The sequence below is a fragment of the Macaca nemestrina genome, chromosome 15 (genome assembly GCF_043159975.1).
Source record: "Macaca nemestrina isolate mMacNem1 chromosome 15, mMacNem.hap1, whole genome shotgun sequence".
Classification (NCBI taxonomy): domain Eukaryota; kingdom Metazoa; phylum Chordata; class Mammalia; order Primates; family Cercopithecidae; genus Macaca; species Macaca nemestrina.
The window spans coordinates 30,778,297-30,841,007 of record NC_092139.1 but is presented as its reverse complement, the minus strand read 5'-3'; the positions used below and the strand labels follow the sequence as shown (position 1 = coordinate 30,841,007).

At 43.4% G+C, this 62,711-nt stretch overlaps 1 protein-coding gene, 1 long non-coding RNA gene and 1 pseudogene across 2 annotated transcripts in view; 2 read left to right on the top strand and 1 right to left on the bottom strand.

Moving 5' to 3' along the window:
- Positions 1–2,859: 2,859 nt before the first annotated feature.
- Positions 2,860–26,936, bottom strand: LOC105496232 (eukaryotic translation initiation factor 2 subunit beta). The gene is made up of 9 exons (XM_011766431.2): positions 26,779–26,936; positions 19,752–19,929; positions 17,845–17,948; positions 12,526–12,661; positions 11,175–11,275; positions 10,441–10,589; positions 7,158–7,214; positions 3,950–4,035; positions 2,860–3,341 (listed from the first exon to the last, which is right to left on the bottom strand). The coding sequence occupies exons 1-9, from the start codon at positions 26,791–26,793 to the stop codon at positions 3,166–3,168; spliced, it is 1,002 nt and encodes a 333-aa protein (XP_011764733.1). The 5' UTR covers positions 26,794–26,936; the 3' UTR covers positions 2,860–3,165.
- Positions 26,937–30,674: 3,738 nt separating this feature from the next.
- LOC105496233 (small ribosomal subunit protein uS5 pseudogene) lies at positions 30,675–36,094 on the top strand (annotated as a pseudogene).
- Positions 36,095–61,386: 25,292 nt separating this feature from the next.
- LOC139358474 (uncharacterized) overlaps positions 61,387–62,711 on the top strand; it is a 6,484-nt gene continuing 5,159 nt past the window's right edge. Inside the window, exon 1 of the long non-coding RNA XR_011613405.1 lies at positions 61,387–62,113. This is a non-coding gene — a long non-coding RNA (uncharacterized lncRNA). The remainder of the gene's footprint in view (positions 62,114–62,711) is intronic.

The window sequence follows — 62,711 nt, the reverse complement described above, 5'->3', positions numbered from 1 at the left end:
AACTTTCTAGGCATTGCCTGCTCTCAGTATGAATGAGTGAACAAAACGAAAGTGTCTGTGCTCAACACTTAACATTATGGTGTGCTGGAGAAACCATCTTTATAGTGGGCAGGGACCCAAGGAAGTGTGGGAGTGAGCCAGGTAGACACCTCGGGAAAAGCTTTTCAGACTTTCTCTAGGTGCGAGTGGAGGGCATGCAAACAATGTTTTTTTTTTTTTTTTTTTGAGACGGAGTCTCGCTCTGTCGCCCAGACTGGAGTGCAGTGGCCGGATCTCAGCTCACTGCAAGCTCCGCCTCCCGGGTTCACGCCATTCTCCAGCCTCAGCCTCCCGAGTAGCTGGGACTACAGGCGCCCGCCACCTCGCCCGGCTAGTTTTTTGTATTTTTTAGTAGAGACGGGGTTTCACCGTGTTAGCCAGGATAGTCTCGATCTCCTGACCTCGTGATCCACCCGTCTCGGCCTCCCAAAGTGCTGGGATTACAGGCTTGAGCCACCGCGCCCGGCCGCAAACAAGGTTTTCTAAAAACTAGAGCTACAACTGCATGTTTCCTACGTGCTGATGAAAAGGCACAGCACTGGCCAGGTATGGTGGCTCACGCCTATAATCCCAGCACTTTGGGGGGCCAAGGTGGGCCGATTGCTTGAGGTCAGGAGTTTGAGACCAGCCTAGCCAACAATGGTGAAACCCCGTCTCCATTAAAAACAAAAATTAGCTGGCGAGGTGGCGGGTGCCTGTAATCCCAGCTACTCAGGTGGGTGAGGCAGGAGAATCACTTGAACCCAGGAGGCGGAGGTTGCAGTGACCTGAGATCTTGCCACTGCACTCCAGCCTGGGTGACAGTGAGATTCCATCTCAAAAAAACAGCAACAAAAGAAGATGCACATCACATATTAAAGATTTGTCAGGCAGTTATGAAACCCACTTACTCTGACTTTTTTTTCTTTGAGACGGAGACTTGCTGTCGCCCAGGGTGGAGTGCAGTGGCACGATCTTACCTCACTGCAACCTCCACCTCCTGGGTTCAAGCAGTTCTCCCGCCTCAGCCTCCGGAGTAGCTGGGATTATAGGCCACCATGCCCAGCTAGTTTTTGTGTTTTGGTTTCTTTTTAGTAGAGATGCGGTTTCACGTGTTGGCCAGGCTGGTCATGAACTCCTGACCTTATGATCCGCCCACCTCGGCCTCGCCACCACGCCCAGCCTACTCGACTTCTCTTTACCATAGAACCCCCCTCTTCCTTTGTATAATTAGGAACAGTCCTCAACATTGTTTCCTAAGACACTTTGGAAATGATGGTCTGGTTCCCTTCCAAAACTAGAAAGTGGCTCTTGATCAGAAGCTCTTGATTGCCTTTGTCTTGTCACCACAGTGCAAGGTTCGTTTAGCTGAGCTGTTTGGTGACAGACAGTGGAGACAGAAGACGTTAGTGCTGCTGTGTCTGAATAACATTTAGGGGCAACCCATTACTTTTCATGCGCTTTCAATCCAATTCAGTCAGTTATCGCAACTGGACTAACGGGCTGCATCAGTCCTGAGAATCTGCTTCAAGAATAAAGTTAAAAACGGGTTGAAATCACCGATTTATTTGTCAACCTGTCACCAAACTGAAGAGTATCATTCCTTCCCCTAAGGGGTCCCACTAAATAAATAAACCAAACACACATACATACACAAAAGCAATGGAGCGCTAATTACACAAGAGGCACCGATCCTTGCTTTATTCATGTAGAAATATCCAACATTGGGAATCGTGTGGGTGTAGATACAAAAAAAGGAAAATGGGGACATAAACAGCAGTTGGGTTCATTGTGGCAGTGGCAGTTCAGTCAGCCAGTGTGTGGGTTGAGGGAAAGCACCCTCTATTGCTTTACCCACCACCCTCCACTGTTTTAGCCAAGGTATTTGACAACACTTGGCCTATGCTTTAAAATTAAGGGTCACAGTGATTAAAAACAACATGGTCAAGACATTTGGGTCTGAGTGACTCTTCCTGGGCTGCTTAGTACGAAGTCTGGCAACAAGAAAGCGAGGAGCAACGTGTATGCCCTTATCCTCAGCAAGTGAGAGCAAGGCAGATCACAGCACAGACACAGAAGATGGCCTTCTCCCGTGTGCCAGCGGAGAATGCCCTTCCAGCAAATCCTCAGGAAGCAGAGCACCACACAAGCAGCATTTCTTGGTTTTTCATGGTCATATTCAAAAGCAACTTTTAAATCAGAAAATAGAAAAGCATTTGTGGTGGGTCTTTTTCAAACCCAGAACACAAGTTGGCTAGGAAAACAGCTTCCTCTAGCATCCCTGTTTGGACTCCTCTTGGAGGAGTTTCCTGAACCGCACATACATTGCTTCCTCACCAACAGAGAAGCTCAACTAGGATCCTTCTTAGTGTGCCAGTTATAAGACACATTTACAGGCTATGTTTCTAAGACCTCTTAGTGGTCAACGAGGAAGGAGGGTACCTAGCACCTTGTATTCCTTCATGTGGTAACAGCTGGGGGAGGACTTGGCGGTGAGGTAGTAGCAACCATCCTCACATAGGGAAAAGAAGTCAAATCTATGGAGTCATTCCCTGGACACTGAAAACAGGCAGTCCTCCCAAGTCTCAAGGTCCCACCACACACGCGTGGGAGGCCGTGTCTGCTTTAACTATGTATCTCAAGAGAAGCAGAGAAGAAGAGAAATGGCTGCCCAGATGAAGTACCTGTCGTTTTAAGAAACTGGAAGTGCCTGTCCAGTTTCTCAGGACAAGGATACAGAGACTGTCAGAGCCCAGGCCCACACAGTTTTCTGTGGTTGGTTTTTTGCTGATTTCACCAAGCACAATTTTTATAGAAAAGAAAACTGAAGGACAAACCAAATTGAAAGAATCACTGTTATAATAACTTTAATTTATCTTGCATTTTACAGAAGTCTATGAACGATTTTTAAAAAGCACCTCCTTACCCCATATCACGTTTCTCTGACAGGTGTTAAAAGTAGGCAATGAGTATGTCAACAGCTTGAACATCAGCGTCTTGCAAGGACTTCAGACCAACCAACCACTCGCCAAAAATCTCGGTAGCTTTTTTATCTTGTTTTTAATACAACGGTATATATCCACTCTGATGGCAAACCTGTCCAGCCACATCTCCACAACACGCTTTGCAAAATCAGTGATTAGCAAATTAGTTAGCTTTGGCACGGAGCTGTGCTCGCTTGCCCGTGACAGCCTGGAAGCCGGTTTTGATGCTGGCAACAGAACATCTAGAATGACAAGTTTCGCACTGTAGGAAATAGAGTCGTGTGTCCTTCTGTAGGATTGTGTCCGGTGATCGGCATGTGTGACAAGTGACATATTCCTCTGCAAATAAAGCAACACACAATTACCTGGTGGCCGCAGTGAGGTAGAGAAGTTTCTGCCTTCTTAAATATATCTCCTACAAAGAACTCCATAAGCCCAGGCTGAGAATTTACCTGGGTACCCAGACCAGGGAAGCTCAGCTATCCGAGGGGTAAGAAAACACAAGCTGTCTGCTGTGGCGTTTCCGGCACTAAACATGGGCTGATACTCAATGCCCCAGGATGCAGGGAAGCCTGCCAGCTTGCTTATTCTTGTTTCTGTCTACAGGAGAGCCACTCAAACGTGTTAGCAGACATGCCAATTTTAAATAACTAGGAACAAAAGGGGGCCAAGGCCAGGCCTGAATCACAGGCAGGTTTCTCTGACTTGGCCTTTAGCCCTACAATCAACCAGCAGCTTCAATCAGCTGGGCTTTCTTTAAAAATCCAAATCCTTCCCTATGCCCCTAGTTAGTAGTCAAGAGCCACCTCCCTTTCACTATCATTTTGTCTCTGATCTTTTTAAGGCCAGCTTTTCCCAGCTCACTGCAATCAAATGGATCTTCCTACAACACTGCAGCCTGATGAGAACATTTCAGGGTGATCTAATGAAATTAATTACACACTTACTGATATATCTTCTCAAGACATTTTCTATCTGTTTCTGTTGGAATCTTCCTTTGATTACAAGTTGGTTATTACCATCTATAGAACCACTATGAAAGAAAACAAAAATATCTCCATTATTATTGTTTTTTTCTAAAGGAACCAAATTCCAGCACCTTTAAACTTAATGAATTTAAAATATATTCAGTAGCATAGGATAAACTCTACGACTGGTGCTATACTACTTAGTTTCCCAAAATTTATTTATTTATTTATGACACAGGGGTCTCACTCTGTCACCCAGACTTGAGTGCAGTGGCGCAATCGTGGCTCACTGCACCTTCAATCTCCAAAGCTCAAGCAATCCTCCCACCTAAGCCTGCCAAGAAGCTAGGATACAGGCACTCCCCACTGTGAACTGAGCTAGGACTACAGGCACTCCCCACTATCAACTGCTAATTTTTTTTTGTTGTTGTTGGTAGAGATGGAGGAGTCTCCCTATGTTGCCCAGGCTGGTCTCGAACTACTGGACTCAAGTGATCCTCCCACTATGGCCTCCCAAAGCGCTTGGGATTACAGGCGTAAACCACCACGCCCAGCCTCAAAATTTATTTTTAATTAAACAGGTTGTGTCTAATGATGTGCCCATACTAACATCAAATCCAATTAAATCTCCAGTGGTAACAATCAGATTTATAATTGATTTTAAGTCTAAAACAAACTGATTCCTTGTGTGTGAAGTCCATCCAACAAAAGAAAAAAAACTTTTACGAATCATACCATGTACAAAGTAAGGGAAAGGAGAGAGCTAGAAATACAAAAACATGAAAGGGGCTACATTTGTTTTTTAAAATTCTAAGCACCAAATATTTTGATTCAGTCATGGTTAAAAGTATAGTTGATAAAAATACATACTAAAATTGATTGTGGTAGCAGTTATACATATTAATTTTAACATGTGATATTAAAAACCACTGGAGCCAGGCGTGGCTCACACCTGCAATCCCAGCATTTTGGGAGGCCGAGGCAAGCTGATCACCTGAGGTCAGGAGTTTGAAACCAGCCTGACCAATACGGTGAAAACCCATCTCTACTACAAATACAAAAAAATTAGCCAGGCGTAGTGGTGTGTGCCTATAGTCCCAGCTACTGGGGAGGCTGAGACAGGAGAATTGCTTGAACCTGGGAGGCAGAGGTTGCAGTGAGCCAAGATCCGCGCCACTGCACTCCAGCCTGGGCGACAGAGCACAACTCCATCTCAAAAACAAAACAAAACAAAAAAAACAAAAACATTGGATTGTATATTTTATTTTTATATTTTTTTTGGCAGGGGGCGGGGGGGTGTCCAGGGGTAGAGGTTTAATAGGCAAGAGAGAAAGGAGAATAGCTCGCTCGCTCTTGCGAAAGAGACGGATGTCCGAGTGGGACTCCCCTGGATTATAGACTTTAAATTTGTAAGCTGTCATTTCAATCAAGCTGTTTCAAGAAAAAAAAAGGATAGTTGAATCACAATCCAGAAACTGTCAATGGTACTTAATGATAAACTGTTTGATAGGAAACTGTTGACAGGCACTTTTGAGAAAGCAAAGCTCTAGGCTAGATATCATTCATTCAAAATTATAAATCATAAAGTGAAACAACAGAATTCAGTCAGGCAGGGTTAAATTTCCTCCTCCACAGATTGGAACCCTTAATCTCCAGGCTACAGTGATTCCAATGCTTAATGTAGAAATTTTTTTTCATTCACTGTCAAAAGAAATGGAATTTTCTCAAAAACCCATTTAACCCATTTGACTGTAAGTTTACTGGCCACAACTTGTTATAATAGTTTATCCCACCTCTACAAAACCTCTAGATTATTCTAACGATAGAAAAAAAACAACACTAGCTTTTGCTTCTTCATTAGTTTGTGCAAGTTACAAATAAACAACGATGGTAACAAATTTATATTTAAAACACGCCGGGCGCGGTGGCTCACGCCTGTAATCCCAGCACTTTGGGAGGCCGAGACAGGCGGATCACCAGGTCAGGAGATCGAGACCATCCTGGCTAACATGGAAACCCCATCTCTACTAAAAATACAAAAAATTAGCCAGGCGTGGTGGCGGGCACCGCTACTCAGGAGGCTGAGGCAGGAGAATGGCGTGAACCCGGGAGGCGGAGCTTGCAGTGAGCAGAGATCACCACATTCCAGCCTGGGTGACAGAGTGAGACTCCATCTCAAAATACAAACAAAAAAACACAATTATTCTACAGCAGAGCCAACATATCTACCATGGTCAAGTAAATTACTCCTTAACCCCACACCAAGGGTAGCAAATCCCAACAGTTTAAAGAGAGTAGGAAGAGAACACTTTAATTATCTCTGTACTGCCAGTGAGGCACAGGTGTCAAGCCTGTTAGGTGATGCAAGCTGCAGGGAAAGATAGACCTGATTGTATCTATCTTGACTTTGCCACTAAGCAAGCTAGCTATGTGACCAACTACAACTTCACTTTACTGAACCTGTTTCTAAACGTGAAGACAGGAATATTACTTTCTACTTCATAGAACTATTGTGAAGATTAATTGAGATGGCACCCAAAAAAGCATTTGGCTCACAAGAGGTGCTCAATATGCATTAGTCGTCATCATCATAACCTACTCTACATTACTTATTTTTAAAGGGACATTAGGCTTCCAGATAGTAGTCAAACTCATTGGCATGGGCTCCATGAGATCTTGGCCTTCCTGAATGGGTGGGAATGACGTGCTCAGTGCCTTCAAAAGGTGAGCCCTGAAGACAGGTAAGTACCTACTTCATCACAGATCCCTGTTTCAATGGTTTCTAAAGTGCCACTCATCAACTTCCTAGCTGTATTTCTTCAATAGCCTGTTACCAATTTAGGAAAAAATAGTCTGACCTTAAAAAAACTGATTCCTCTAAAGATCTAATATTTGCTCCATAAAAAGACTCATGAGTTTCAAATTAGTAACAGGAAAGTCTAAACATGGCAGTTCTGTGGTCCTCTCATTGGTACACCAGCAGGCCTGTTCAGATGTCAACTCTGTGCCCTATTCCTAAGCAGTCAAGCTCTCCCACAGAAACAAAGTGATTTCACTCCTCCACTGGCCTAAAAGTTTCTCTAATAATCAGGTGAACGTTTTCTCTAAGTGTGTTACATATCCTTTTTAAGAAAGGTTCTTATGAAATGTCCAGCAATACTGTATGTAAACGTATATAGTTTCTTACCTTGTACCCAATTCAGCCAACAAAAATGCAAGGAGATGTTTGGGCTGACGATGTAATCTAAAAAGAAAATCAAAATATATAAACCTTATCTTTCATGGAAATCTCACCAAACTTCTAAAAAATCTGTTCATTGTTTTGATCTGTGATTATTTAGCTATTAGGTGAATTTCACTGCATCGTTTATTTAAACTTTGAAATAAAGATAAAGTATATGACACCACTTTTTTTATTGTTAAGAGATTGGGTCTTGTGTTGCCCAGGCTGGAGTGCAGTGATGATCATAGCTCACTGTAACCTCAAACTCCTGAGTTCAAGCCATCCTCCCATCTCAGCCTCCCAAGTAGCTAGGACTACAGGTGTGTGCCACCATGCCGTCTAACTCTTTAGTTTTGTGTAGACATGGGGTCTCACTACATTGATCAGACTGGTACAGAACTTGTGGCTTCAAATGATCCTCCTGTTTCAGCTTCCCAAAGTGCCAGGATTAGAAGTGTGAGCCAAGCCGGATACCACTTGTTTACAACTTCAATGCCCATAAGACCATATTACATTTTATGACCATATACATATGAGTAAGTGTCTAGAAACAAGGATGGAAAACATAAACAATAAACATCAACTTTAAAGAGTAACAACTTCCTCTGGGAAGGAAAAAGGGGCCAGGAAAACATACAAAGGTGGCCTTAGTTATAACTATAAAACCACCTTTTTTTCTTTTGTTTTTGAGACTATTGTAAAATAGCATAAAACCTTCTTTTTAAAGAAGTAGGCCAGGCGCAGTGGCCAGCACTTTGGGAGGCCGAGGCGGGTGGATCACGAGGTCAGGAGATCGAGACCATCCTGGCTAACACGGTGAAACCCCGTCTCTACTAAAAAATACAAAAAACTAGCCGGGCGAGGTGGCCGGCGCCTGTAGTCCCAGCTACTCGGGAGGCTGAGGCAGAAGAATGGCATAAACCCAGGAGGCGGAGCTTGCAGTGAGCTGAGATCTGGTCACTGCACTCCAGCCTGGGCGACAGAGCGAGACTCCGTCTCAAAAAAAAAAAAAAAAAAAAAAGAAGTAAAAAAATCTGAGGCAAAGTTCAGCATACACCAAACCTAGGTGATGTTATCAAACAGGCTAATAAATATATATGTTAATCTATATATATTTCCTGTTTAAAATTTCCATTAAAAGAAAGTGTATGTCTAGAAGGGTTCTGTGGTAGCACAACAGCAAAAAATGGAAACATCTTAAATATTCACCAACTAGAGGAATGGTTAAATAAATCCATTCCAGGGTATATTCTACTTTTAGAAATATCTCAATATACAAAAAGAAAATGCACACATACATATAAAATAAAAAACAAATATAGAGCAATGCTATTCAATAGTTTCATTTTTTAAATCTATGCTGTGGCACTGTTTGAACTTGTTCCAACAAGCAGGTGCTACTACAACAATTTTAAGCTATTTTTCCCCAAAATGCAATGGGTGAGAACTGGTAAAAATATAATAAAATAGGTAAGCTCCTACATTGCTGGCGGGAATATGAACTGGCACAACCTTGCTAGAAAGCAATGTGCTAATATTTGCCATAAAAATATCCATTCCTTTTAACTCAGCAATTTCATCTTGTCTTATGGTTCTATTCTGAGCTACTGCAAAGATACATGTATAAAGATGTTTGGTGAAGTTTTGCCTCTGATAATAAAAACCTGGGAGCAGCATGTCCAGCTTATGGAACTGTTAAAATAAAATATGTTGTGTAGCTATTTAAAATAATTATTCGGACTAATGACATGAGTAAAACTTTCACAATATATCGAGAAAACAGGTTAAAAACCAGTATGATAATTTATTTTTAAAATATGTACATAAAACTGGCTAAACATAAAAATATTAAACTATGATAAGTTATCTACCTCTTTTTTTTTTTTTTTTTTTTTTTTTTTTGGTGAGACAGAGTCTCACACTACTGCCCAGGCTGGAGTGCAATGGCACAATCTCAGCTCACTGCAACCTCCGCCTCCCAGGTTCAAGCGATTCTTCCCACCTCAGCCTCCTGAGTAGCTGGGATTACAGGGACCTGCCAGCACGCCTGGCTTATTTTTTGTATTTTTTAGTAGAGACGGGGTTTCACTATGTTTGCCAGCCTGGTCTCGAATTCCTGTCCTTCTCATCCGCCCACCTCGGCCTCCCAAAGTGCTGGGATTACAGGTGTGAGCTACCACATGAGCTACCCAGCCAGTTATCTACCTCCTAATGGTGGATTTTGCAGATGATTATTCATTTTCTTTAGCATGTCTTTATCTTCTAATTTTTCTGCAATGAGCATATACTACTATTGTCACTAGCCAAAAAAATCTTAACTATTTAAATATATGTAAGTAATGAAAACAAGCAGTTATCTCCGGGTGGTAAAATTTTGAGTGAATATTATCTCTTTTTGTAAGTTTACCGTATTTTCTACTACAAGCACGTATCACTTAGGAAACTGAAGAACAGAGTAGATAAGGTCAGTCGTCCTAAGGAACCTGCCAGAAAACATGCAGCTGAGGAGCTCAGAGAAAAGCCATTCCCAGACAGTAACCTAGGGCTGACTCTGGCATAGAATGTGATGGTAATTAAGAAAGGCAATTTCATCAATTGTGTCCTGGCAATGATCATCCAAGGAAGGGGCTCACCAAATTCAGGCACTTTCCCTGAGCTCACTGCTTGCTTGGCAGGCCTGTCCTAGACCGACTGATGAGCCTTTCCACTCCCTGGGCTCCCAAGGCTCCTGTCTGAGGACTACACTGAGACTCCTCACTCTTCACTACATCTAGTTAGGATCCATCCTCAATGGGTCAGCATGAGTTGATTTCTGTCACCTCTGAATGCACTAATAAAACAAGCACTCCTGGGCAACACAGCAAGACCCACATTTCTACAAAAAAAATAAATAAATGTTTTTTTTTAATTGGTCTGGCACGGTGGTGTGCACCTGCAGTCTCAGCGACTTAGGAGGTTGAGGCAGGAGGATTGCTGAAGCCCAGGAGACTGAGGCTGCAGTGAGCCATGACCACTCCACTGCATTCAGCCTGGGCGACAAAGCAAGACCGCATCTTTAATAAAATAAAATAGCCCTGAGACTTATGAATTGAAGAAAATGACAGACTTGAACTGTGAACTCCCTCAACCCCTACACTTGTGTGTTCTTTCCATCTATAATGAAGTCCACAATAAGGACATTTAGCATTCTTAAAATTGCATTGAGAATCTGGTATTTGGGATGAAGGTACTCCATTAACCAACTTACAGTTTACAGATATCTGTAAAGTTGACAAAAGAAGTTTTCTTGGTTCCTACTCGGACGACCTGTGGAGGTTTCATGACAAATTTCCTTTTCTCCCCAGCAACCATATCTGGATTCTTTTCCCTCATGATGTTGAATACTCGATTCAGCAGCTATAAAAATAAAGTGGTATTCATGAACACGCTTAGTAACTGCCAGGGTATAAAGTTCCCCTTTGAGTCACGTTGCTTAACAGCAAATACTTCACTTCTGATTAAATATACACATGCATTACTACAAGTCTGGGAGCTCCTTGAGGGCAGAGGTTCATCCCCAACCAGCATTTGGTTCGTTATAGATGTTCAGCAACTCCTTATCCAAAGTGAAATGAATGAACAACTACTCACTCTGTTGTTTCTATGGGAAAGTACATGATACATGGAAAAGTAAGATTCAAGAAAGCCCAAACTAGCAAACTCCAGACTACCCTGGCCCCAAATTAGCTAGTCTGTCACTACTGCCCTCCTGATTCCTAGAGGGCTGCATGCACTCAGCAGTCTGCAAATTCAGGTGGGGACAGTCAGTAGTACTACAATGACTGCTGCACTCTGGGCAGGCTGCCCCATGGGTGCACACCAGGAATTGCTGTGCACTGGCTGTGTGACCTCTCTGCATCTGTTCCACCAAGGAAGATTTATCTTGCTCCTTTGAGCACTAGTGAATAGCTTAGCCCCTTTTCACAACAGATTTTGTCTTACCTCCTCGTATGTGTAGTCTCTTTCTGAGCCTGCCCAAGCAGGGCCTGTCTGATTACTGAATGAGATACCATCATCTTTTTTGCTGTCTTCATCTTCTAGAGCTACAGATAATAAAGATTTTAAGAATGAGGGGTGGGCCCTACTATCATACAAAAGTGGGGGTGGGTCTAGAAAAATGAAAAGTTTCAAAGACATTTGTCTTCCCTTCCACAGCTGCATTCACAACAGCCTTACGCATAAACCAAAGCTCACAACCCTTTTCCTTAGAAACAGGGATGTTATGACTTTCAAAAAAGACCCTTAATAGAGACCTCTCTAATTAGGAGTTAACATACGGAAATGTTTCTTAATTTAACAAGCCAAAGATAAAATAATGCATTAGAATAATTAGAGGAAAGAGTCCAACTGTTCTGAGCACCTAAGAAACAGCAACATCCATAAAACTCATCTACTGACAAAAGTTCTCCAAAGACCCCATAGCATTTAGAAACTAATAAAACTGTAAACAAAACTTAAAAAAAAATTTTTTATTAAAAAATTGGGGCCAGGCGCTGTGGCTCACGCCTGTAATCCCAGCACTTTGGGAGGCCGAGGCGGGCGGATCACCTGAGATTGAGAGTTTGACACCAGTATGACCAACATGGAGAAACCCTGTCTCTACTAAAAATACAAAATTAGCCAGGCGGGAGGCTGAGGCAGGAGAATCGCTTGAACCTGGTAGGCGGAGGTTGCGGTGAGCCAAGACCGTGCCATTGCACTCCAGCATGGGCAACAAGGGCAAAACTCAGAATAAAAAAAAAAAAAAAAAAAAATCAGGCCAGACACGGTGGTTCACACCTGTAATCCCAGCACTTTGGGAGGCCGAGGCGGGTGGATCACAAGATCAGGAGTTCAAGACCAACCTGGCCAAGATGATGAAACCCTGTCTCTACTAAAAATAAAAATTAAAAAAATTAGCTGGGCGTGGTGGTGGGCGCCTGTAATCCCAGCTACCTGGGAGGCTGAGGCACAGAACTGCTTGAACCTGGGAGATGGAGGTTGCAGTGAGCTGAGATCGCACCACTGCACTCTAGCCTGGGTGACAAGAGTGAGACTCCATCTCAAAAAAAAAAAAAATCGGTTATAGTAATTTTCCCAAGCCTGAATCGGTATGTTCTTAATGTAATCACAATTGACAAATTGTTTAACTGCCATTATCAAGCCAGACACTGTTTCCTTTCAGCTTCTATTATCAGGCAGTAGAAATAAGGGGCAAGAAAAAAATTTTAAAAGCACCCCTCACCCCCATCAAGGAGACTAGGGCCAAAGGCTTGAGTAACCTCTAAATGTGCCGCTGAGTCCTCAGCATTACCTTCATCTTTCTCTAGTATTTCATCCTCATCTGGGAACTTAACATTCTTCTTTTTCTTCTTTTTATTGCCAAGCATAATGTCAAGGTCATCCTCTGGTTCAGTTGGTTCTTGAACATCACTTTCAATCTTAAGATCCTAAGAAAGTGAGATGAGTCTGAACATTTGATACTGGGACTATTCTTTTTATTTATTTTATTACATTTTCTGTTGAGATGAGGAGTCTTGCTTTGTTGCTCAGGCTAGTCTCAAACTCCTGGCCTCAAGAGATCCTCCTGCCCTGGCCTCCCAAAATGCTGGGATTACAGGCATGAGCCATCACACCCAGCCTGTTCTTTTTTTAAATTGACGTGGGCTGACATTATTTTGGTGCGGGAAAAAAGTCACATATTCAAAATTGAAGTTACAGATAACTTTGGTCAGAGATGGACCAAACTGGGTCACAGAGACTCTGCCATTTAAACTGTGAATTCTTCAAAACACTTCTGGGATCTTTCCCCCTCATTCATCTCTTTATTCTTCAGCCTTAGGATCTTATAATTATTGTCCTTGTTTCCAAACCAGGCTACTGTCAGAATCACGGCAGAAGCCAGGCGCCTTGGCTCACGCCTGTAATCCCAGCACTTTGGGAGGTCAGATCCCTGAGGTCAGGAGTTCAAAACCAGCCTGGGCAACATGGTGAAACCCCATCTCTACTAAAGATGCAAAATTTAGCTGGGTGTGGTGGTGGGCACCTGTAATCCCAGCTACTTGGGAGGAATCGCTTGAACCCAGGAAGCAGAGGTTGCAGTAAGTCGAGATCGCGCCACTGCACTCCAGCCTGGGCAACAAGTGGGAAACTGTGTCTCAAAAAAAAAAAAAAAAATCACTTGCAAAACTTTTAAAAGTTTAAATCGGATTGACAATCTTCAGCAGGAACAGGGTTCAGGAGTATTTTAAAGAAGTTTCTAAGTGATTTTGATATAGTCACTGGGAAAGATTTTTCTGGGTGACACCAAATATGTGGTGGTCTTCCACACAGACCCTCCAATGCCAATTAGGTGTCCTCCAGTTTAATTAAGACACACACTATCCAGAGTTATCAGATTTCACAGGTTTAACAGCGCAGTTCCTCAAGACTGCCTTCACTTCAGATGCCAGTCACCACGCACTGGGTCCCCATGCTGCCTGCTTCTGTCCAACATGGCTATAAACTCGAAGTTCCCACATTCCCTGCCAAGAGTCAATAATTTGCTAAAACGAGTCATGGAACTTAGGAAAGTACTACTATTGCCAGTTTATTATAAAGGCTACAACTCAGAAACAGCCAAACATAAGCAATGCATAAGACAAGGTATTGGGGTGGGAGCTGAGGGGTGGCAAGGAAGGTAGGCGTGGTGCTGCCAAGCCAGGGACACCACCCTCCTAGCACCTTGTTGTGCTCACCAGCATGTTAGCTCTCCGAACCCATGTCTAGGAGTTTCATTACAAAGGCATGACTGACTGATTACATTATTTATTTATTTATTTATTTATTTATTTTTTGAGACAGAGTCTCACTCTGTAACCCACGCTGGAGTGCAGTGGTGCGGTCTCAGCTCACTACAACCTTTGCCTCTCGGGTTCAAGTGATTCTTCTACCTCAGCCTCCTGAGTAGCTGAACTAGAGGCACACACCACCACACCTAATTTTTATATTTTTAGTAGAAATGGGGTTTCACCATATTGGCCAGGCTGGTCTCAAACTCCCGACCTCAGGTGATCCACCTGCCTAGGCCTCCCGAAGTGCTGGGATTACAGGTGTGAGCCACCGCGCCCAGCCAACTGATTACATTATTAACTGGTGGCTGAACTCAATTTCCAGACCATCCCTCTCTGGAGGTGGCAGAGGGACCAGTGGAAGTCCCAACCCTCTAAAATCACAGCTTTGTCCTTCTGGTGACCAGCCCCCATCCTAAAGCTATCTAGGGATCCCCAGCCACCAGTCATATCAGTAGCATACCAATGACCCTGTTATCACTTTGGAGATTCCAAGGATTTTAGCAGTTGTGAGCCAAGAACATAAAGAACAAATATTTATTTTTTATTATACCACAGTCAGCCTGGCACCCGTCTGTGGCGTGGTCTTTGGGCATCACTCCAATAGATGACATTATCAAAGAGGGAAAGGCAGAAGCTATGAGGAATTCGGATCAAGTGATAAATAGAGACAAAGTAAAGCTTGACCCCAAGATTAGCTGCCCAAGGCATGGATGTAAACAGGGCATATTAAAACCTAGAAATGATTCATAAACATCCCAGAAGGGCAGAAAAGGCCAGTCTCAGTTTCCAGCTTTCTGATTTCTCCTTCCTTCTACCACCTTATTCAACTCCCTATCCTGAAGTGTGCTGTCAACCTTATTCATTAATTAATATCTATTTTGTGTGTGCCTACATCCTGAACTGGGACAATGGCTACAGTCATTTCAGAAATCTTACCAGCAGAAAACCTGGAATAGCTGGGAGTAAATAAAGCTCAGATTCTGAATCCCAAATCCAGCTGTGTAGTCTTAGTGCCACATGTGGCTACAAGACCAATCTGCCAGCTGGGCGCAGTGACTCACACCTGTAATCCCAGCACTTTGGGAGGCCAAGGCAGGCGGATCACCTAAGGTCAGGAGTTTGAGACCAGCCCGGCCAACATGGTGAAACCCCCTCTCTACTAAAAATACAAAAATTAGCCCGGCGTGGTGGCGGGTGCCTATAAACCCAGCTATTTGGGAGGCTGAGGGAAGCCTGAGCCCAGGAGATGGAGGTTGCAGTGAACCGAGATCATGCCACTGCCCTCCAGCCTGGGTACAGAGTGAGACTTTGTCTCAAAAAAATAAATAAATAAATAAATCTGCCCATGGTATCCATTAGCCACATACCATACAAACAGGAAACCAAATACTCACCCAGTCTCTAAGTCAATAAATAAGAACTTAGAAATGCTGAATATAAGTTAGCACGCACTAGCCAACTTCTAGTGCTATAATATTTTTATTTTATCCCAGTAAGATCTACTTCCATACTGACACCAAGACACAGCAGAAGGCAGAGAATGGCAAAAAGTATTTTTCTTTTTTCTTTTTTTTTGAGACGGAGTCTCGCTCTGTCGCCCAGGCTGGAGTGCAGTGGCACGCTCTCGGCTTACTGCAACCTCTACCTGCTGGGTTCAAGTGATTCTCCTGCCTCAGCCTCCTGAGTAGCTGGGACTACAGGTGTGCACCACCATACCCAGCTAATTTTTGTATTTTCAGTACAGATGGGGTTTTACCATGTTGGCCAGGTTGGTCTTGAACTCCTGTCCTCAGGTGATCTGCCCGTCTCAGCCTCCCAAAATGCTGGGATTACAGGCGTGAGACAGCATGCCCAGTCTGCAAAAAGTATTTTTCAAGGCTTTTCAAAAGCCCTGGAATAGTCTGAAAATTCAGGTGGGAGAGTAGCCCAAGATCTCAAAAACCCTTCAAGTGAATGTCCATGCCTTGCCTGATGACCAGGATACCTCTAACATCCTCTTATGTTATGACTTCAACAACACTATTCAAGCACTTATTTAGAGCTAATCTCCCAATAAAACCTATTGGAGGAATCAACCAACAAAGCCTTGTCAACCAAAACTTTGTTACCCAGGATATTTAAATCCCATTTCTCATTATAATCTGAGCATTTTTCTCAATTTCCCTATAGTAGAAAGAAAAGAGAATCCCCAAACAGGGAGAGAGCAAGATGAATCCAGATAAAACTAGCTTGTTCTCAAGGATTCTAAATTATCCTTGAACCAAAATATCTTTGCAAACAGGAAAAATTTCTTACTCATGTCAGTACTCTAGCAATTACCACACAATGCTTCAAATGCTTGACTCGTTGTAATCACTTACATATTTACTGAATTAACTGTCATAAAATTATGACACTATTTCTAAAACCCAATGAATTACTGTATACATTTCCTGCTACAAGTGGGATATACTTTATTCACTTGAGTTTGAGCAAATAAACTACTCACCAAAGAAAATTTTGAGTAGAGGGCACAAGATATTTGGTGTATGTTTGCTGTTGTGTGCACACGTGCTTTCTCTCTCTATGTAAGTGTGTGTATTGCTATTACCTTGGGTTTTATAAATAGATATGTGGATTCTGCTAAAGTGATTCCTAGGCAGGATCTTTAAAATGGTTAACCCTAGGGAGGAGAACAGATCTTCAGCTCCTTCCCCTTTCATCCATCCACCTACCCTCCCTCCTGTTCACCTTCCTGCCCACCTGTTACTCCCCGTCCAAAATAATTTTGAGATATTTGTATTAGAAATCAATTCAGGGCCGGGCGCGGTGGCTCAAGCCTGTAATCCCAGCACTTTGGGAGGCCGAGACGGGCGGATCACAAGGTCAGGAGATCGAGAGACAATCCCGGCTAACACGGTGAAACCCCGTCTCTACTAAAAAATACAAAAAAATAGCCGGGCGAGGTGGCGGGCGCCTGTAGTCCCAGCTACTCGGGAGGCTGAGGCAGGAGAATGGTGTAAACCCGGGAGGCGGAGCTTGCAGTGAGCTGAGATCCGGCCACTGCACTCCAGCCTGGGTGACAGAGCAAGACTCCGTCTCAAAAAAAAAAAAAAAAAATACAAAAAAATCTAGCCGGGTGAGGTGGCGGGCGCCTGTAGTCCCAGCTACTCGGGAGGCTGAGGCAGGAGAATGGCGTAAACCCGGGAGGCAGAGCTTGCAGTGAGCTGAGATCCGGCCACTGCACTCCAGCCTGGGCAACAGAGTGAGACTCCGTCTCCAAAAAAAAAAAAAAAGAAATCAATTCAGTAATAAGACTCACAGGGTCTCAAGTACCCACAAGATCAGATCATAAAACTAGCCTGAGTACTCTGGTTTGCCTACAGGCCACACTGTCATCAGCTACCAATCACCACTGTGGTTCATTCTTTGCTGCTTAGAGGTACATGTATGAATTTGTGTATATTCTATGTTACCAAAAGTTTAAGAAACCAAAGGAATATTTGCTCAAAAGGATTTCTCACTCATAGAAATAGTTCTCCGCAGCCAAAAATCTCAGTATGGTTAAGGACAAGGGACATTTTGTGATCATTTTAATGGCACACAATACAATATGTAAGACCTAAATTTAAATTCCTTAAACTACAATCCCTTAAGACACCTAGTCAGACACACTCCCAAGAAAATGACCCTACCAGTGGCAATTAAGTGCTAATAACAAAAGCACAGCTAGTAAGAGGTGAGTCAAAGGGAGGGAAACATCAGCCATTAGCAACCTTGCAAGAGGCCAAATTTTACCTTCAACAAGAAAGCAATACTACCTTTACACCTTCTTCAGCTTCATCAATATCAAATATCTTTTTAGTTTTTTTCTTCTTTTTCTTTTGATTAAAGAAGTTCAAGTCATCTAGATCATCAGAAGCATCTAAAAAGACCAATGCATAATCATTAACAACTAAAAGGCAAAGCATCAAATTATGAGTTACACAAACATAGCTCAGCAATTAATCAAGTCACCAGAAAAGACTGACTATTAATTAGTCCCTCCACAATCACATAAGTTATGGTTTTTTTTTTTTTTTTTTTTTGAGACCGAGTCTTGCTCTGTTGCCCAGGCTGGAGTGCAGTGGCGCAATCTTGGCTCACTGCAACCTCTGCCTCCTGGGTTCAGGCGGTTCTCCTGCCTCAGCCTCCTGAGTAGCTGAGACTACAGGTGTGTGCCACCATGCCCAGCTAATTTTTTTAATCTTTTTTAGTAGAGACAGGGTTTCACCATGTTAGCCAGGATTGTGTCGATCTCCTGACTTCATGATCCGCCCACCTCAGCCTCCCAAACTGCTGGGATTACAAGCGTTAGCCACCGCGCCTGGCCACAAAAGTTATGGTTCTGAAAAACAAAATGGTGGGTCATCTCAAAGATCTATAGGAAAAATCTGGTTAGGGGACCATGTTGAGAATATTTATTTAGTAATCTGACCATATCACTCCTCATTGTTCCCAAGACAAAGTCAGAGCTCTAACACCATTTCCAACTCTCCAACTTTATCTCCCACTTCTGCTTCTTGCCTTCCTCACTTCCTCACTTCAATCTCTGGTTCTAACCCTACTGAACTACTTTCAGTTCCGAGTGCAATATACGTGAGGTCTCTCACCTCCAAAGCTTCCTGTGGGCCCTCTTACCTCCATCTCACAAGATCTTGGTTAAATTACTTCCACCAAAGCCTTCTCTAAGCTTATCCATCTTTCCCTGCAACTTAGTTAGGTATCCCCAGAGTGCTTGTATAGTATCTTCTGCTTACCCCAACTGAGGAACTTATTACCAGCTTGCTTATCTCTCTCTCTACTAGATACTAAGAGCCTATGCCTTGTTCACCTAAATTCTACCGCCTAGCTCAACATTTTATTGCGTCTATTAATCATCAAAAGGCTTAACAAATTATTTCACATTTATTAAAATAAGGCTGCACAGTAAATACAAGTTATCAGTGAAATTTTACCTACCATTAATGAGTAGGTTCTGTTCAACAAATTTTCCATTTGACCTGCCATGTTATAAACTAGAAATATTTTAGGATCCCTCTGCTACAAAGTTTTTCAAGAAACTACTTAAAAATCCATTTTATCTTATTACAACAGGAATGAGTTACTTTCCAAGTTTGTTTTAAACATGTAGAACACACTTAGCACAGGGTAGATGCTCAGTGAATGTCAGTTGTCTCTATCCTAGCACAGAGTTATATTCAACAGACACAAATAATGTTTACAGAATCATTTCTCTCTAATAGTCAAATTATGTCTATGTTACAGCACAAGGGTAACTAAAGCTGATGTCTAACCCCAAATACTTTAGGCTTTCATTTTAATCTCTCATATATATTTTCAGACTTGCTAAGACACAAAACTGCCTATCTTAGTACTATTTCTTTCTGCCCACACTCAAATACAACTACTGTTAAAGTTAGAGAAGAGACCTGATGGGTTAAACTGGAAAACCAGCTCTGGAACGGCAAGGTTTCATCATCTTTGCAACTTGTGAATTAAATGGGAACTTCCCTGCAACAAGCCTATCAGAAATCGAAAACGGTCCACTGCATACAGCCTACTGATGGCCTTGACTTCACTGGAGCAGCCTGATCAGGCTGAGACGTCGCTGCATATACAAAAGCCAAAATGCTCATAGAACCAGGGCTTCTAGGACAACAGTAACTCTCTCACATCAACCACTCACCTTTTTTCCTAGTGTCCTCTTCATCAGCTTCCAAATCTTTGTCCTCAGTTGGCTCTGGCTCCACTTCTTTTGTTTCTGAAGGCTGGGTTTCCTCTGTTTGGGTATCCCCTTCCTCATCTAACATAAAAGGCTTCTTCTTCTTCTTTTTCTTCTTGCTCATAGTAGGATCAAAAATCATCTGTTCAGAAGACAAAAAACAAAAAGGGACCAAATGACTATTTTTAATGATGCTCACATTCCAAATATGCTTTATCCTCAAAAGGCATACTCTTAAAAGTAAAAGAGTATCTGATACATTAAAACACCAAAGGAGAATTTACCAAAAAATAAAATAAAATGTCCACCCAACCTTCCCAACACTATTAAACATCAGGGGAATTGAAACACGTACACGTCTTTCAATTTGCAAAGTATCACAGACTCTTCACTTTCAGTTTCATGAGCAAATATGGACGTTTGAATGAATCATGGAATTTAGGGAAGGGACTTTCGCAACAACCTATGCTATGCCTCTTACTTTATAGATATAGGAAAGCAATACCTAAGCAGGGTGTAAAATTTTTTGTACTGTTTTTTTTCTTTCTTGAGACAGGGTCTCACTGTCGCCCAGGATGGAGTACAGTGGCACGATCACGGCTCACTGCAACCTCAACCTCCTGGACTCAAGTGATCCGACCATCTTAGCTCCCCAAGTAACTGGGACCACAAGCATGTGCTACCATGCCCAGCTAATTTTTTCATTTTGTAGAGACAGGGTCTCCCTCTGTTGTCCTGGGTGGTCACAAACTGCCAGAGGAAAAAAGTCCTCCCTCCTCGGCCACTCAAAGCAATGGAATAACAGGTGTAAGCCACCGCCCCTGGCCAGGGGTAAAAATGTTTTATTCAAGGTTGGTAACTTGGGGCTGCTACAGAGAGACTTGGAAGACTCCTGACCAGATTAAAAAAACAAAATTTTTTAAACTTTATCCTGAAGTTCAGACAGATCTTCAAGGAAACCCATCCGCAACTCCTCATGTGTAAAACATTTCACTCCGCTTTTTGCTTATGGAACATTAAAGGTTCCATTTTCTTTTTAACGAAACAGGGTCTGGCTCTGCTGCCCAGGCTGGAGTGCAGTGGCATGATCTCAGCTGAATCCAACCTTGACCTCCCAGACTCACGCCATCCTCCCACCTGAACTTCCTGAGTAGCTGGAATTACAGGCGTGCACCACCACACCCAGCTAATTTTTGTATTTTTAGTAGAGACGGGGTTTCACCATGCTGCCCAGGCTGGTCTTGAACTCCTGGGCTCAAATGATCCACCAGCTTCAGCCTCCCAGTGTTAGGACTGCAGGTGTGAGGACCATGCCTTGCCCCCAAATTCTCTTTTTATCTAAATGTCCACTATAGAATAGGTGGAAAACTAATTTATAATTTGTAGACTATCTGCTTACACTGATCACTTGAAGAAAGAAAAGTTCAGACATCATACAGGCCAGAAACCTGATAGAGTAGAAAGTGCAGGAGGCCAGGCACGGTGGCTCACGCCTATAATCCCAGTACTTTGGGAGGCCGAGGCAGGCGGATCACAAGGTCAAGAGATCAAAACTATACTGGCTAACATGGTAAAACTCCGTCTCTACTAAAAATACAAAACATTAGCAGAAGGTGGCGGGTGCCTGTAGTCGCAGCTACTCGGGAGGCTGAAGCAGGAGAATGGTGTGAACCTGGGCAGTGGAGCTTGCTGTGAGCCAAGATCACACCACTGCACTCCAGCCTGGGTGACAGAGCAAGACTCAGTCTCAAAAACAAAAAAAAGAAAGTGCAGGGTCTTTCAAGTCAAATAGAACTGGATTCAAATACCAAGTTTTTTTTTTTTTTTCTTCTGAGCCCCTTACCAATCTCTCTCCACATTCTATTAATATCATGCTTAAATTCAGCATTTTGCCCAGTGATCTGCTGTGGACAGTGTAGTAGTAAAGTGTTTAAAAGCACAAGTCTGGAGCCCATCTGACTGGATTCAAATTCTGACTCTGGCGTGTACCTATGTTATTCCACGGCTCATCTGTAAAATGGAGACAAGTAGCAGAATGACAAGAAACCACACAAGGTTACTGGGAGGGTTAAAGTAGTATGTAAATGTAAAGCCCTTGCCATAGTGCCTAGCACATAAGTACTCGATAAATATTAGCAATTGTAATTTATATAATACTTTACCATTCACAAAGTATGGTTTTCTCTTGATTCCTATCACTGAAATTTCATCAACTCAGGTGCTCTAATTTCTCAAACATATAAAACTCTCAAAAGCTTCCAAAAATTGATTCTAACATAAACTTATTTATGTCCCAAGATCATTAAGGAAACTAGACTGAAATCAAGCCACAGTCTGTAATAAGGTAATATAGTTACTGTCCTTGCCCAGTAGAGAAGTACGGTATTTGCAAAGTATTTTCAAAGTTAGTCTTTTCTCCCTTAACAAGGATCCAATCGTATAAATAATTAAATCTGAAATGTAGTCAGTCTGAAGAACATTATCTAGCCAACTTAAAGAAGTGTCCCTACCAAGGTAGAAGAGCAAAGAGGAAGGAGTCCCCCACTGCTGATCCACTATTGAGCCCCGGGTCACCCTGCAAGGAGCACTGCAATCATACAGGGAAGTAGTCACATTTCATCCTCATTCTTGAAATAGAAAGACTTGGCAAAGGTTCTGGAAGGGATTACAATCCATTTATTGCATTTTTTCAAGCATCAAGTTCCCTAGAATATTCATTGCCTTTTAACCATTATTCATCAAGACAGACTAAAGATGGAAAGGATCCTGGTATCATCAGAGGACAGCCTCACAAGTGCCTTCTTATCCCCTGAAAAACCTTATGGTCTACAAGTAAACAGTTTGGTTGTAGCCTTGTAATGGATAATAAACATGCAAGAATCATAAATTGGAATAATTAACCTCTCTCTCAATTACTGTCTGGATACTTAACATACATACTCATTGCCTTATTTTATTCATACCATCCTGCAAAGTACAGTTTACAAATAAGGACCAGGGATCCCGAAGCAGCACCCAAAGAACGAGGCCATGTTAGTCTTGACTAAAATCATGGCTTTTTAAGACTTTCATCTCTAACTTCCAAATTATAAGCTGACTACACTCCAGATTGGTTTTCTTTTATGAGACTAGTTTGGATTTGAAAAGCAAATAGCTGTTGACAGTGCACTTATGGAAAACTACAGAATCACTTGAGTTATATTTTAGGTTCACAACAAAGCCTTCAAAAGCATAAATTTTCTATTTTCAACTTCTCACGTTTGGTTGGAGAGGGCAAAGAAAAGGTATACCAGCTAAAATTACCCTGAAATGCTTCATCGAATTAGAAGCCTCTTCTTATAGATCATACCTTATGCAAGAAATCAACTTTATAGTCATACTATACCCAGAAGCAGGTGTGAATCACAAAAGAACCCACAGAGAAGCAAGACATTGATCTAAAAGTTCCTTCCAAAGGTAACCAGAACAAATGCCAAGTGTTACCATCTCTGTGTGATAAGATTGTGGGATTTTTTTTTTTTTAAGGGACGGGAGTCTCACTATGTTGCCCAGGCTGAAATGTAGTGACTACTCTCAATTCTAATTATAGTGCACTGCAGCCTAGAACTCCTGGCCTCAGCCTCCTGAGCAGCTGAGACTACAGGTGAATGCCACTATGCCTGGCTTAGATGCTGCTACTTTTCTTTGTATTCTTTTGTGTTTCATAAACTTTACACAACACACATCCCATTTTGAATCAAAACCTTTTTTTTTTTAATTTAAAGCTTCTTTTTGCAAAAACACCTTACCATATTTTATGAAAACCCAATGTTCTGACTCCTTGTGAATGGGACCTCGTAGTAAACAGGCAAGTATTAAATGTTGATGCTGCTTTTAACAAATGTGAAAATACTGAATGCCTATTGATCAGGGGATTTTTCTTTTCCCTTACCAGGGAGCAGCCATATTTCTAGGATTCTGCTTTTTAAAGATCATGGTTCCATGTTGGGAGGCTGAGGCAGGAAGACTGCTTGAGGCCAGGAGTTCAAGACTAGCTTGGGCAACAAAGCAAGACCTCATTTCTACAAAAAATTAAAAAGTTAGCAGGTGCAAGAGCATGTGCGTGTAGTCCCAGCTACTTGCGAGGCTGAGGGAAGAGGATCCCTTGAGCCCAGGTGACAGAGGGCGCAGTGAGCTATGATTGTGCCACCGCACTCCAGCCTGAGCAACAAGAGCAAGAACCTGTCTCAAAAAAAAAAAAAAAAAACATAGTTCCACTAGGTTGAAAAGGGTTCTGTTTTGGTGACTTTTTGGCTTAATTACCAGGTTTAAAAATAAATGTAGGCCGGGCGCGGTGGCTCAAGCCTGTAATCCCAGCACTTTGGGAGGCCGAGACGGGCGGATCACGAGGTCAGGAGATCAAGACCATCCTGGCTAACACGGGGAAACCCCGTCTCTACTAAAAAATACAAAAAAAAACTAGCCGGGCGAGGTGGTGGGCGCCTGTAGTCCCAGCTACTCGGGAGGCTGAGGCAGGAGAATGGCATAAACCCGGGAGGCGGAACTTGCAGTGAGCTGAGATCCGGCCACTACACTCCAGCCTGGGTGACAGAGCCAGACTCCGTCTCAAAAAATAAATAAATAAATAAATAAATAAATAAATAAATAAATGTGTGCAGTGTATTTCAATTATGTGTCCAAAAAAAAAAAACCACCCAAAAACAGAAGACTGGGTGTGGTGGCTCACGCCTGTAACCCCAGCACTTCAGGAGGCTGAGGCAGGCGAATCACGAGGTCAGGAGTTCCAGACCTACATGGTGAAACCCCATCTCTACTAATAATACAAAAAACAAAATTAGCTGGGCATGGTGGCAGGCGCCTGTAATCCCAGCTATTTGGGAGGCTGAGGCAGGAGAACTACTTGAACCTAGGAGGCAGAGGATGCGGTGAGCTGAGATCACGCCACTGCACTCCAGCCCAGGTGATAGTGCGAAATTCCATCTTAAAACAAACAAAAAAAAAACCACACACAAAAAAACAAAAAAACCCAGAAATATGAAGGAAACAGAAAATTACTTTTTAATAGTAGCCTCTTTAATCGTCTAGCCTGACAACCACCAGGCAGGATTACTTCCACTCTGGGAAGTCCCTGGCAGTTTATAAATCATTTTCAAGTACAAGAGTTTCATCTGATCCTCACAAGCCTGTACAGTAGCCAGATGTTAAAGGAATGGCCTAAAAATACTTACCTAGTCAATAGCACTAGAGGAACCAGGCCCTACATCCTATTCTTCATACCTTGTCTCCACTACTAACTTCTGCCTGGCAGAATGGAAGCCAAAGACCAGGGTTCTAGTCCTACTAACTAGAACCTTTCTGCATGATCTTGGACAAGTTAATCTCCCTCGGCCCTGGTTTCCTGTAAAATGCAGTTGGACTGGCACCCCAAGTGGCCAAACTGTCTAATATTTTATTGGCTTCCAAAGTCCTATGCTGAAATGCTGGTTCTGCCATCTTTGCGTCACAAAATTCTGTTCATCCATCAGTAATGTATTCATATTCCGCTTCTTTCAAAACCTAATCCCACTGCTAAAAATGATCCCTCTAGCCCTCCAAGTCACTATGTTGATGGCCCTATTTCTACCTTGTGTGTCAACTAGTTGACCATACACAGAATAACACCCCATGGAATCTTGCACTACGTAAGTACTGTATTTGCCAAAGGTTATGAGAAGTTTGAAAAATGAGTAGAAACAAAACAAGTGTGAAACACTGCCACTCTCAGAACATTTGAAATACAGCAGCCTAGAGCAATGTCTATCACAACCGCCAAGGACCATCTACAAACTTTCAGTTTCTCTAAGCCATTAAGATCCTAGTCAATCTGGAATTCTACTGGCTCAGCCACTTAGTATTTGATCATGGGCATTATACAACTCTGTAACACTCAATTTTTCCATCTCTAAAATGGGCACAACAGACCTATTTTACAGGACTGTTGTGAGAACCAAGTCTAAGAGACTGGAATCCCCTCCAGAATACATTCCAAATTCCTTAACTTCGTCTTCACAGCCCTCCATGAATTAATCATTACCTGTTTGTCAAGTGTTCACTCTTTAACTGTCACCAAACTGGAGATTATTCTACTTCCTGTGAGCACATTTACTGGCCTTTCTCGGCCATTCCTTTGCCTGAGGAAATTCTCAACACCGTACAGGGCCTCCCCCAATGTTAAGCAATACCTACTGAGAGTACTTAAAATCAACTTCATTTTAAGTCGGTAGATATTATATCAACTAGGATAAATCTGGGGGAAAGGGATTTGAGGAAATTCACTGAGTTCCAAGCACCACGGCAGAAAAAGATCCAGCCAGTTTCACAGCCCGGACTTCCCGCTCACGTCGCTGGGAGCCCTCTGTTAAGGGAAGCTCGGGGGCTCACCCGGAAACTTTCCGGGAAGGTCAGTCACTTCCTGAGGCTGCAGAATCTTTTTCTCTCGTTCTAATCCCATCACCCCCTCGTCTTTTTAAAAAGCAATTCTAGGAAGGCAAACGAGGGCGGGATACCGGCCCCGACAAGACAGCCTAGAAAGTTTTAACGAGGGCGTTCTACCAAGCTAAGAGAGCTCCTCGCGGCACCCAGTGAGGCGAGCTGGGGCGGCAGTGCCGAGCAGAAAGGAATGCAGGGATCGCCAGCCCCAATCTCGTTCGGGGAATTAACTGGGCATTCGAGCCCCTTCAGGGAGGGCGACTCAACGTGTGCTCTCCATTCCGGAAACGCCAGCCACGGCAGGAGGTCCGCCTCGGCGCCGCCGCCCTGAGGAAAGCGCGCTGCAGCCAAGCCTGCGGCTCCGGAGTCCTCGCCGGCTCTGCCGCTCCGGGCCGCCTAGGCCCGGCTGCCCCACATGGCGGCGGCCAGCTGCTAGGCCGCAGGCCCGGTCTCCCACACTGGAGTGGGTTCGGCTTTTCGCCTCAGTCCTTAGTTAGCCCTAACGCCGGGCTCAGACCCTCACCTCGTCCCCAGACATGGCTGCGGCTCGAGTGGGCTCGGCACGGACGGGAAGTCAGACGGGTCAGCCCCAGGCCCCGGCGGCAGCGCGGCTCCTGCCGATACCTCTCCCACCACCGCACTAGGCTCTTGCATCAGCGAAAGGGAACGACACCCCGCCCTCTCCTCCAAGCGTTGGAAATGCGCCTGCGCAGAGCTCGCCAAGGCGCAGGCGCGCAGAAGAGCCAACCTAGCGCGCTTCGTGTGGCGCGAGTTACCAGGCGACGCCGCGTAGCCAGGCATGCCGGGACTTGTAGTCCACCTATAAGCGGATTGCGCTTGCGCTGTAGCCTCCCAGCGACCTGTGCTCGACGACCGAGCGAGCGGCAGCCGGAAGAAGGTTAGGTTGTTGATACTGCCTCAGCGTTTTGGAGCGTTCTCTTGCGCTGCTTGTAGAGTGAATTGGGGTCCCTTCCTCCTGGATTAGGGTAGTGGCTTAGACACTGAGTCGTATGAACCCGCTCGACCTTTAGTTTCCCACTTGACCCCGGGGCGTCATGGTGTTTCAGAAATTCTGAGTTGGAGCTGCAGGCGCTCACCTCCCTGAGGGTTTTTACTTCATGAGAAATTTGACGGCTGGTTTTCTGCTTAGGAGGTCAGAAACCAAAGTATCTTCCCGATCTTCTCCCAGGAGAGATAGCATCTCCTGAGGAGAAACAGCCACGCAAGAGGCAACTGTCGGGAAGCCTCAAAATACTTGTTTATGAAATCTGACTGAACGCTCTGGCTGCACCACGGAATTTCCTTTTAGACCTAAAAACAGCAGAGACCCTTCAGGGAGGTCTCACTGCGGCAGTGCCCTCCAGCCAAAGACCGTCAAGAACACTCCTGTAGTTGGAAAAGGTGGGGTTTATGGTCTTGCAGGGAGGGCAGTACACCGTGGAAAACACCGGGACGTCTTGAGAAGAGGGTGTTGGAAAGAATTTACAGGATTTGGGCAGGGTTTAAGGAAGCAGAGCTTCTCTCTGGATTAGATGCAGTCAGGAGGTGGGGGTAATTCTATGATTGGGTAATTTAATAATTTTTTTTTTTTTTTTGAGACTCGCTCTGTCTGTCGCCCAGGCTGGAGTGCAGTGGCGAGATATCGGTTCACTGCAAGCTCTGCCTCCCGAATTCAAGCGATTCTGCTTCAGCCTCTCGAGTAGCTGGGATTACAGGCATGAGCCACCTCGCCCGGCCTATAATTCTTACATAATAAGAAAATAGAACTGGCCGGGCGTGGTGGCTCACGCTTGTAATCCCAGCACTTTGGGAGGCCAAGGCGGGCGGATCACCTGAGGTCAGGAGTTCAAGACCATCCTGGCCAACATGGCGAAACCTCGTCCCTACTAAAAATAGAAAAAGTTGCCGCGTGTGGCGGTAGGCGCCTATAATCCCAGCTACTCTGGAGTCTGAGGCAGGAGAATTGCTTGAATTCGGGAGGCAGAGGTTATAGTGAACCGAGATCGCGCCACTGCACACCAGCCTGGGCGACAGAGTGAGACTCCGTCTCAAAAAGAAGATTAAAAAAAAGAAGAAAGGAAGTGGAACCAAGCGAGGCTAAAACTGCAATTGGTTTAAAAAAAAAAAAAAGTGACTGGACGCGGTGGCTCACGCCTGTAATCCCAGCACTTTGAGAGGCGAGGCGGACGAATCACGAGGTCAAGAGATTGAGACCATCCTATCCAACATGGTAAAAGCCCATCTCTACTAAAAATACAAAAATTAGCTGGGGATGGTGGTGCGCACCTGTAGTCCCAGCTCTCAGAAGGCTGAGGCAGGAGAGTCACTTGAACCCATGAGGCGGAGGTGGCAGTGAGCCGAGATCAAGCCACGGCACTCCAGCCTGGCGGCAGAGCGAGACTCCATCTCAAAATAATGATAATAATAAAAAAGCCTGGGCGCAGTGGCTCACACCTGTAATGCCAGCACTTTGGGAGGCGAGGCAGGCGGATCATGAGATAAGGGTTTTGAGACCAGACTGACCAACATGGTGAAACCCCATCTCTACTAAAAATACAAAAATTAGCCGGGCATGGTGGTGTGCTCCTGTAATCCCAGCTACTCAGGTGGCTGAGGCAGGAGAATCACTTGAACCCGGGAGGCAGAGATTGCAGTGAGCTGAGATCGCACCACTGAACTCCAGCCTGGGCGACAGAGCGAGACTCCGTCTCAAAAAAAAGAAAAAAAGAGGATAGAGATGGGAGCATATCTGGTTGTTTTGTTTTGTTTTGTTTTGTTTTTTTGAGACAGAATTTCGCTCTTGTTGCCAGGTTGGAGTATAATGGCATGATCTTGACTCACCGCAACTCCGCCTCCTGGGTTCAAGCAATTCTCCTGCCTCAGTCTCCCAAGTAGCTGGAATTACAGGCATGCACCACCACGCCCGGCTAATTTTGTGTTTTTAGTAGAGACAGGGTTTCTCTGTGTTGATCAGACTAGTCTCGAACTCCCGACCTCAGGTGATCCACCCACCTTGGCCTCCCAAAGTGCTGGGATTACAGGTGTGAGCCACCATGCCCGGCCTTATATCTGGTCATTTTTTTGTGGTTGGCACAATGTTTCTTTTTGTTTATATTCAGACATCATTGTGGAGTGGTTTTGTTTTTGTTTGGACCCACCGTGGTCACAGAATGGCCTTGCCTGATGTTGGTGTTCTGAAATTGTTAGTGTTCAACAGGGCAGCACATCCTAGTTAACAGTGCCAGCCAGCTTCCTGCTATCATAGGCTGGATCTCTTCACTGTGTTCCACATTATTAAATCATATTCGCTGCTTTAGGCCTCAACACAACTGTGTGAGATAATCCACAGATACCTAGTACTCTCCACTGGATACTAGACCCTAATCTAAGCATGGCAGTTCCTTGCCTCCAAGGAGCTTACAGCTTAATGAGATGGATGGTTTATTAGCCCCTTTTTCCAGATGAGGAAACTGCTTTTGTGGCACTGAATAGTCAAGCCATATGCAGCCAGCAAAACAGGTAACCTGGGAATCCAAGTCCAGACAATCTGATGCCAGTGGCTGCCACTTTCCCACCTTGAGAATCTGAATCCCTAAAGAGCCTGGACTGGTGCCACCAAACTTCAGTCATTTCCAGCTACTGATATTTGTGCATACCAGAGTTACTCAATGGTAGCATTATTGACATATTGGCAGACAATTTTTTGTCAGGCCAGATAATTATTTGTTGTGAGATGTTATTCTGTGCATTGTAAGATGTTTAGCAGCATCCCAACCTCTATATAATAAATGCCAGTGGCACCCTCCCCCGGTTGTGACAACCAAAAATGTCTCCAGACACTCCCAAATATTCCCTGGGAGGGACAGAATCACCCCTGTTTGATCATTTTTTGGATCTTTGAGAGAGAAACATTTGGTATATGACAGTCCCCAAATCATTTTAAGTGGGAGGCCTTGAAGAGAAGAGAAGGAAATAGTGTGGCCTAAGTTTTGGAAAAGGCTGTTCAAATACAAAAATGACAGAGAAAGGAAAAATAAATGAAATGGAAAAACAAAAGAAGACAAGTGATAGAGGTGAAGAAAAGGAACTTATGAAATGATCTGTGGGCCAGGCATGGTGGCTCACACCTGTAATCCCAGCACTTTGGGAGGCCCAGGTGGGAGGATTGCTTGAGCTCAGGAGTTTGAGACCAGCCTGGCCAACATAGGCCCATCTCTACAAAAAAAAAAAAATATATATATATATATACACACACACACACACACACACACACACACATATATATATAAAAAATATATATATGTGGGATGTGTATATATATATTATATATAATATAAAATATATTTTTAATTAAAAAATAAGTTACTCATATCATACCAAGGAAGCTAGTTCATTAGTTCACACTAACAAAGACACTAAGAAATTTTTTTTTTTTGAGACAGAGTCTTGCTCACAGCCCAGGCTGGAGTGCAGTGGCACAATCTCGGCTCACTGCAAGGTCCGCCTCCTGGGTTCATGCCATTCTCCTGCCTCAGCCTCCCAAGTAGCTGGGACTACAGGCACCCGCCTCTGCGCCCGGCTAATTTTTTGTATTTTTAGTAGAGACGGGGTTTCACCGTGGTCTTGATCTCCTGACCTTGTGATCTGCCTGCCTCAGCCTCCCAAAGTGCTGGGATTACAGGCATGAGCCACCGTGCCCAGCCTGTACCACAATCTCTTATGAAATTGCTTATTGTGAATCAATCCTCAAGTATCTGTTCCATGATACATGCTTTAGGAAAATCAGATTTCTGGTTTTGGAGGCCAAATACATGAGGTCCTGAGCTCTGGTGCTCTACTCCAAGGGTCTCTGAATGGCTGGGCATGGTGACTCACGCCTGTAATCCCAGCACTTTGGGAGGCTGAGGAAGGAGGATCACTTGAACTCAGGAGTTTGAGAGCAGCCTGGGCAATATAATGAGACCCTGTCTCTGTAACAAATAAAAATCTCTGGGTATTTTTCCCAGCAAGTCATCCTCATGACTGCTATGGGACAAAACAAGGGTCTTTGAGATCTTATTTGGTTAGTTCCTGACCTCCTTCTCCCATATCTTTTTCTTGGTTCTCTTATAACTTCAGTTCGTCCTCCATCTAGCCCATCGAGTTTCCTGGGGCAGGGGAAAAAAAAAAAAAAACTAATCAAACTGCTCCCTTGCTAAAAATCAGTTAATTCTCTGTTACCTTCAGAATAGATTGCCAGTCTGCCTCCAAGCCCCCCTCACCATGCTGCTGTCTACCCTTCTTAGCACTCTCCATTGTGTGTGCTAAGTTCCAGTCATACTAAATCATTTAATATTTCATAAGCATGCCGTGCCCTTTCATTTGTTCCATGCTGTTCCCTCTCTAGAATGTCCTCCCCTCCTGTTCCTGGAATCTGATGAACTCCTGTCATTCTTTAAGATCCAGATCTAGACTTTACTTTTTTAAAGAAGCCTTTGATTTCTCCACAAGGGAAAAGAATGATTCCTTTCTTTCTACTTGTCTTTTTTTCTATTACAGCCCTTATTGTATTACGTTGTAGCTGTCCTTGAGATCCTGGAGGGTGGGATCTGTGCCTTACTCATATTTCTTTGCTTCCCCAAAACCTAGCACATGTTTGTGAATGCAGGCACCCATATGGGGTGATAGGTATAAGCGCTAATTACTAACTTGCACCAGTCTTCACTTCCCAAGAGAGGATGGGAAACCTCCCAGCTATATTCTGTTTGGAATAATTGGGTGTGAACATAGGAAATAAATATGTTTTATATACTCCTTTTTTGATTCACTGTAAAAGGAGGTGATCAATTTTTTTTTTTTTTTTTTTTGCTTTTTTGAGACAGGGTCTCACTTTGTCACCTAGGCTGGAGTACAATGGCATGATCATGACTCACTGCAACCTCAAACTCCTGAGCTCAGGTAGTCCTCCTGCCTCATCCTCTCAAGTAGTAGGACTACAGGCATGTACCTCCACACCCAGCTAATTTAAAAAAAAAAAAAAATTGTAGAGATGGGGTCTCACTGTGTTGCCCCAGTGGTCTCAAAGTCCTGGCCTCAAGTGATTCTCCCACCTCAGCCTCCCAATGTGTTGGGATTACAGGCGTGAGCCATAAAAGCACTGATAGTCTTCTTGAAAGATTAGCAGGCTTTCAGTAAGGAGTGATTCAGTGTACCTTGAATATACTCAGCACCTTGGTCACTATTCATTGCCCGTCTTTCTCCCTTGCTCTTAAGAGATTTATAACCCCAGTACCCAGCACAGTGCCTAGCACCTATTAGGAGCTCAGTAAACATTTGTTGAGGCTGGGTGTAGTGGCTTATGTCTGTAATCCCAACACTTTGGGAGGCCAGAGTAGGAGGATTGCTTGAGGCCAGGAGTTTGAGACCAGCCTGGACAGCATAGTGAGACCCTGTCTCTACAAAAAAATAATTTAAAAAAAAATTAGCCCGGCATGGTGGCTTGTGCCAGTGGCCCCAGCTACTCAAGAGGCTGAGGCAAGAGGATCCCTTGAGCTCAGGAGTTTGAAGCTGCAGTGAGTTATGATCACACCACTACACTCCACCCTGGGTGACAGAGCAAGACCCTGTCTCTTTAAAAAAATCAATTAAAAAAAAAGAATATGAATGTTTTTTGATGATGTTATCCAAGGTTACTTAGTATCTTGCCATCTGTACAGAAGACTTCAAGACTCTTAAGAAAACCACAATGAGATACTACCTTACGCCCAGTAGAATTGCTGTTAATTTAAAAACAAAAAACAAAAACCTCCAGAAAATGACACATATTATCAAGATATGGAAAAACTGGAACCCTTGTGTACCCTTGGCAGGATTGTAAAATGATGCAGCCCCTATGGAAAAGAGCATGGTGGTTCCTCAAAAATTTTTAAACAGAATTACCATATAATCTAACAATTCAATTACTACGTAAATTAAAAAAAAAAAAAAAAACCTGAAAGGGCTGGGTGCGGTAGTTCACACCTGTAATCCCAGCACTTTGGGAGGGTGACGCAGGCAGATCACCTGAGGTCAGGAGTTCGAGACCGGCCACGGTCAACATGGTAAAACCCCATCTCTACTAAAAATACAAAAAATTAGCCAGACATGGTGGCAGATGCCTGTAATCCCAGCTACTCAGGAGGCTGAGGCACAAGAAACGCTTGAGCCCAGGAGGCAGAGGTTGCAGTGAGCCGAGATCCCGCCATCGCACTCCAGCCTGGGCAATAAGAGCAAAGTTCCATCTCAAAAACAAAACAAAACAAAAAACAAACTGAAAGCAGTGTCTCAAAGAGATATTTTTACAGCAGCATTATTCATACCTGGGAAGTACCCAGGTGTCCATCAGTGGATGAATGGGTAATCAAAATGCGGTGTGTACATACAATAGAATATCATTCAGTCTTAAAAAAGAATGAAATTCTGATACATGCCACAATATGGATGAACCTTAAGAACATTATATTTAGTGAAATAAGCTAGGCACAAAAAGACAACTACTGTGTTATCCCATTTATATGAGGTATCTAGAAGTCAAATTCGTAGAAACAGGAAGTAGAATGGTGGTTGCTAGGGGCTAGGGAGAGAGTGGGTAAGACAGAGTTGTTGTCTAATGGGTACAGAGTTCCAGTTTTGCAAGATGGAAAGAGTTCTGGAAATTGGTTGTACAACAATGTGAATGTACTTTAAAATGGTTGAAATGATAAATTTTATGGCATTTGTATTTTACCATATATTTTTTAAAAGAGCACTAAACTGGGAGACAAAAGACCAAGACTGCAGTTCTTGGTTGTTTTCCACAGATAGATGAGTCTCAAGGAATTTGAGACTTCCTTGAAACTCAAGGAAGTACTCAAGGAAGTTGAGTAAAGGAAGCTTCTTTACTCATTGCTTCTGTTAATTCATCTTTAAACGGGATAAAAAAGACTGTGGAGTCTAGATTTGTATGAGGATCAAATAAAAACCCCCCGCAAAAAAGTTTAAGATAATTTTTTGAGTTGTAGTTATTCCCAGTATTCCAGAGCCTCTGATCTCTTGATATTTGTTACAAGTTTCACATCTTATTTCATAATGAAATGCTAAAGATGCCTCAGCAATAGCCAGTTGACTTCAAAGGTCTCGTATGAGGAATCCTTTTAATTTGGGCTATTCACCTTATAATTTGGTCCTGGGAAAACAGCAAATAAATAAAATTTTATGAGGACTATTGATGATCTAAGATGGTAATTATCAGTGTAGTTTAGCATGAGCTAATGAAATACAGACTCAGGATTTTCATCTTAGTATAAAAAAGCTCTTCTCCAACAAATCCCCAAATGACGGATGATGCCAGTGCAGGGGGCGGCGGGGCGGAGGGCGGGGCGGAGGCCCCCGCAGCCCTGGGAGGGATGGGGAACCGCGGTGGCTTCCGCGGAGGTTTCGGCAGTGGCATCCGGGGCCAGGGTCAGGGCCGTGGACTGGCCGGAGCCGAGGCCGCGGAACTCGCTGAGGCAAGGCCGAGGATAAGGAGTAGATGCCCGTCACCAAGCTGGGCCACCTGGTCAAGGACATGAAGATCAAGTACCTGGAGGATGTCTCTTCTCCCTGCCCATCAACGAATCTGAGATCATTGACTTTTTCCTTGGGACCTCTCTCAAGGAAGAGGTTTTGAAGATTATGCCGGTGCAGAAGCAGACCCGCGCCGTTCAGCACACCAGATTCAAGGCGTTTGTTGCCATCGGGGACTACAATGGCCACGTCGGTCTGGGTGTTAAGCGCTCCAAGGAGGTGGCCACTGCCATCCGCGGAGCCATCATCCTGGCCAAGCTCTCCAATGTCCCCGTGCGCAGAGGCTATTGGGGGAACAAGATGGGAAAGCCCCACACCGTCCCTTGCAAGGTGACAGACCGCTGCCGCTCTGTGCTGGTGCACCTCATCCCCGCGCCCAGGGGCACTGGCATTGTCTGGGCGCCTGTGCCCAAGAAGCTCCTCATGATGGCTGGTGTTGATGACTGCTACACCTCAGCCAGGGGCTGCACTGCCACCCTGGGCAACTTCTCCAAGGCCACCTTTGACGCCATCTGTAAGACCTACAGCTCCCTGACCCCCGACCTCTGGAAGGAGACTATATTCACCAAGTCTCCCTATCAGGAATTCACTGACCACCTCGTCAAGACCCACACCAGAGTCTCCATGCAGAGGACCCAGGCTCCAGCAGTGGCTGCAACATAGGGTTTTTATACAAGAAAAATAAAGTGAATTAAGCCTGGAAAAAAAAAAAAAAAGCTGGTCTCAAATTAGGGGCCTGTATGGAAGAATTAATATCTGTTGAGTACTTACTGTCAGGCCCTATAGATGTTACATGCATTATCTCGTTTAATACTCAAGAACAGCTTTGTCAGGTTAACATTATATCCATTTTATAAACAGGTTAACGAAGGCTCAGAGAGTGTAAGTCACTTACCCAACATAACACAGTGAGTAACAGAGATGGAATTCGAGCCCAAGTCTGCGTGAATCTGGAGCCCATATTTTTTCTGCTATGTTACAGTGCCTCTGGAAATATATTTGACTATGCCTACTGGTAATAGAGTTTATGATAAATGATATATATTTGATGTTTATATATTTATATCAATTGTTTTACTTCATCATTACAAGTAAGATAGACTATCTAGGGATGATTATCACCACTTTACAGATGAGGAAACAGATAGTCAGAAAATTTAACTTACCTAGCTTCAGACAACCAATAAATGATAATAATAGCGCTTGGACACATGTACTGCAACTCTCGGACTCCTGCTTTTTCCACATTGGCCTATGAGAGTAGAATTTTATCTATATTTTATCTATGAGTTCTCTTTTTCCTTTTTTTTTTTTTTTTTCTGAGACAGAGTCTTACTCTGTCACCCAGGCTGGAGTGCAGTGGCGCAATCTCGGCTCACTGCAACCTCCGTCCCCTGGGTTCAAGCGATTCTCCTGCCTCAGCCTCCCAAGTAGCTGAGAGGGATTACAGGTTCCTGCCACCATGCCTGGCTAATTTTTGTATTGTTAGTAGAAATGGGATTATATCATCTTGGCCAGGCTGATCTTGAACTCCTGACCTCATGATCCACTTGCCTCAGCCTCCCAAAGTGCTGGGATTACAGGTGTAAGCCACCTTGCCCAGCCATATCTATGAATTTTCTGGCTCTAACTTTTAATAGGAGCAAACAGTGGGCATCTTGACAGTCTTGCACTTCTGTTTATGCTTGTACAGATTAAACACATATGTTCACTCCCCAAATCACTGAAGTGACAGTGAGTTAACATTTTTGTGGTTTCCAGTCTACGGACAAAGAGAGTAAGAAAGAAACCGATAGCAGGTTTCTTTTTACTATTTTTGTCCATAGACTGGAAACCACAAAAGGATATCAAGGATATCAACACATTTTTGGAAGATGGAAAACCATAGTTGAGCTGAGAAAACAATTCTAAATGTTTGCTGAGGGTTATACTAACAAGAGACAAACAGATTCGTATTGCGGAACACTAGAATGTCAGGACTGGGACAGAGCAGATCAGAGGTGACGTGAGAGGCAGGAAAGAGAGGGTTTGGCTGAAAGCCTTTATAGGAAGTGAAACGGCCAGGTCTTTTTCTCCATCCTACTCACTTAGACAACTACCCTTTCATCTCCCTAGCAGCCCCCGGGACAAAATTGAGGTAGAGAAGCTCCAGACACTGAGATACTAGACACAGCTAAAGATAATAGCAGGGAGGCTAAGGTAGGAGGGTATCAGACTGAAAACAGAGATTAGATGAATTGTCTACATGCTGAACGGTGAAACACACTCAGTCCTCCTGCTGAAATTTGCTCCAGGAATGCTGACAGCAAGGCTTGTATTCTCCAGGCAAGATATCAGGGAATTAATTTTAATTAACCCCAGAGGAAAGATCTATACATACTGATATTTGAGATCCCCCAACAAAACACCTAAGTACCCACTTTATCATCCTACAGTGAAACCCACGAACTGATAAACTTCCTGTTAACACAGAGCTTCCAAATACTTAGTGACTCACTCTTAAATATGAAGAGACAACAAAGGGTCACCAGATATTTAAGATAAACCTTCACCAAGAAAGACAGCATCAATTAGAAAAAAAAGAAAAAGGGAACAGAAACTGAAAAGAACAGAAAAATGTTTTTTAAAAATAAGCAGTCTATGAGAGATAGTAGAAAATACTGCATCCATAAAGCAAAGATAAAATGGTCCAAAAACCAAACAGAAAAAGTAACAGCTCTGGGGAATTAAAAATATAATAGAAAAATTGGCTGGGTATGGTGGCTCATGCCTGTAATCCCAGCACTCTCAGAGGCCAAGGTAGAAGGATTGTTTAAAGCCAGGAGTTCGAGACCAACCTGAGCAATATAGATAGATCTCTGCTAAACATTTTTTTAAAAAGAAAAATTAGGCTGGGCGCAGTGGCTCATGCCTGTAATCAAGAGTAAAACAAGAAAAAGTAAAACAAGAAAGACAGAAAAAAAAAATCCTAAAATTTGTACGGAACAAAAAGTCCAAATAGTCAAAGCAATCCTAAATGAAAAGAACAAAGCTAGAGGCATTACACTGCCTAACTTTAAAATATATTGCAAGGCTCTAATAACCAAAACAGCATGGCATTGATATAAAAACATAGACCAAGAGAACAAAATAGAGAACCCAGAAATAAATCCACATACAGCAAATTGATATTTGAAAAAGGTACCAAGCACATACGCTGGGGGAAAATGTTGTTGTGAAAACAATATCCATATCCAGAAGAATGAAACTAAACTCCTCTCTCTCACCATATGCAAAAAATCAACTCAAAATGTGTAGGGAAAACAAAGAGAGATCAGATTGTTACTGTATCTAGAAAAAGGAAGACAAAAGAAACTCTTTTTTTTTTTTGAAAGGAAGTCTCACTCTGTCGCCCAGGCTGGAGTGCAGTGGCACAATCTCGTCTCACTACAAGCTCCACCTCCCGGGTTCACACCATTCTCCCACCTCAGCCTCCCTAGTAACTGGGACTGCAGGTGCCCGCCACCATGCCCAGCTAATTTTTTGTATTTTTAGTAGAGACAGGGTTTCACTGTGGTAGTCAGGATGGTCTCGATCTCCTGACCTCGTGATCTGCCTGCCTCAGCCTACCAAAGTGCTGCGATTACAGGCGTGAGCCACCACGCCTGGTGAAGAAACTACATTTTTATCTGTACTAAGAAAAATTGTTCTGCTTTGAGATGCTGTTAATCTGTGACTCTTGGCCCAACCCTGTGCTCACAAAAACATGTGCTGTATTGACTCAAGGTTTAAGGGATTTAGGGCTGTACAGGATGTGCTTTGTTAAAAATGTGTTTGCAGCCGGGCGCAGTGGCTCACGCCTGTAATCCCAACACTTTGGGAGGCCGAGGCAGGCGGATCATGAGGTCAGGAGATCAAGACCATCCTGGCTAACACGGTGAAACCCCGTCTGTACTAAAAATACAAAAACTTAGACAGGCGTGGTGGCACGCACCTGTAGTCCCAGCTACTCGGGAGGCTGAGGCAGGAGAATGGCATGAACCCAGGAGGCAGAGCTTGAAGTGAGCCGAGATTGCACCACTGCATTCCAGCCTGGGCAACAGAGAGAGACTTCCCTCTGGAAAAAAAAAAAAAAAGGAAAAAAAAAAGTATTTCCAGACAGTATGCTTTGTGAAAGTCATCGCCATTCTCCATTCTCTATTAACCAGGGACATAATGCACTGTGGAAGGCCACAGGGACCCCTGCCCAAGAAAGCCTGGGTATTATCCAGGTTTCCCTGAGACAGCCTGAGATATGGCCTCATGGGAAGGGAAAGACCTTACAGCCCCCCAACCCGACACCTGTAAAGGGTCTGTGCTGAGGAGGATTAGTGAAAGCAGAAGGCCTCTATGCGGTTGAGATAAGAGGAAGGCACCTGTCTCCTGCACGTCCCTGGGAATGGAATGTCTTGGTGTAAAATCTGACCATACATTCTATTCTGAGATAGGAGAAAACCGCCTTATGGCTGGAAGCGGTACTGCCTCATGGCACTGAGGTGTTAATATAAGGTTAAACATAAATCTAGCGTATGTGCACATCCAGGCACAGCATCTTTTCTTCGACTACTATTTATGACACAGAGTCTTTGCTCACATGTTTTTCTGCTGACCCTCTCCCCACCTTCACCCTATAGCCCCACCACATTCCCCTCGTGGAGATAGTAAAGAAAGTGATCAATAAGTACTGAGGGAACTCAGAGACCAGCACAGGTGCAGGTCCTCACTTGCTAAGTGCCAGTCCCCTAGGACCACGTTTCTTCCTCTATACTTTGTCTCTGTGTCTTATTTCCTTTTCTTAGTCCCTCGTCTCCACCTTGTGAGAAATACCCACAGGTGTGGAGGGGCAGGCCCCCTTCATCTGGTGCCCAATGTGGGTTCCTTTCTCTATGGTGAAGATACGCTACAGTGTGATCATTGAAGGCAAATCGATGAGAGATTCCTGAGTACGTCCACTGTCAGCCTTGCGGTAAGGTTGTGCACTCAGAGAAACCTAGGATAACAATGGGTCAAACTGAAAGCAAATATGCCTCTTATCTCAGCTTTATTAAAATTCTTTTAAGAAAAGGGGGAGTTAGAGCCTCTACAGAAAATCTAATCATGGTATTCCAAACAATAGAACAATTCTGCCCATGGTTTCAAGAACAGGGAACTTTAGATCTAAAAGATTGGGAAAAATTGGCAAAGAATTAAAACAAGAAAATAGGGAGGATAAAATCATCCCACTTACACTACGGAATAATTGGGCCATTATTAAAATAGCTTTAGAATATTTAAAACAGAAGAAGATAGCGTTTCAGTTTCTGATGCCCCTGAAAGCTGTGTAATTGATTGTGAAGAAGAGGCAGGGACAGAATTCGAGAAAGGAACGGAAAGTTCACAGTATAAAAAGGTAGACGAGCCTCTAATGGTTCAGTCAACGCAAAATATTGACTACAGTAAATTACAGGAGGTAATATATTCCGAACCATCAAAATTGGGGGGAAAAGGTCTAGAACTATTGGGGCCATCAGAGTCTAAACCACGATGGCCAACTCTCCAATCCCAAATGCAGGTTAGACAAGTACAAACCCCAAGAGAATATCAGAAAAGGATAGTCTCTATCACGGCAATGACAATCCAGATACAGTATCCACAATATCAGCCGGTAGAAAGTAACACCCAACGGCCAGTACCCTGCCAATACTGGTCGCCAGCCGAACTTCAGTATCGGCCGCTCCCAGAAAATCAGTATGGACAGCCAGGAAGTTTCCAGCACTACAGGGCACGGTGCTATATCCTCAGCCGCCCACTATGAGACTTAATCCTACAGCACCACCTAGTGGACAATATGGTGCATTACATGAAATTATTGAGAAGGCAAGAAAACAAGGAGATACTGAGGCATGGCAGTTTCTAGTAATATTAGAGCCCATACCACCTGGAGAAGGGGCCCAAGAGGGAGTGCCTACCCGAGCTGATGCCAGGTATGAGTCCTTTTCTATGAAAATGCTAAAAGACATGAAAGAGGGAGTAAAACAGTATGTACCCAATTCTCCTTATTTGAGAACATTACTAGATTCCGTTGCTCACGGAAATAGACTTATTCCTTATGACCAGGAAATTTTGGCCAAATTGTCACTCTCACCTTGTCAATTTTTACAATTTAAGACCTGGTGGATTGATGGGGTGCAACAACAGATCCAAAACAATAGGGCCGCCAATCCTCCAGTTAACATAGATGCAGGTAAAACATAGAAAAATTAAACCACAAAAAATAGAAATAAGAAAAGACACATTAAAAACATTAAATGACTTTCAGAAATTGCTAGGAGATATTAATTAAATTCGGCCAACTCTAGTCATTCCTACTTACGCCATGTCAAATTTGTTCTCTATCTTAAGAGGGGACCCGGACTTAAATAGTAAAAGAATATTAACCGCAGAGGCAGCAAATGAAATTGAATTAGTTGAAGAAAAAATTCAGTCAGCACAAGTAAATAGAATAGATCCCTTGGCCCCACTCCAACTGTTGATTTTTGCTACTGCACATTCTCCGACAGGCATCATTGTTCAAAACACTGACCTTGTGGAGTGCTCCCTTCTTCCTCACGGTACAATTAAGACTTTCACATTGTACTTGGATCAAATAGCTACATTAATTGGTCAGGCAAGATTAGGAATAATAAACTTGTGTGGAAGTGACCCAGACAAAATCATTATTCCTTTAAACAAGGAACAGGTTAGACAAGCCTTCGTCAATTCTTGTATGTGGCAGACTGGTCTTGCTGATTTTGTGGGAATTATTGCCAATCATTATCCAAAAACAAAAACCTTCCATTTTTAAAAATTGACTACTTGGATTTTACCTAAAATTACCAGACATTAAACCTTTAGAAAAGTGCTCTGACAGTGTTTACTGATGGTTCCAGCAATGAAAGAGTGGCTTATACTGGGCCAAAAGAACAAGTCATTGAAATTCAATATCACTCGGCTCAAAGAGCAGAGTTGGTTACAGCCATTACAGTGTACAAGATTTTAATCAGCCTATTAATATTGTGTCAGATTCTGCATATATAGTATGGGCTACAAGGGATGTTGCGACAGCCCTAATCAAATACAGTATGGATGATCAGTTAAACCAGCTGTTCAATTTATTACAACAAACTGTGAGAAAAAGAAATTTCCTATTTTATGTTACTCATATTCGAGCACACACTAATTTACCAGGGCCTTTAACTAAAGCAAATGAACAAGCTGACTTACTGGTATCCTCTGCATTCATAAAAGCACAAGAACTTCATGCTTTGACTCATGTAAATGCGGCAGGATTAAAAAATAAATTTGATATCATATGGAAATAGGAAAAATATATTGTACAACATTGCACCCAGTGTCAAGTTCTACACCTGCCCACTCAAGAGGCAAGAGTTAATTACAGAGGTCTAGGTCCTAATGCGTTATGGCAAATGGATGTCGCACATGTACCTTCATTTGGAAAATTATCATTTGTCCATGTGACAGTTGATACTTATTCACATTTCATATGGGCAAGACAGGAGAAAGTATTTCCCATGTTAAAAGACATTTATTATCTTGTTTTGCTCTCATGGGTGTTCCAGAAAAAATTAAAACTGACAATTGGCCAGGATACTGTAGTAAAATATTCCAAAAATTCTTAAATCAGTGGAAAATTACACATACAACAGGAATTCCCTATAATTCCCAAGGACAGGCCATAGTTGAAAGAACTAACAGAACACTCAAAACTCAATTGGTTAAACAAAAAAGAAGGGGGAGACAGTAAGGAGTATACCACTCCTCAGATGAAACTTAATCTAGCACTCTATACTTTAAATTTTTTAAACATTTATAGAAATTAGACTACTACCTCTGCAAAACAACATCTTACTGGTAAAAAGAACAGCCCACATGAAGGAAAACTAATTTGGTGGAAAGACAACAAAAATAAAACATGGGAAATAGGGAAGGTGGTAACATGGGGGAGAGGTTTTGCTTGTGTTTCACCAGGGGTAAATCAGCTTCCTGTTTAGATACCGACTAGACATTTAAAGTTCTACAATGAACCCATCGGAGATGCAAAGAAAAGCGTCTCCGCAGAGACGGAGACACCGCAATCGAGCACCATCGACTTGCCAGACGAACAAAATGGTGATATCAGAAGAACAGACGAAGTTGCCATCCACCAAGAAAGCAGAACCGCCGACTTGGGCACAATTAAAAAAGCTGACACAGTTCTCTGAAAAAAAGCCGAGAGAACACAAGGGTGACACAAACTCCAGAGAGTATGCTGCTTGCAGCTTTGATGATTGTATCAACGGTAGGAAGTCTCTCCACGTCTGCAGGAGCAGCTGCAGCTGATTATACCTACTGGGCCTACGTGCCCTTCCCGCCCTTAATTCGGGCAGTTACATGGATGGATAATCTGATTGAAGTATATGTTAATAATAGTGCGTGGGTACCTGGCCCCATAGATGACTGTTGCCCTGCCCAACCCGAGGAGGAAGGAATGATGAATATTTCAATTGGGTATCGTTATCCTCCTATTTGCCTAGGGAGGGCACCAGGATGCTTAATGCCCGAAACCCACAATTCGTAGAAGTACCTATTGTCAGTACCACCAGTAGATTTACTTATGACATGGTAAGTGGAATGTCACTCAGGCCACAGGTAAATTATTTACAGGACCCTTCTTATCAAAGATCATTACAATCTAGGCCTAAGGGGAAGCCTTGCCTCAAGGAAATTCCCAAAGAATCAAAACGCCTAGAAGTTTTAGTTTGGGAAGAATGTGTGGCGGATAATGTGGTGATACTCCAAAACAATGAATTCGGAACCATTATAGATTGGGCACCTCATCCACCGCAGTTGCACAGGACAAACTCAATCGTGTTCCAGTGCACATATGAGTCCGGCTGTGAACAGTGAAGTAAGAGAAGGTTTAGATAAAAATAAGTACAAAAGGTTAGTCTCCCTACCCTTGGGAATGGGGAGAAAAAGGAATCTCTGCTCCAAGACCAAAAATAATAAGTCCTGTCATTGGTCCTGAACATCCAGAATTATGGAGGCTTACTGTGGCCTCACACATTAGAATTTGGTCTGGAAGTCAAGCTACAGGAACAAAAGATCGTAAGTCATCTTATACTATTGACCTAAATTCCAGTCTGACAATTCCTGTGCAAAATTGTGTAAAACCCCCTTATATGCTAATTGTAGGAAACTTAGTTATTAAACCAGATTCCCAAACTATATCCTGTGAAAACTGTAGATTGTTCACTTGCATTGATTCGACTTTTAATTGGCAGCACCATATTCTACTAGTGAGAACAAGAGAGGGCATGTGGATCCCTGTGTCCATGGACCGACCATGGGAGGCTTCGCCATCCATCCATATGTTGACTAAAGTATTAAAAGGAGTTCTAAATAGATCCAAAAGATTCATTTTTACTTTAATTTCAGTGATCATGGGATTAATTGCAGTCACAGCTATGGCCGCTGTGGCAGGAGTTGCATTGCACTCTTCTGTACAGACAGTAAACTTTGTTAACAATTGGCAAAAAAATTTTGCGAGATTGTGGAATTCACAATCTGATATTGATCAAAAATTGGCAAACCCAATTAATGATCTTAGACAAACTGTCATTTGGATGGGAGACAGGCTCATGAGCTCGGAACATCGTTTTCAGTTACAGTGTGACAGGAATACGTCAGATTTTTGAATTACACCCCGAGCCTGTAATGAGTCTGAGCATCACTGGGACATCGTTGGATGCCATCTGTAGGAAAGAGAAGATAATCTTACTTTAGACGTTTCAAAATTAAAAGAGCAAATTTTCAAAGCATCAAAAGCCCATTTAAATCTGGTACCAGGAACTGAGGCAATCGCAGGAGCTGCTGATGGCTTTGCAAATCTTAACCCTGTCACTTGGGTTAAAAGCCTCGGAAGTTCCACTATTGTAAATTTTGTATTAATCCTTGTGTGCCTGCTCTGTCTGTTGTTAGTCTACAGGTGTACCCAGCAGCTCCGAAGAGACAGCGACTGTCAAGAACGGGCCACAATGATGATGGTGGTTTTGTCAAAAGAAAAGGGGGAAATGTGGGGAAAAGAAAGAGAGATCAGATTGTTACTGTGTCTAATTAGAAAAAGGAAGACAAAAGAAACTACATTTTGATCTGTGCTAAGAAAAATTGTTCTGCTTTGAGATGCTGTTAACCTGTAACTCTTGTCCCAGCCCTGTGCTCACAAAAACATGTGCTGTATTGACTCAAGGTTTAATGGATCTAGGGCTGTGCAGGATGTGCTTTGTTAAAAATGTTTTTGCAGGCAGTATGCTTGGTGAAAGTCATCGCCATTCTCCATTCTTGATTAACCAGGGACACAGTGCACTGTGGAAGGCCGCAGGGACCCCTGCCCAAGAAAGCCTGGGTATTGTCCAGGTTTCTCCCCGCTGAGACAGCCTGAGATATGGCCTCGTGGGAAGGGAAAGACCGTAGAGCCCCCCAGCCTGACACCTGTAAAGGGTCAGTGCTGAGGAGTATTAGTGAAAGCGGAAGGCCTCTATGCAGTTGAGATAAGAGGAAGGCACCTGTCTCCTGCATGTCCCTGGGAATGGAATATCTTGGTGTAAAATCCGACTGTACATTCTATTCTAAGATAGGAGAAAACCGCCTTATGACTGGAAGCGAGACATCATGGCAGCAGTACTGCTCTGTTCCTCTTTACTGCACTGAGGTGTTAATGTAAGGTTAAACATAAATCTAGCCTATGTGCACATCCAGGCACAGCACCTTTTCTTCAACTTATTTATGACACAGAGTCTTTGCTCACATGTTTTTCTGCTGACCCTCTCCCCACCTTCACCCTATAGCCCTGCCACATTCCCCTTGATGAGATAGTAGAGACAGTGATGAATAAATACTGAGGGAACTCAGAGACCAGTGCCGGTGCAGGTCCTCACTTGCTGAGCGCGGGTCCCCTGGGCCCACGTTTCTTCCTCTATACTTTGTCTCTGTGTCGTATTTCTTTTCTCAGTCTCTCATCTTCACCTTGCGAGAAATACCCACAGGTGTGGAGGGGAAGGCTCCCTTCAAAAATGCATGAAAGACTTAAATGTATTCCAAACTATAGAACCACTAGAAGAAAACATGGGGAAACCCTCTAGGATACTGGTCTAGGCAAAGACTTTATGACTAAGACCTCAAAAGCACAGGCAACAAAAACGAAAATAGACAAATGGGACTATACTAAACTAAAAAGTTTATGCACAGCAAAGGAAACAACAGAATGAAGAGACAACCTGTTGAATGGTACAAAATATTTGCAAACCGTTCATCTAACAAGAGATTAATATCCAGAATATACATGGAACTCAAACAACTCAATAGCAAAAACAATTCCATTTTTAAAAGTGAGCAAAGGATCTGAACAGACATTTCTCAAAAGAAGATGTACAAAGGCCAGCAGGTATATGAAAAAATGCTCAATATTACTAATCATCATAGAAATGCAAATCAAGGCCGGGCATGGTGGCTCATGCCTGTAATCCCAGCACTTTGGGAGGCCAAGGTGGGCCTGCAGTCAGGAGTTTGAGACCAGCCTGGCCAACATAGTGAAACCCCGTCTCTACTAAAAATACAAAATTAGCCAGCATGGTGGTACACACCTGTAGTCCCAGCTACTCGGGAGGCTGAGGCAGGAGAGTTGCTTGAACCCGGGAGGCAGAGGCTGTGGTGAGCTGAGATTGTGCCATTGTACTCCAGCCTGGGCAACAAGCCAGAAACTCCGTCTCAAAAAAAATAATAATAATAAAAATAAAAGGAAATCAAAACCACTGTGAGATATTGTCTCACCCCAGTTAGAATGGCTATTACGAAAAAGATAAAAAAATAAAATAAACAGTTGCTGGTCAGGATGCAGAGAAGAGGAGACTAATACACTGTTGGTGGGAATGCAAATTAGTATAGCCATTATGGAAAACAGTTATGGAGATTTCTCAAAGAAACTAAAAGTAGAACTATCATGCGATGTAGCAGTCTCACTACTGTGTATTTATCCAAAGGAAAGGAAATCAGTACATCAAGGGATAGCTCCACCCATATGTTTATTGCAGCACTATTCACAATAGCAAAGATATGGAATCAACTTTGTGTCCATCAGTGGATGACTGAGAAAGATAATGTGATATATATATATATATACATAATGGAATATTATTTGGCAATTAAAAAGACTGAAGAGTGGGCATGTTGGCTCATGCCTGTAATCCCAGCACTTTAGGAGACCAAGGTGGGAGGACTGTTTGAGGCCAGGAGTTCGAGACCAGCCTGGGCAACACAGTGAGACCCCTGTCTCTACAAAAAATAAAATAAAAAATTAGCCAAGCGTGGCAACATGTGCCTGTAGTCCCAGCTACTCAGGAGACAGAGTCAGGAGGACCACCTGAGCCTAGAATTTCAAGGCTGCAGCATGCCATGACTGCACCACTGCACTCCAGCCTGGGCAACAGAGCAACAGCCCATCAAAAAAAAGCGGGGAGGAGAATGAATTAGGCTGGGCATGGTTGCTCATGCCTGCAATCCCAGCATTTTGGTAGGCCAAGATGGGTGGATCACTTGAACTCAGGAGTTTGAGACCAGCCTGGGCAACATGGCAAAACCCCATCTCTACAAAAAAATGCAAAAATTAGCTGGGCATGGTGGTGTGCCTGTAGTCCAAGCTACTTGGAAGGCTGAAGTGGGAGGATTGCTTGAGCCTGGGAGGTCAAGGCTGCAGTGAGCTATGATCACGCCACTGCACTCTAGCCTGGGCGACAGAGTGAGACCCTGTCTCAAAAAAAAAAAAAAAAAAAAAAAGAATAAATTATGTCATTTGTAGCAACATGGTTGGAATTGGAGGTCATTGTGTTAAGTGAAATAAGCTCGACCCAGAAAGGCAAATATGACATATTCTCACTCTTGTGGGAGCCTAAAAAAAGTTGATCTCATGAAAGTAGAGAGTAAAATGTTAGTTACCAGAGGCTAAAAGGGTTGTGGGTGTGTGAGTGGGGAGGAAGAGAGGTTGGTTAATAGGTACAAACATACAGTTAGATAGAAGGAATATGTTCTGATTTTTAATAGCAGAGTAAAGTGACTATAGTTAAACAACAGTGTATTATGCATTTCAAAATAGCTAGAAGAGACAACTTGAAATGTACAGAACACACAGAAATGATAAATGCTGAAGATGATGGATATCCTAAATACCCTGAATTGGTCATTACACATTCTATGTATGTAACAAAGTATCATATGTACCCCATAACTATGTACCAATATTATGTATCAATAAAAAAAAAGACAAAGATAATAGGTTTTAGGAAGTGGGATCAATCTAGGAAGGAAGCAGGAGGAAGTCCCAAGAGGATAGCTATATGCAGACTTAGAGAGACTGGAGAAAGAAGCACTCTAGGGGGTTATTTCCAGGGAACTGATAGAGTATCTGACATGTTTGTCTGTGTTGAAAATAATTTAGGCATTTTTACATTTATGTTGGAAAGTCTGGAAGAATTAGTGATAATGACAGAAAATTTGGCAAACAAAAACTGAGGCAATTGTTAATTCCAAGAAAAACCAAAAATTGTATAAGAAAGGAAATGTAGCTGGGCACAGTGGCATGCACCTGTAACCTCAGCTGCTCAGGGGGCTGAGGTAGGAGGATCACTTGAGTCCAGGAGTTCCAGACCAGCCTGAGTGACAGAGAGACCCCATCGAAAGAAAGACAAAGAGAGAACTAGGAGAGAAAGAAAGAGAAAGAGGGGGAGAGAGAGAGGGAAAGAGAGAGAAAGGAAATGTGATCATAATATGTCTAATTGATCCAGAAGTAAACCACACTAGTATAGGAAAATCATAATAAGATTAACACGAAATATTGATTTAATAAAACATATTGTGATATGACAGTATTGGGAAAGATGGAAAATATAAGGTGTGAATTATCATATTTCCTGTAAGATACTGATATAATTTGGATATTTGTCCCTGACCAAATCTTACATTGAATTGTAATCCCAATGCTGGGGGTGGGGCCTGGTGGGAGGTATTTGGGTCATGAGGGTGGATCTCTCATGGTTTGGTGCTGTCTTCACAATAGCACAACATCTGGTCATTTAAAAATGTGTGGCGCCGGCTGGGCGTGGTGGCTCATGCCTGTAATCTCAGCACTTTGGGAGGCCGAGGTGGATGGATCATGAGGTCAGGAGTTCGAGACCAGCCTGGCCAACAAGGTGAAACCTGTCTCTATTAAAAATATAAAAATTAGCTGGGTGTGGTGGCACGCACCTGTAATCTCAGCTACTTGGGAGTCTGAGGCAGGAGAATTGCCTGAACCCAGGAGGTGGAGGTTGCAGTGAACCGAGATCGCACCACTGCACTCCAGCCTGGGCGACAGAGCGAGACTCCATCTCAGGAAAAAAAAAAAAAGTGTGGTGCCTTCTCTCTCTCTTCCCTCCTTTTGGCATATGATATGCCTGCTATTACAATTGTTAGTTTTCTGCCTTCGTGATGTGCTTAATAATAACAAGTGTGTGTTGAAGTCCCCTACTATTATTGTGTGTCTAAGTCTTTTCTTAGGTCTAGAAGTAATTATTCTATAAAGCTGGCTGCTCCAATGTTGGGTGCATATATGTTTAGCATAGTTAGATCTTCTTGTCGAATTGAACTTTTCATCATTATGTAATGCTCTTCTTTGTCTTTTTTTTACTGTTGTTCATTTAAAGTCTATTCTATCTGATAGAAGAATAGCGATCCCTATGCTTTTTTTGTTGTTTCCATTTGCATGATAGATCTTTCTCTGTCTCTTTACTTTGAGCCTATGGGTGTCCTTATATGTGAGATGGTTCTCTTGAAGACAGAAGAAGGATGGATCTTGTTTTTTTAATCCAACTTGCCACTCTATATCTTTTTTTTTTTTTTTATTTTGAGACAGAATTTCGCTCTTGTTGCCCAGGCTGGAGTGCAATGGCACAATCTCAGCTCACTGTAACCTCTTCCTCCCAGGTTCAAGTGATTCTCCCACTTCAGCCTCCTCAGTAGCTGCGACTATAGGCGCCTGCCACCATGCCTAGCTAATTTTTTGTATTTTTAGTAGAGACGTGAGTAGAGTATTTTTGTATTTTTAGTTTCACTATGTTAGCCAGGATGGTCTCGATCTCCTGACCTCATGATCTGCCCACCTTGGCCTCCCAAAGTGCTGGGATTACAGGCATGAACCACCGCACCTGGCCACCACTCTATATCTTTTAAGTGGAGTGCTCAGACCATTTACGTTCAAGGTTAATATTGATATGTTAAGTTTTGTTGCCACTGTAGTGTTGTTAGCTAATTGCTTTATAATCTTGATTGTGTAATTGCTTTATAGAGTCTGTGGACTGTGTGTTTTTGTGGTAGCAAGTACCATTCTTTAGTTTCCGCAATTAGAACTCCCTTAAGCATCTCTTGTAGGACTGGTCTGGTGGTGACAAATTCTCATAGCAATTGTTTGTCTGGGAAAGACCTTATTTCTCCTTCATTTATGAAGAGGATTGCTTAAGGCCAGGAGTTCAAAACTAGTCTGGGCAACTAGTCTGCGAGACCCTGTCTCTACAAAAAGTTAAAAAAGATTAGCCAGGCATTGTGGCATGCACCTGTCATCCCAGCAACTAGGGAAGCTGATGTAGGAGGATCACTTGAGCCTAGCAGTTTGAGGCTGCAGTGAGCTATGATTGCACAACTGTACTCTAGCCTGGGCAACAGAGCAAGATCCCGTCTCTACTTGAAAAAAAAATTCCTAAAAATGGGCCCCCAATCTCTTTTGGTTTGTAAATCTTTTCTGCTGAGAAGTTCACTGTTAGTCTGATGGCTTTCCCTTTATAGGTAATATGATGCTTTTCTCTAGTTGCCTTTAAGATTTTTTCTTTCACATTAACCCTGGATAGTCTGATGACTATGTACCTTGAGGATGGTCATCTTGCATACTATCTCACAGGAATTCTCTAGATTTCTTTTTTTTTGAGACGGAGTCTTGCTCTGTCGCCCAGGCTGGAGTGCAGTGGCCGGATCTCAGCTCACTGCAAGCTCCGCCTCCCAGGTTTATGCCATTCTCCTGCCTCAGCCTCCCATGTAGCTGGGACTACAGGCGCCCGCCACCTCGCCCAGCTAGTTTTTTGTATTTTTTAGCAGAGACGGGGTTTCACCATGTTAGCCAGGATGGTCTTGATCTCCTGACCTTGTGATCCACCCGTCTCGGCCTCCCAAAGTGCTGGGATTACAGGGTTGAGCCACCGCGCCCGGCCTCTAGATTTCTTTTATCTGCATATTGAACTCTCTAGCCAGATTGGGGAAATTTTCCTGAATTATATCCTTGAATGTATTTTTCAAGTTGCTTACGTGTTCTTCTCTCTCAGAAATTCCAGTTAGTCATAAATTTGGTCACTTTATATAATCCCATATTTATTGATGGCTTTGTTCATTTTTAAAAAATTATTTTATCTTTATTTTTGTCTGACTGGGTCGATTCAAAGGACCAGTCTTTGAGCTCTGAAATTCTTTCTTCTACTTAGTATAGTGTGTTAAGGCTTCTAGCTATATTTTGAAAATCTGTTAGTTGGCCGGGCGCGGTGGCTCAAGCCTGTAATCCCAGCACTTTGGGAGGCCGAGATGGGCGGATCACGAGGTCAGGAGTTCGAGACCATCCTGGCTAACACGGTGAAACCCCGTCTCTACTAAAAAATACAAAAAACTAGCTGGGCGAGGTGGCGGGTGCCTGTAGTCCCGGCTACTCGGGAGGCTGAGGCCGGAGAATGGCGTAAAAACCCGGGAGGCAGAGCTTGCAGTGAGCTGAGATCCGGCCACTGCACTCCAGCCTGGGCGACACAGCGAGACTCCGTCTCAAAAAAAAAAAAAAAAAAAAAACAAAATCTGTTAGTTAATTTTTAATTCTAGAAATTGCTTCATTCATTCTTAATATAGCTGTGTTATCTTTCAAATCTTTGATTGTTCTTCTGACTTCCCTGTGTTGGATTTCAACTTTCTCTTTGATCTCATTGAGTTTCTTTGCCATTCATATTCTAAGTTCCATATCTGTTAGGATCCATTGTTTGAGACCTAATGAGGTCTTTTGGAGGTGACTAAATACTTTGGTTTTTTGTTTTCCTGGAGTTCTTGCCCTGGTTCCTTCTCAAATGAAGGAACTGACACTTCCTTTTTTGATTTTGCTATCATTTGGATGGGGTTTCTTGATTTTTTTTTTTTTTTTTTTTTGAGACAGAGTTTTGCTCTTTCGCCCAAGCTGGAGTGAAGTGGCGTGATCTCGGCTCACTGCAACCTTTGCCCCCTGCCCCACCCCCCAGTTCAAGCAATTCTCCTGCCTCAGCCTCCCGAGTAGCTGGGATTATAGGCACCTGCCACCATGCCCAGTTAATTTTTGTATTTTTAGCAGAGATGGGGCTTCACCATGTTGGCCAGGCTGGTCTCAAACTCCTGACCTCAAGTGATCCACCTGCCTCAACCTCCGAAAGTGCTAGGATGGATTACAGGCATGAGCCACTGCACCTGGTGGCTTCTTAATTTTTTATTCTTTTTTTCCCCTTGTTGACATGACTGTGGTATATGTTGTCTACGATTGATTGGCTTTATTTCTGGGTGTTTTCAGGGTGCCAAGGCTCTGTACAGGTTTCTTGGTTGTAGATAAGTTCATGCAGTGGCTTTCTCAGACATTATTTGTTTCAGTGATATACTTTTGTTCAGTGGTATAATTCAGGTTGCAGTCTAGTAGATGGTGCTTAAGAGTAAGAGCCATCAGGGAGGCATGAGGGTGGAAGCAATGGAGAATCAAAACAGCACTTTCCTTTAGGGTGTTCACCTTCAGTGAGGGTGAAGCTGCTGGAGAAGCCCAAGAAGTGGTTTCTTTCTTTAAGCCCATGCTTCCCAGCCCTGTTGGGAACAGCCACTGTCAAGTCCACAACAGTGCACTGAGGACAAGGGTAAGGGGAGAGAGATGACCTCCTTTCCAAGTCTAATTATGGGCTTTGGTGGTACTGCCTTCAGCAGCTGGTGCTGAGCTTGCATTTCCTGTGCCCCAAGGGGGACTTTGGCAGGTCATGTTCCCCGCTCCCATAGGGGTGACTGCACCAAGGGTCAGATCTCCAGGGGAGTAGGGTCTGCCTCCCTCTTCTGCTTCTTGGAGCTGTGGGACACTGTACCCCAACTGACCAAGGGAGCAGGTTGGGGCACTAAGCAATGACACCTGCAGACTGCTTCCAGGTCACAAAGCTGTCCCTAGCTGCAAGTCTCACCACTGGTGAGAAACTTCAGTTTCAGCAACTCTCCTCTCATTCCAGTCCTATGATGGGAGACAGCCTAATTTAGTGTTTATGGCTGGGGCACTCTTCACACTCAGTGATCAGTTCTGGCTGTGCGGCCCTTCCCCCATTCCAGAACAAGCACCCCAATCTCTAGCATGAGACTAAAAGGCCTGCTGTGGCTGCCACTGCCAGGTTGCCAAACAACGTCTGGCTTTGTATGAGCCTGGATTATGGCATCCTCCTCTTGGCCCCAGATCTGGGAAACTGTCTGCACTTTTCCCAGTGTCTTTCCCTTTCTCTGCCTCCCAGGGCTTGGGAGAAACGAGTGTTCATCCTTGGCCTGGGTTGCACAGATCTGTAGAGGAAAAGTGAGTCATAGAGGGAGACTGACTGCCCCTGTCATACACTGGAGCTTCACTCACATTTGTCAGCCAAACACCATCACGGGGGCTGCTTGTTCACCTTTTCCTCCCCAGGGTCTGGGTTACCGTTTACTATTTCAGTGAATTCCTGTCTTCCTTCTTGAATTAAAGCTCTCATAGTTGGTCTTGATGCGCTGTTTTGTTGTTTCCAAGTGACTAAGTCATGCTGAAAGCTTTTAATCTGTCATCTTGAAGAAGAAAACACCTAGTATTTTTAAATAGACCTTTATGTTTTCCGGTTACAGAGGAAATAACGGCTAATAAAAAATGAAACATTCCAGAAACAAGAAATGAAAGTCCTCCACAATTTTTATTATGCATGTTTTTAATAAAAGACCATGAGCTCTGCAGAGGAAAAAAGAGAACTTTATTTTCTAAAACTAATCTGCAGGCCAGGCGCTGTGGCTCACACCTGTAATCCCAGCACTTTGGGAGGCCAAGGCAGGTAGATCACCTGACGTCGGGAGTTTGAGACCAGCCTGGCCAACATGGTGAAACCCCCGTCTCTACTAAAAGTATAAAACTTAGCCGGGCCTGGTGGCACACACCTGTAATCCCAGCTACTGGGGAGCCTGAGGCAGGAGAATCGCTTGAACCCGAGAGGCGGAGGTTGCAGTGAGCCGAGATCACGCCTTTGCACTCCAGCCTGGGCAACAGAGTGGGACTCTGTCTCCAATCAATCAGTCAATCAATCAAAGCAATCTGCAGACTAAGGAGATGTAGCCTTTCATGCAAACTGAAAATGTGCTCTGAAGTTTTGGGGTGGGTGGAGAGTTAGAGATTATATACACAAAACCTGCATGACAGGCGAGGATAATCAGGAGAATGAGGAACAGAGTCTTGATTGGATGGGCTTTAAGCCCAAAATCACCAGTCTCTCTTAATTGGCTTGTTCCAGGTGGTTAGATGGTTGGCACCAGGTGGTCTCTTGGTGGTCAGTTGGGAAATTCCCAGTTGTAGTTGTTTCCAGGCATTGCTCTTTGACTTGGTTGCAGAAAACCAAGTTTTGCGGTGCTTTCTAAGGTCATAGAGAGCATGACCACTCCCTTGCCCTGCCATGGCCTCTTGGGTCTGCTTTTTTTTTTTTTTTTTTTTTTTGAGACGGAGTCTCGCTCTGTCGCCCAGGCTGGAGTGCAGTGGCCGGATCTCAGCTCACTGCAAGCTCCGCCTCCCGGGTTCACGCCATTCTCCTGCCTCAGCCTCCCGAGTAGCTGGGTCTACAGGTGCCCGCCACCACGCCCGGCTAGTTTTTTTTTATATTTTTTAGTAGAGACGGGGTTTCACCGTGTTAGCCAGGATGGTCTCGATCTCCTGACCTCGTGATCCGCCCGTCTCGGCCTCCCAAAGTGCTGGGATTACAGGCTTGAGCCACCGCGCCCGGCCTTGGGTCTGCTTTTACTTTTGAACCACAAGGAGTCCATCTTGTCTGTTAACTGGGGGCATAATTCAACATTTCCTCCTTTTAGTTGAAACCTGTTGTAGGCAGCATTAATGACCAACTTATGCTGTGTCTCTTATTGTTGCTAGGGTGGGTCCATCTAGTCCCTCAGTGGGACTCACGTGGCTGACAGACTTATGGCCAGTTTAAACAATTTGGACCAAGCAGGGTAAGAAAGAGAGGCAGGCACCTGTTAGATCTTTATCAGTGTCTCTTATTGACGTTTGGTAGTACTGGTTAAGTCTGTGGATAAGATCTGCAAGCAGGCTGAGTGTGGTGGCTCATGCCCATAATCCTAGCACTTTGGGAGACTGAGGCCAGAGGGTCACTTGAGCCTGGGAGTTTGAAACCAGTCTGGGCAACATAGTGAGTCCCGTCTCTGAAAAACAAAAACAAAAAAAACCTAGACGTGTCATGTGATCAAAATCTGGGTTAGAGAACTGGTAAAACATTTGTTAAAGCACACAAGAATAACTATAAAGAGAAGCTAGGGACTTAGGCCTATTATAAGAAGAATTTAAGACAATGTGAGCCAGGCACAGTGCTTCACGCCTGTAATCCCAGCACTTTGGCAGGCCAAGGTTGGAGGATCGCTTGAGCTCAGGAGCTCAAGACCAGCCTGAGCAACATAGTGAGACCATCTCTACTAAAATTGTTTTAAAAATTAGCTGGGTATAGTGGTGCACACCTGTAGTCCCAGTCACTCAGGGGACCAGGGCAGGATGATTGCATGAGCCCAGGAGGTCAAGACTGCAGTGAGAGTGAGTCCTGATCATGCCATGAGACCCTGTTTCTAAAAAAAAAGACAATAACTGTAGACTACAAAAACTTAGAGTAGCCATAATTAAAGATGCAATTGGCAAAGAAATTTGGTTATTTCTGTGGCATACAACAATTTAATATAATAACCATAATTATGACTGTGATAACATATACTAAGACATACCAGAATTTAGGAATATGATTTGGAAACACATTAATGTTACTAACACATTATGTAATATTAATTATGTAATAATGTGTTAGTAATATTAAATTAACATTAACAATACATTTATATAAATACAACTCAAAGAAAGTTACACACCATTTTAAAATATGACAATGCTTCCTGTATGATTTTAGCATACCAAATAAGCCTAATATGTCTTTCTTAGACCTTAGGGGTTCCTGTTATGTCTAAGTTTGGGTAAAAAATGATTGATTTTAAAATTTGAGCCGGGCACAGTGGCTCATGCCTGTAATCCCAGCACTTTGGGAGCCCGAGGTGGGCGGATCACAAGGTCAGGAGTTCAGGACCAGCCTGGCCAATATGGTGAAACCCTGTCTTTTTAAAAAAAATACAAAAATTAGCTGGGCACAGTGGTGTGTGCTACTTGGGAGGCTGAGGCAGGAGAATTACTTGAACCCGGGAGCAGAGGTTGCAGTAAGCCAAGGCTGCACCACTGCACTCCAGCCTGGGCAACAGAGTGAGACTCTGTCTCAAAAAAAAAATTTTTTTTGAAATTTAATTTTGAGTAGCTTGTCAAATATCAAATGTTTAAAACACTTGATCAAAATGAGGCCACAGGTCACTATGAAATAAAACCAAAGTGACAAAAGATCTTAAAGGCACAAAGCACAGAAACTGATAAAAGACAAAATGGAACCTCTATTTCCTAGGCCAGTTACCAGAAAGCTAAAGAAAAACCTTTTACAATTTTTGTTTTGTTTTGTTTTGTTTTTAATTGAGACGGAGTCTCGCTCTGTTGCCCAGGCTAGAGTGCAGTGGTGCGATCTCGGCTCACTGCAAGCTCCGCCTCCTGGGTTCAGGCTGTTCTCCTTCCTCAGCCTCACTAGTAGCTGGGACTATAGGCACCCGCCACCACGCCCGGCTAATTTTTTGTATTTTTTTTTTTAGTAGAGATGGGGTTTCACCGTGTTAGCCAGGATGGTCTCAATCTCCCGACCTCATGATCTGCCCGCCTCGGCCTCCCAAAGTGCTGGGATTACAGGCGTGAGCCACCGCGCCCCGCTCTACAATTTTTATTAAAGAGCAGATCAATGTTCTGAGAAAACCCTGTTGCTTCAAATAGGGACCCCAACTCTGACCTTGTGTCAGTGTGCTTTTGAATTAGTGTTCAATTTTTAGTAAAATTTACAAATAATTTTCTTTTACTTTTAGCTAACTTGATCACACACAAAATTTCTTTCATGAGGCCAGGTGCAGTGGTTCACACCTGTCATCCCAGCACTTTGGGAGGCCGAGGCTGGCGGATCACGAGGTCAGGAGATCAAGACCATCCTGGCTAACACAGTGAAACACTGTCTCTACTAAAAATACAAAAAACTAGCCAAGTGTGGTGGCAGGTGCCTGTAGTCCCAGCTACTCGGGAGGCTGAGGCAGGAGAATGACGTGAACCCGGGAGGCAGAGCTTGCAGTGAGCTGAGATCGGGCCACTATACTCCCACCAGGGAGACAGAGCGAGACTCCATCTCAAAAAAAAAAAAAAATTTCTTTCATCAGACTAATCTTTCCCAAACCATTTACAACTTGCTTAAACCTTCAGTTTTGTACATTTCTTTTGGGGAGTGGGAGTATTCTAGCTTAGGAGAAAAATTTATTTTCTTTCTTCTTCATCATTTTGACCACACATGGCTTTTTGTCATGTGAAAGAAAAAATTACTCTCTCTCTCTCTTTTAAATTTTAATTTATTTTTATTTATTTATTTTTCTTTTTGAGATGGAGTCTTACTGTGTTGCCCAGGCTGGAGTGCTGTGGCATGATCTTGGCTCACTGCAACCTCCACCTCCTGGGTTCAAGGGAGTCTCCTGCTTCAGCCTCTAGAGTAGCTGGGATTACAGGCATGCACCACCACACCTGGCTAATTTTTCTATTTTTAGTAGAGATGGGTTTCATCATGTTGCCCAGGCTGGTCTCAAACTCCTGACCTCAGGTGACCCACCCACCTCGGCTTACCAAAGTGCTGGCATTATAGGCATGAGCCACTGCGCCTGGCCTCTTTTTAACTTTTTTTAAAACCAGAAACACATCCTTCTTTCTTTATATGCTCTCTCTATATAATTGTTTCTTTTAGATCTAGTAGTTTTCATTACATATATTAACTACAATTTTAACTCTTAGTAACCCTAATTTCCAGTGAAAAACCTGGAAGTAAGTAATTTTGAACTGCTGTATACTAGTATTTGTAGATGAAAAACATTTTGTAATTTTTAGCCTTAAATTTTTGTTTAACATCTAAATATATTAGTTGTTTCCATGCCATATAAAATGTCAAAGTATATAAACTTAAACTTGTGTTTAATAATTAATGTTTCAGTATTTTAACTTACCTAGAAATGACTCAGATGTTTTATAATTATGTATTACTTAATTTAACAGAGCATGACTTTGAGATTTTAAATTATGGAAAAGAATTTTGCAACTATGATACAGATACCCTTTCTAATGTCTTTTCCAGTTATCCTGGGTCCCAAGTACCCAGGATAAAATAAATAAATAAATAAATAAATAAGAAAGAAAGATTGGAGTGGCTAGTAGTGATGGTGACATTTTATAATTTTTTTTTTTTTTTTTTTGAGACGGTGTCTCGCTCTGTCGACCAGGCTGGAGTGCAGTAGCACGATCTTGGCTCACTGCAACCTCTGCCTCCCAGGTTCAAGCAATTCTCCCGCCTCAGCCTCCTGAGTAGCTGGGATTACAGATGCCCACCACCGTGCCTGGCTAATTTTTGTCCTTTTTTTTTAGTAGAGAAGGGGTTTCACCACGTTGACCAAGCTGGTCTCGAACTCCTGACCTTGTGATCCACCCGCCTTGGCCTCCCAAAGTGCTGGGATTATAGGCATGAGCCACTATGCCTGCCACATTTTATAATTTTTAAGAGCTTATGTTTGGCAGGGCTTTTTCTGTGTCAATTTCGTGTGATCTGGGTTGGGGCTATGTTTTTCCAGAGAGACTGAGTATTTGCTCTTGTTGAATGCCTCAATGTAGGACTAATTTTTCACTTTAATTTTTTGGCTTGAAGGTTCTAAAAACATGTGGTTAGTGTAAATATGATCCTCAAACCCACGTAAGGGTGGGCCTATGGTTATACATTCTTAAGGAAGACTTTTAAAACTTTTTTATGCAGAACGGGCATACTTCCTCGTTATTTCTCTATGATGGTGGAAAAACTAGTTCACACTTTGACTGAAGGTCCAAGTTTTCCCGGGCATCTGAGTTCTAATGTCCTGCTTCATTTTCTATCCCTGTGTGTCTGTCAGAATACCAGGTCCTTGATTACTGAGATAAGCAATCTTCTCCATTCCCTTATCTATAGCATTAGGATCAATTTGTGTTTATCACCCAGTTTGAGCGCCTTTTTTTTTTTTTTTTTTTTTTTTTCTGAGATGGAGTCTCTCTCTGTCCCCCAGGCTGGAGTGCAATGGCAATGGCGTGATCTCGGCTCACTGCAACCTCTGCTTCCTGGGTTAAAGTGATTCTCCTGCCTCAGCTTCCTGAGTAGCTGGGACTACAGGAGTACTCCACCATGCCTGGCTAATTTTTGTATCTTTAGTAGAGATGGGGTTTCACTATGTTGGCCAGACTGGTCTCAAACTCCTGACCTCAGGTGATCTGCCCACCTTGGCCTCCCAAAGTGCTGGGATTACAGGCATAAGCCACCGCACCCGGCCTAGATCCCTCTTTATTTTTAGTCTCTGGAGAGACAGAAAGAGAGAGAGAAACAGAGAGAGAGGAAGAGAGAGAGAGATCAATCCTAGACTTTTACTTTCTTCGGAGAGCAATATGCATTTAAAATAATGTTTACGATGTTTTAGTCCGCAATTTTAGGCATCTTGTAGCTGAAGGTTTTCAGAAAATCTAGACTGAAATATTGCTGGAAACAGAATGTCATTAAACTATTCCTTCTCCAAATCCTCAGAGTCCCTTGGGAGAAAATATGCAATAAAGATGTGAGGGCGTCTCCAGTCATCACTGATGAGTCTGAAAAGTAAAAACAGGGTAGTGTAATGTTCCTCATTAGGATTCTGCTTAATACTTAAGGATTTTGTTAACATTTGGTTTTACTTAATTTTGCCCACATTGCTTTTCTCAGAAATGGGCATTATGGGGATTCTAATGGCTTCTTGAACGTCAAATAGCTCTTAAAAGTAAAACCATGAAGGACTGAGGGTCAATTAATCAAACAGGGATTGAATTTCCCTTGAAATACATATGGGTTTAATACATATGAAATACATACTTCCCTTGGAATACATATGAGTTTATGAAGAGGAGGAGAGTTCTTCATAATTAAAAAAATGTGGGATAATGTTTGAGATGCTTGAGAAATGCAAAATGTTGGATTGTGCTGTCAGAATGAATAGTCCCAACCAGGAAATGAAAACATCTCGTACTGTTTCAGACACACAGTATACACTTAAGGAATTTTGGCACAATCTCAATTTTTCAAATGTTTCAAACACCCCTAAGCTTATTTCTGTGAAAGAAACTTCTTTCCTATCTGCCTGCAATCGAAAGTTCAGGGTATGCTGCAGAGAAAAGGAGGGGTTAGTACATTCTACCTGAAGGAATCTAAAAAGGCAGCACAGATGGTGCTAGAGCTGAGTCCTAAAAGAAGAGCTGTTTGCCTGGTGGACTATGATGGGCAGAGGGAGCAGCATGTGTAAAGACTCAGAGGCAGGGAAACAGCTTGGAATTTTTAAGGAACTGCAATTAATTTACTATGCCAAGGTATAATATAGGAAAGGGACACAGTGAGAGATGGGGCAGCAGGACCAGTTAGTTAGAGGCACTCACTTTATTATTTATTTATTTATTTAGAGACAGGGTCTGGTTTTGTCACTCAGGCTGCAGTGCAGTGGCACAATCTCAGCTCACTGCAACCTCTGCCTCCTGGGCTGAAGCCATCCTCCCACCTCTGCCTCCGGAGTAGCTTGGATTACAGGCGTGCATCACCACACCTGGCTAATTTTTGTACTTTTTGTTTTGCTTTGTTTTGTTTTTGTTTTTGTTTTTGTTTTTTGAGACGGAGTCTCGCTCTGTTGCCGAGGCTGGAGTGCAGTGGCGCGATCTTGGCTCACTACAAGCTCTGCCCCCCGGGTTCATGCCATTCTCCTGCCTCAACCTCCCGTGTAGCTGGGACTACAGGCGTCTACCACCATGCCAGGCTAATTTTTTTTTGTATTTTTAGTAGAGACGGGGTTTCACCATGTTAGCCAGGATGGTCTCGATCTCCTGACCTCGTGATCCGCCCGTCTTGGCCTCCCAAAGTGCTGGGATTACAGGCGTGAGCCACCACGCCTGGCCTAGAATGTTAATATTGAGAGGGGAAGCCAGCTGGACTTCCTGGGTCGAGTGGGGACTTGGAGAACTTTTCTGTCTAGCTAAAGGTTTGTAAACACACCAGTCAGCACTTGGTAAAAACGCACCAATCAGTGCTCTGTGTGTAGATAAGGTTTGTAAACACACTGATCAGCACTCTATAAAAACAGACCAATCAACACTCTGTAAAATGGACCAATCGGCTCTCTGTAAAATGGACCAAGCAGCAGGATGTGGGTGGGGCCAAATAAGGGACTAAAAGGTGGCCACCCGGGGTCTGCAGTGGCAACCCGCTCAGGTCCCCTTCCAATCTGTGGAAGCTGGAAGCTTTGTTCTTTTGCTTTTCACAAGAAATATTGCTGCTGCTCACTCTTTGGGTCGTCACTACCTTTATGAGCTGTAACACTCACTGCGAGGGTCTGTGCCTTAATTCCTGAAGTCAGTGAGACCACGAACCCACCAGGAGGAACAAACAACTCTGGACTTGCCACCTTTAATAGCTGTAACACTTGCTACAAAGGTCTGCAACTTCACTTCTGAAGTCACCGAAACCACAAACCCACCGGAAGGAAGAAACTCTGGACACATCTGAACATCTGAAGGAACAAACTCTGGACATCACCATCTTTAAGAACTGTAACACTCACCACGAGGGTCTGCAGCTTCATTCTTGAAGTCAGCGCGACCAAGAACTCACCAGAAGAAACCAATTCTGCACACATTTTGATGACCCAGATGGGACACATTTTGGCAACTCCACCAGGACAGTCACCAAGCGGTGAGTACCATTGGACCCCTTTTGTTTGCTATTCTGTCCTGTTTTTCCTTAGAATTTGAGAGCTAAATACCGAGCACCTGTCAGCCAGTTAAAAGCGACTAGCGCAGCTGTAGGACTAAAGACATGGGTGTCAGGATTTCTGGGAAAGGGCTCTCTAACAACCCCTGACTCGTTGGAGTTGGGAGCGTTGGTTTGCCTGGAACCAGCTTCCACTTTCCCTGTACTTCTGGGCTGAGCCAAGGGTCAACAGAGAGGAAAGCCATTCAGCTCCAGGGTCCCAACAGCAAGTTGGTTGACCCTGTGACCATGAGCGGAACTCTCAAAGTCATGTCGCCCAAGTGAGATTTGCCCATCTATCCTATCTATCCTGACCCTTGCCTCCTGGGTCCTAATGCTTGTCAGACAAACTTCCTCTTGCCTCTCTTTTCCAAGGCTACTCCCGCTTCTAAAAACCACTCCCTGTCTCTGGTGCTTTTCTAGTTTCTTCTATAAGAATGATTTCTAGCATAAACTCCAGGACCTATTCCCTTCGTTAGGCACTCGGGCTTACTAATCAGAAAGACACAATTTTTGCCCAAAGCCCCGTCGGGGTAGGGGG

Excerpts from the sequence above, each read along its gene's own strand:
- LOC105496232 (XM_011766431.2), bottom strand. Across the intron at positions 12,662-17,844 it reads AAGCTGAAGAAGGTGTAAAG|GATCTTAAGATTGAAAGTGA; the intron begins GTAGTATTGCTT and ends TCACTTTCTTAG. Across the intron at positions 11,276-12,525 it reads AATACTAGAGAAAGATGAAG|CTCTAGAAGATGAAGACAGC; the intron begins GTAATGCTGAGG and ends TATTATCTGTAG.